Below are 72,089 nucleotides of genomic sequence, written 5' to 3'. Positions count from 1 at the left end.
ACGTAAATGTTAAATTCAATGCCCATCTTGGATATGCTATACCTTTATCAACTGAAAATCTTGGAAGATCTACAAGTTTGGCTTATAAATTTCACAAAAAGAATCTAATGGAACAAGACGATGAACCATTTTTAATTACATATGCAATAAATTATGCTTTAACAAATAGCCATCATAGTATAATATTTAAAAACAGAGAAAGAATTTATGTCGATGAATTATTTCAGAAAATTATAAAAATAGAAATACCAAAATATAAAGCTATTGAAAACCCAGTTCTTTTACTAAAAGAACCACAGGAAAATTAGTTTCATCAAATTTTCAAATAAGAGAATCCAAAATTAATAGCCCTTTAAGTTTATCCAAGTTAAAGATTAAAGAAGAAAATTCTGAAATAAAAGAATTAACAAAAAAGTCAAAAAATTAAATGAAACCCTAAACACTAAATTATGACAATAAATAAAGAGAAAATATATGTAACCTATCAAGACAAGAAACAAGAGCTCTTTGAAAGAGAAAATCGGTTGAATTATTTACAGTTTTCTGAAATAAATCAAAGAGCATTTGAAACTCTAAAAATAATCTATGACAAATTGAAAGGAGAAGTTAAAGAGTTAGAAAAATTAATAGAATCTCTAGAAAATAGTGATGAATCGATGATAGAATTTGCAGAAATTTTAAGATAAATAATGAAGTATACAAAGATTGAAAGACCAGAAAACAAAATAAAAAGAAAAAGGGCGAAAAAAATTCTTATAATTCTTATAATACTAGAATATTACAAATTCTTATAATACTCATAACATTTTTTATGCCATTTTTTAAAATTGTTTTGTATGGAATAAAATATATTTTTTAATTATTTTGTATGGAATAAAATATTTTCCTTAATTTCTAAATTATTATTGACTATGTAGAGTATTTTATTTAAAATTTGAGTACATGCATGTATTTACTTAAGCCATTAGAACGTTACAAATTTTTATAGTATTCCTAACATTTTGTAAGCCATTTTTTTAAATTATTTTGCATAGAATAAAGGGCATTTTAAGCCATTTTTTATGCAAAACAATTTTAAAAAGATCGCTTAAAAGATGTTATGAGTACTATAAAAGTTTGTAATATTCTAGTAATTTAGGTAAATACATAATAAAAATATATTTTCTTTAATTTCTAAGTTATTATTGACTATGTAGAGTATTTTTTTAATGTCCTAAGTTATTAGAAGATTACAAATTTTTATAGTACTCCTAATATATTTTAAGCCATTTTTTAAATTATTTTGTAAAGAATAAAATATTTTTTTGTGGTATAATTTAAATAAATTTATTAAAAAATATTCATGAGCTAGTAAAAATAGGCAAAAGAGTATTGTATGAAATTCGAATTGATAGCTCATTAATATTTTAAAGAAGTCTCGTAATTAAATATTTTATTAGTTTTTTTTAATGTATAAAAAATATTTTTTAATTTTTTATTTTTTAATAAATTATTAATTTTTTAATAAAAGAATGGGTTGAATTAAATCCCGAGTAATTCGAATTACTATGTGAAGCGTGTGTGTAATTCGAATTACCCTGATTTAAATTAGTGTGTAATTGAAATCAGGTTGATTCAAATTAGTGGGTGTGTGCGTGTGTATAATTCAAATCAGTGTGATTTGAATTACATGGAAGGTATAATTTGAATTACATAAAAAACGTCCTTCTGGTTGATTCATGAACCATTTTTTTGGCTGATTGGTAAAATTTTGATCAAACATTGACTTAATTGAGTGATTTACCCTATTTTATATATTAAATTCATCGTTTATCCATATTAAGAGCAAAAACATTATGCAATAGATGGTATGTTATAAAGATTAGTTGATTTATATATAAATTATCTTTAGAAATTAAAAATATAGAAATAATTTATCACATATAATAATCCTTGATATATGTAGTGTCATGTATATATTAGGATGATTTATTTTAATTATGTGAGTAATTATTATTATTCAATTTTTTATTAAGATAGTAAATAATATTTAAAATTACAAAAAAAAGATAATTAGAATTTTTTTTAGTTTGATTATAAAATCTATTGTAAGTATACCTAAGTTTTAATATACTAAATATAATCATATTTAATAATATAGTATTATTACAGTAATGATCTAAAATATTAACTCAAGTGAGTAAGATCAAGTTAGGTCTATTGTTAGGATCTTAAATCCGAATTAGGTTCGTTGTCTTAAAACCCAATGCAGATAAAGTTTACGTGTCCTATTTCAAATCATCTCAAATCGGCTCAAATTAAATTTTCATTGTTAGTTAGATATAGTAATAGATACTCCTCTGGGCACAACGAATCCTTTTTCTGTCCTTCACTCCTGTTTAAAAAATATATATCCCCTATCATTTATCCATCATCGTCACAAGTCTCCCTATTTAATTATCCCTTCAGCAAATATAATACCCATGATTATCTATGGATATCCTTTGAAAATTTTTGAAAAAAAAACAAAAAAATATAATATAATAATCATAAAATAATTAATTTAATATAATTCAACACAACTCATAATATATTCATTATAAAAAATAATATTTCAAAAAAATATAAAAATATTTTTTAACATAAAATAATATTTTAGGCGAGACTGAGCGATAGAATGACAAACTTAAGAGGTAGAGAAAGAGTAGATAGAAAATCAAGGCTAAGGATGAGTCTAATAAAAAAAAGAGTTTAAATTAGAGACAGAAATTAAAATTACTAAATTTAAGAAATATATATATATATATATATATATATATATATATATATATATATATAACGGGTCCCTTGAAGAGGGTATCTATATTCCCATCTCAGTCTATTTCACGTGGACAGGTCTCCACCCGTAAAAATTTTACAGATCCCCATTTAGTCCCAAATTACAAGTAATCCAGCGAATATCCATTTAGCTAGTCTTTTTTTATCATTCCAATTGCTAGCATTTATTGGTTCGTGACGTGAAAATACTCTAGCCACTTAGTAAATTCCTAGATAACCATATCATTCTCATAAAATTATATGTATCCTTGTTATAACAATATTAATCGAAAATAAGTGGTTAAACACTAAATGAGTTACACTTTTCATATATAAAATAATGGCTAATATCACATATTATAACTTGTGAAATTATAATAAAATATTGCTAAGTTTGAACAATTTTTAAAAAATAAAAAATATTAAAAAATTACTGGTTGATTCATAAGATTTTGTTTTTAGAAAATTGTCTATAGTCTATAATTAATAATGAAATTACATATATGCTATTTATCTTATATGTATTTTATTTTACTTGATAGAAACTTATACTTTTTTTTAATCGATCATGTTAGTGACTATAGAGAGATTTTTACCATTAAATAAAACTATAAAAAAATTAAAAACAAAATTTGTTTATATTTTTTATAATTCATTTAATTTTTAATTAAAATTAAAATTAAATTATATATTCAATTTATATTTGTTTGTTTATTATAATAATTGTTTGTAATAGATAATATATTGAAGTATTTTTGAAAGAAACAGTTTAATTTTACACAATTAAAAAATAACCATAAAATTGAATTTAAGACGAAGTGAAATATAATAAATATATTGAGAGTAAAAGTTAAATAAACAATTAAAAATAAGATAAAAAAAAACAACTAAAAGAAGTAGAAATGAGCAGAAAAGACTATACATGTAGTCGATAAAAAATACATTGCAAAAAAAATTTAGTATAAATCAATGAATATAAAATATGAAAGACAAAAATCAAGATATGTTCCTACTAAAAAAGTTCAAAAAAAATATTATGAAGAAGAACTTATTAATAAAATTTTAAAAAAATATTACAGAAAATTTGAAATATTAATAAACAAAATAATAACATTCTTAAAAGCTATTAATCAAAATACATAAAAAAATATATAAAACAAAATCATAGAAAATTTTGGAAAAATAAAGAAATTACAAAGATTATAATAGAAGTACAAAAAAAAAGTATAAAGTACAGTTTAATTATATGTATATATATATATGTTAAAATTTTAAATTAAATTCATTTATTTCATTTTTATTCATTATTTATTAAATAATTTAATATTTATTTTGGTCTAATCAAATAATTAGTATAATTAATTATTTATACTTAATGTTATTTATCTAGTAGTATAACTGAAACATATTGAAATATCAAGAATAAAACTAAAATTAAATATAAAGGATAAAATTAAAAAATTTATATTTATTATCTTATAATTTTTTTAGATAAAAATAAGAAATAATATATTTATAAATAAAAAATTATTATTGAAAATTGAATATCCAAATAAAACAAAAATAACCTATAACTTGTAAAAGCAATTTATAAGATTTGTTACACAAATATTAAAATGTATAAACCGTGATGTCGCTAAGGTAGCGTTTGGAAGAGAGATAGAGACTGAAATACTGAGACCGAGAGACTGAGATTGAAATAAGTCTCAATATTGTGTTTGGTGTAAAGTGAATGACAGAGACTGAAATAATTAATTGAAATAAAGATATTTTAGATATAAAATATTATTAAAGTTCAATTTTCATTCTAAAAAATTTTAGTCCTCTGTCCCCACTTTTTGAAAGTACTGAAATACCGAAATTTTAAGAACATAGACTGAAATTTTAATACCAGTCTTTGGACCAATAAACATGATATTGAGTTTTAATCTATCATTCTCTGTTTTAGTACAACACAAATACAAATTATACAATATAAACAAATGTATAAAAATAGAAATAAAATCTTCAAACTCAATTAATATAATAGTAAATGAAAATTTTGTTATTTATCTACTAAACACAATAGTAAATATTGGACAAAATGAAATCATATTTTTATAAATATATTTATAGATAACTAAAAAATTAAAAATAAACCAGTAAACAACATATAGCATCAATGGTAAAATATAACCTAAAAAAATACTTAAATAAAAAAAATGTGCATGTGATGAATTATAATAAATTTATATATGAGAAGTAAAAATAAAATAAAAAATTAAAAATAAAATAAAGAGAACAATTAAAAGAAGTAAAAAAGGTAAAACAAATAATGTGTGGAATAAATAAAAAATATATTATAATGGAAGATTAATATAATCAATGAATATAAAAGATAAAAGAGAAAAATTAAAATACGATCTTATTAAACAAATTTCAAGAAAAAAATTTTGAAGAAGAATCTATTAATCAATTTTTATAAAAAATTTAAAATTTCTTTAAATAAAATAATTCTATTAATCAAAATACATAAAAAAATAATTGATATAAAACAAAATTATAAATTTTTTTTTAACAAAATTAAGATAGAAAAAACAAAAATAAAAAAATTACAAACATTATACCCGAAGCACAAAATAGAGAGGAAAAAGAGATAGAAAGCACATTTTAATTATATATAATTAAAATATATTGAGTTATTAAATTCAAGAAATTGAATTGATGACTAAAAATATGGTTTAATTACTCTGCAGATCCCTATAGTTTCACCAAATTTTCAATTAGGTCCATATACTTTTTTTCTTTTCAATTAGGTCCATGTACTTTTTTTTTCAATTAAGTCCCTGTTAACGTTTGACGTTAAAAAAAATGTTAGTGAGCTGTGAAATGACTTATTTACCCATGTCTTCTCCCTATAAACACTCTCGTTGCAGTTTTGAGCTTTCTCTTCTTCTCCCTTTTCCATTTTCAGTTTTTATATTCTCCAAATTTATGGCTCATAGTCAAGAAACCTCATTCATTCTCTCTTCGGGAAGTTGTATTTATAGGAGCTCGTACTCGAAGGAAAGAAGACACCTGTGTTTCTGTGGAGAGGCAGTAACTATCCACCGTTCCTCAGCCGTTTCTGACCATGGTAGAAGGTATGTTACTTTTGGGAAGATACCAAAATTCAATTTTTTTGAGTGGATTGATGATTTTGATTGGATTGAGGTTGATGACGGTGCAAAGAATGGGTGGCCAAAGAAAAAGGAAAGGCGGGTTCACTGTTTTTGTGGTGACACTCTGAATCTTCAAATTTTAGGAACAACAAAGAATGCTAATAGAAAATTTATTTTTTGCCCTAACAGAAGACGCAAATTTTTTGAGTGGGTTGATGAAGTTGGTACAAGAAGCAACGTATCTGCTGCTGTTGCTATTGGAGTTGTTGGAACACAAAATTTTGCTAAGTTGAAAGTTGAAATGTTGAAATTGGATGCACAAGAAAGAAAGATAGAGAAGCTAAACGTGGAGATGGAGAGATTAATTGTTAAAACTAAAGAAATAGATGCTTGTGTGGACAGATTATGTAATGAGTTGAATATTCTCCAAGAACAAATTAGGAGGTTGGATGACAATATGAAAATTCAATGTAAAATGTAATATATACTATTTATGTTTTTGCTATTCAATGTAAATTCAATGTTTTTGCAATATATTTAGGTTGAATATATGCAGTTTTTAGCAGCTGCAACATATCATATATAATTCATACTTAAAACAGAACAACATATCTAACAAAGTTGTAAATTGAAGTTGAGTTATAGTTCGCTTCTGCAATTCATTTGTGGTTCAATATACTTCCTAGTTACAGAGGACAGAGGCAAGTGATTCAATTTTGTTAGTATTCATTCTATAACAAATAACGTGCACGGAAACACACACCTAATGCCTACAAGAATAAGACTAGTAATTACTTAAACTTGTGGAAAGTATATGTGGACAAAAGATCTTATATATCACGTAATTAAAAATAATAATATGAAAAGAAATCAATTCTCTAGCAATATACTATAGTATTATGCATAGTTTAGTCTTCATGACAGTAAATTATTTGATTCAATTAAAACACTAATTCTCATTTGATTGAACATAACAAATTGATGAGTTTGGAAAACTCTTGTTAAATTTTGATGATGAATAAACATTATTAAAATATTAAGATTACAAAATTATTAATTTGATCTTAACTCATATGTGCTTAATTAATAATTTTGTTGTGCAGATTTTGTTGGGCCGAAACAAAAGAAAATTAACAAAGCCCAACTGTTGCATTATTGGTTCAGCTGTGTGTTTATAATTGAAGCTAGTTATAATTGGGCCAGAATAAATATTAATGTTGCAAGCCCAATCAAATGCTTTCTTGTTTGCTTCCTATGCTTGATCCGCTACACAACTCATCAGGAAAGCAAATGTTAACCAATTGGGCCAGCTTTAATCTCAACACTACAAGCCCAAGTCTCACAAGTGATGAATGTTTCCAAACTTGGTCCGAAACCAAAGAGAAATGAAAGCCAAGTGCTTCCAACGGAACCAAGTATTAACCATGTGATGGATTTCAAAATCTATTACATTGTTAATTAATGCATGGGGAACATGAGAGAGAAAAATTCAGCTGAAGTAATTGATGGTTATTATGACTTACACGCCACTCTATGTTAGGGAAGTAAAAGCAAGCTATGCCTAATTAATTTGTTTAACCTCTTTGCATAGCTTTTCTTCAGATTCTTTTCATTCTCTCTCATCTCTTTCTTCTTCCTTGTTCGGTCCTTGTCCAGGAAACAATGGAAGAAATGTTCTTCAACACCGAAAGGAAGATGCTGCATGCGTCTAAGACCATCAAGCCAATGATGGCAAGAAAACACACCAAAATAAAAGTGAGCTGTGGCTAAGATACTCTCCAAATGTGGTTAGATTTGGTGAGGCTATCTTGAGCCTTTCAAGCTCAAAAATGGAAGAAGAAGATTCGGCCAGCTAGAGGAGATTCTTGAAGCATGGCTTGTCTTTGATTCTGCTCAACCACCACAGGGAGTAGCTAGAGTGGCGAAGTGATGGTTGAAGGCAGAGATTGAAGCAGATGAAGTCATCATCATCATGAGGCATCAAGGGCCAGAAATCCATCTTGGAGAGGAAGCCAAGGATGGAGAGCCCGGATTGATGAAGGGAGATGATCAAGAAAGGTCTAGAGGTAATTGCATGTTGGTTAATGCATGGTTATCTCTTCTCTCTCTGTGTGGCCGAACCGGTTCTGTGTTTGTTGAAGGAGGAAGAAGTTGGTTTGGTTTTGGCTTCAAGTGTGGAGGCTTTCCTCTTCTTTAAAAAGGGGGAACAACCACTGTTTGAAGCAAGGAGAAAGTTTGAGAGTGCTAGGCACAGAGTTCTCAGAGCTACCTGAGCTAACAGATTTCTCTTCTCCTTCAATGTATTCTGTTTTGTAGTTTTTCTGTTTAATTTTGTCATGTCTTGAGTCTCATGGAAAAAAGGCAAACAGTGAGGTTTGTAATGAAAAAGCCATAGAGCGGAAAAAGGCAAAGAGTGCAAAATTAAAAGAAAAGCCATAGATGTCTTAGAGTTCCTTTGTTCATCTATGTTGTGTATCATGATTCTGTGGGAATCCCCTTGTAAGTTGGGTTAGCACTTTACAAGTTGTAATCTGATTGATTATAGTGAAATTCCATCATGTTTGTGATGGAGACTGGATGTAGGCTGCACTGCACTTAGCAGCCGAACCAGGATATATCTGGGTGCAATCTTCTTCTCTTTCTACTCCATTTCTGTTTTCTACCACACAGGAGCAAAAGCCAGAATTATCTCGTGCCAAGTGACGAGACGAAACAAAAAGTCTCGTGGCAAGGGACGAGACAAAACAAAGTTGCTCGTGTCAAGTGACGAGCAAAAACAGAAAAGTCTTCTCTGAAGTTCAGCAAGTGTTAGCATTTAAAAAGGGGGCTAAGATTCAACCCCCCCTTCTCTTAGCCACTGTAACCATCAATTGGTATCAGAGCTTGGTCTCAAAGAGATCAAGCTTTGCAGCTTGGAGTAAAGATCCTCATGGCAGAAAATAGTGGCACAAATGTGTTATCATACAATCTAGCTGAAGGTCAATCAAGCAATAGACCTCCCCTCTTCAATGGGAAAAATTATACTATTTGGAAGGAGAGGATGAAGATATTTGTACAAGCCGTGGATTACAGACTTTGGAAGATCATCTTGGAGGGTCCTAAATTTCCAACTACCACAAATGCTCAAGGAGTAGTCTCTCTTAAACCAGAAGCAAGCTGGACCGAGGAAGATAGGAAGATGGTGGAGTTAAATGCCAAGGCAACCAATCTGCTCAACTGTGCTATCAGCTTTGAGGAATACCGACGAGTATCACGATGCACAACGGCAAAGGAAATCTGGGACAAGTTGCAAATCACTCATGAAGGAACAACCATTGTAAAGAAGACTCGAACAGATATGTTAAACAGGGAATATGAAATGTTTGCAATGAAGGAAGGAGAGTCCATTGATGAACTGTTTGAACGGTTCAATATCATCACTGTTGGCTTAGATGCTCTTGGAATCACACATTCAGAATCTGTGCTAGTGAGAAGAGTGTTGAGATGTCTCACAAAAGAGTGGGAAACAAAAGCTTTAATTATTTCTGAGAGTAGTAATTTAGATTCCATGACACTTGATGATTTGAGAGGAAATCTTCTTGCTTTTGAAAACTCCTATTTGAAAAAATATTCAAAAAAGAAAGGAATTGCCTTTTCCTCTGTGACTAACCCTCTGGATGATGAATCCAGTGATAACTCTTCTGAAAATGAGTTTGTGTTGTTTGCAAAAAAATTCAGGAAAATGGCAAAGCTCAAAGGCAAAGGTAGCAGCTCAAGAAAGATGAAGAAAGACCTTAGCAAAGTAACTTGTTACAATTGCAAGGAAATGGGTCATTTCAAATCTGATTGTCCCAAGTTGAAAAAGGAAGAGAAGCCAAAAAAGGTGAAGAAGAAGGGACTGATGGCCACATGGGAAGATTTGGAAAATGACTCAGATGATGATGATGAAGAGTCTGAGACCAAATCACAGCCCTGTCTCATGGCAAATGAGATAGATCAGGTCTGCCTAGCATCCAAGAAAAAGGAAAATATGTGGTACATGGATAGCGGATGTTCTAGGCATATGACCGGAAAGACAACCTTCTTCATAAAGCTTGATGAATATGATGGAGGACTCGTTACCTTTGGTGATGATGCAAAAGGAAAAATAGTGGCTGTTGGGAAAGTTGGTAAAAACTTTTCTTCTTGTATAAATGATGTGCTTCTTGTAAATGGTTTGAAACATAACTTACTTAGTGTTAGTCAATTGTGTGATTTAGGTTTTGATGTTATCTTTAAGAAGCTTGTTTGTTTGGTCGTTTGTGAGAAAACTGGGGATATTTTATTTGAAGCCAAGAGATGCAACAATGTGTATGGATTAACTCTTGAGGATTTAAAAGAACAAAATGTAACATGCTTTACATCTTTTGAAACTGAAAAATGGCTTTGGCATAGAAAGTTGGGACATGCTAGCATGTACCAAATTTCTAAGCTACTCAAAAGGAATTTGGTTAGAGGAATTCCAAACATCAAGTTTGATAAGGATCTTACTTGTGATGCTTGCCAATTAGGCAAACAAGTAAAATCTTCTTTTAAATTAAAAGATGGAATCTCAACCAAAACGCCATTGGAAATGTTACATATTGATCTTTTTAGTCCTACTAGAACTCAAAGTTTGGGAGGTAAACATTATGGTCTTGTTGTGGTTGATGATTACTCTAGATTTGGTTGGGTACTTTTCCTTGCTCACAAGAATGATGCGTTTTATGCTTTTTCCACCCTTGGTAAGAAAATTCAAAATGAAAAGGATTTGAAAATTGCCCATTTGAGAAGTGATCATGGAAGAGAATTTGAAAATCAAGATTTTGAAAAATTCTGTGATGACTTAGGGATTTCTCATAATTTCTCATGCCCTAGAACACCCCAACAAAATGGGGTGGTTGAAAGAAGGAATCGAAGCCTTCAAGAAATGACTAGGGCCATGCTATGTGAGAATGAAATTCCTAAATTTTTATGGGCTGAAGCTGTGAACACAGCATGTTATATTTTAAATAGAACAATCATTAGAAAAGGGTTAAAGAAAACTCCTTATGAGCTATGGAAAGGAACCCCTCCAAATCTTAAGTACTTCCATGTTTTTGGATGCAAATGCTTTGTACTTAACAATAAGGAAAACCTTGGAAAATTTGATCCAAAATCTTATGAAGGAATGTTTGTTGGATATTCCACCACAAGCAAGGCTTATAGAGTTTATCTCAAAGAGCATAGGACAATAGAGGAATCCATACATGTTACTTTTTGTGATTCTAACTTAATTCCCAGTACTGTGATAGATAATGATTTAGATGGAGAAGGAGCCGTAACAAGCAAGGAAAATCCCAAATCTGTCCAGAATGAAGAATCTGCCAGTCCAGTTTTGTCTCGTCAGATTGAAGGAGAAACTTCCGATTTGTCTCCTGAGCAGGGACGAGAAACTGAAACAGTGAGACCACCAGAAGTTCATCAAAGCTCAACACCTGTTCGAAAGCCTAGAGAATGGAAGTCTATGAAGGGTTATCCTCATGACTTCATCATTGGTGATCCCTCTCAAGGAGTAACAACAAGATCATCCACCAAAAGGCCAACCGAACCTAGCAATCTTGCCCTCTTGTCACAAATAGAGCCCAACAATGTCAAACAAGCTCTTGAGGATCCATCATGGGTCAAAGCAATGCAAGAGGAGCTTGCTCAATTTGACAAGAATAAGGTTTGGACACTAGTACCTCATCCGGATGGTAAGAAGGTAACGGGTATTAAGTGGGTTTTTAAGAATAAACTTGGTGAGGATGGACAAGTTATTCGTAACAAGGCTAGATTAGTGGCCCAAGGTTACGATCAAGAAGAAGGTATTGATTTTGATGAGTCTTTTGCTCCGGTAGCTAGAATGGAACAATTAGGTTGCTTCTTGCCTATGCTGCCCATAAGGGTTTCAAAATGTTTCAAATGGATGTTAAATGTGCCTTCCTTAATGGTTTTATTGATAGGGAAGTGTATGTGGCTCAACCCCCCGGTTTTGAACATAAAGAATTTCCAAACCATGTCTTTAAATTAACTAAGGCTCTTTATGGTCTTAGACAAGCTCCAAGAGCTTGGTATGAAAGGCTTAGTGCCTTCTTGTTGGAAAATCATTTTCAAAGGGGAACCACCGACACTACCTTATTCATTAAAGCATCTAATGATGATATTCTTCTTGTTCAAGTTTAGGTTGATGACATTGTATTTGGTTCGGCCAATGTTTCCTTGTGTGAAGAGTTTGGAAAACTCATGACTAGTGAGTTTGAGATGAGTTTAATGGGAGAGCTTACTTTCTTTCTTGGCCTCCAAATTAAGCAAACTCCTAGTGGTACTTTTATTCACCAAGGAAAGTATGCAAAAGAACTTATCAAAAAGTTTGGCCTAGAAAATTCCAAATCAATGGGCACTCCTATGCATCCCAATACTAAACTTGAAAAAGATGATGATGGCCAAGATGTGGACGAAACAAGGTATAGAGGAATGATAGGTTCACTCATGTACCTTACCTCCTCTAGACCGGATATAGTCCAAAGTGTGGGTGTATGTTCAAGGTTTCAATCTCATCCAAAAGAATCCCACCTCACGGCTGTTAAACGCATCATTAGATACATTAAGGGAACTTGTAATTATGGATTATGGTATCCTAAATCTGATGACTTTTGTGCAGTAGGTTTTTGTGATGCAGATTATGCGGGAGATCGAGTGGATAGGAGGAGCACCTCTGGCATGTGTTGCTTCCTTGGAAGCTCACTCAACATGTGGTCAAGCAAAAAACAAGCCACAGTGGCTCTATCCACTGCTGAAGCCGAATATGTTTCCGCATCTGCTTGTTGTTCACAATTAATTTGGTTAAAAACACAATTGGAAGATTACAAATTAAAAATCAATAGTATACCCTTATTTTGTGATAATATGAGTGCTATAAACATTTCAAAAAATCCTGTTCTGCACTCAAGAACTAAGCACATTGAGATAAAATATCATTTTATTAGGGAACATGTGCAAAAGGGTACTATTGATATTCAATTTGTAAAATCTGAAGACCAAATTGCTGATATTTTTACAAAACCTCTCTGTGAAGACAGATTCTGTACATTGAGAAAAAGTCTGGGAATGTTTGATTTAAATTTCATTGAAAATCTGTGAATTTGTGACTCTGTTCTGTTTTGCTCGTAGGTTTGGACGAGATGAAAATAAATGGCACAATGGAAGAGCTGTGGTCTAGGGGGAGGCAACGCAGAATTCAAATTTTATGGGCCCCACCAAATTTCCATAACCCCACCATAACAGTTTTGTTAGTTATCTCTCTATGTACTTAAGAATCTTCCTCCTTGTGTCATAATATCTTCTTGGAAGTGCTTATTGTCAAATCAAATCCTTCTCTCCATCTAATCCCTTGATTTAAGGTAACCACTTTTCAGTTTTTGATTTCAAAAGTTAAAAGGGAAATCATCTTTTTGGGCAATAACCGCCCATAATGGTCATTAACCGCCCACTAATGATCATTATTTCCATCACTCTCTCTCTCCAAGCCACATTTAATGCGTCACCCACCTTGCTTCTCTCCCACTCCACTCGGTTATCAACCACACCCTTTCATATTCTCATTCCTCCATTACTATGAAAAAGAAAACCGCGCCAAGAAAGAGTGAGAGAATTCTTCTTTCTCAGAAACCATCAACGCCTCAAACCCACACTCATATCCACATTCATTCAACCTCATCATCTTCTCCTTCACCACCATCCAAACAAACAACCACCATGAGAAAGAAGGTGATTGCTCACAAGAGCTCAGGCCGAGGAAAGAACAAAAAACCCGCAGTTGAAGAAGAAGAGCAAGAATCTCATACTTCTCCCACTCCTTCACCTCCTCCATCATCACCGAAGAAGACTACCCCCGGAAAAAGCTCAAAGAAGAATCAAGGGTTTGCACTAAATGACACAACTGAACCTCTGAACTTGGAATCCATGGAATTCCGAGACAAGTATGGCAAGTCTCACTCTCATTTTGATCCAAGCAGATTTAACTCATGCACCTCTTTTGAGTTTCACAAAGAGGTTGTGGAGAAACGTCATTTGTGCGCTACATATCTTGTTAGTCTCGAAAATCTCAAGAACACCAACATTCCCTCTCTGTTTGAACTTCTCAACTGGAAACCTCTGCTCCTTATCAAAAAGCCAGTGTACCCAGGTCTTGTTCGAGAATTTTATGCTAATATGCGACTCATTGATGGAACTCTTCATTCCTATGTCAAAAGGGTTCAAATAGCCCTTGATGCTGAGACAATTGGAGCGGTCCTGGGCTTCAAGGATGAAGGTCCGCGAGCATATATGGTGGAAAAATGGGACATACAAGTTGGCGTTTCACACAATACCGTTCTCCAACACATTTGCAAGAATCTCTCTGGATTGCATGGCACCATTCCAACCCACAAATCTCTTGGACCGGTCAACTCCCTGCTTCACAGAATCATCACTCATATTCTGACACCCCAAAGCGGCTCACACAACCGAGTAACATTTTCTGACTGTCTCATATTGTTTGCTTTGGTTACCTCTACTCCTATCTCTTTTGGTTATATTATGATTAGACACATGTGGGATTCTGTTAGAAGCACCAGAAAGGCTAACCTGCCTTATGGTATGTTTTTAACTGGAATATTTGAGTACTTTAAAGTTGATTTGTTGAATGAGAAGGTAGAAAACGATGTGTCTACAATCCGAGGTGGAGGAGTGACTAAAGAAACCAAAGGGAGAAAATCGGACAGTGAGCATGAAGGAAGGCCAGAATCTTCCAAAATAATCAGGTCCATTCAACAGATTTTGGGAGAATTCTCAAACATGGCTGACATGATGTTTCGATCTCATAAAGAAGCCCGGAAGCAAGCTTATGAGAATGAGAAAGCTTGGAAAAACTGCAAAGAAAGGGTCAACTTGATGCTGGAACACCTTAACAAGGATTTGGGAGATGATAGTGAAGGAGGCGCTGAGGAAGAGGATATTCAGTTCTCTGATGATTAGTGATTTTTACTCTGTTTGATATTGGCTATATTAGGCTCAATCTTTTTTGTATAAGCATGACTTGATACTCACTGCTTTAGGATAATCCCTAGGATGCTTTGATACATTTCTGCTATTTTATCTTGAATTTTTTGTTTATCATGGTTTGTGCAGGTGCCCCTTTGATGACAAAAGGGGGAGGAAATTTAGGTTCCAAAATTGAAATTGGAACGAAACAGGGGCTGGAAAAACAAGGGAATAGGGGATGAAATTTTCATTTGAAAATTCATGATCACCCTTGTTCAAAGAATGCATGTTGTTAATGCATCAGTTTCACTATGATCATTACTGTTTGAACCGCATGTTGTAGTTTATCATGATTAGTTTATTTGGCATTTGGTTTATAATGATTGATTTATCTTGATGCCTGGCTGATTGATAAACTTGTTGGTTTAAAAATTTATTTTTGGCAGTTCCTTTAAATTGTGTAAAATATCAAAACTGCCTTGTTTTGCTTCATCAAATATTTTTCATCATATTGTTATGCTCTGATATTGTAAACAGGAAAATATTTGGATAGCTTTATGTTGTATGAAATTGTTTGAGCAGTAAATCAGTTTATGATATCAAATGAGTTTTGATTATCAATTAAAACTGCTCATAAATCAAGCAATTTAGCATTATAAAATTTGCTAAATAACATTGTCACTTGAAGCTTGATTTAAATGTTACAGGTTTATGCTTCCCTTGGTAAAATAACATATATTAAGGGGGAGCCATGTGACATTTTGAAAGGGGGAGAAATTCAAAATCAAAGGGAGTATTCCTTACTCAATATTTAAATTTCCTTCCATTTCAATTTTAATAATGTTTGTCATCAAGGGGGAGATTGATGAGTTTGGAAAACTCTTGTTAAATTTTGATGATGAATAAACATTATTAAAATATTAAGATTACAAAATTATTAATTTGATCTTAACTCATATGTGCTTAATTAATAATTTTGTTGTGCAGATTTTGTTGGGCCGAAACAAAAGAAAATTAACAAAGCCCAACTGTTGCATTATTGGTTCAGCTGTGTGTTTATAATTGAAGCTAGTTATAATTGGGCCAGAATAAATATTAATGTTGCAAGCCCAATCAAATGCTTTCTTGTTTGCTTCCTATGCTTGATCCGCTACACAACTCATCAGGAAAGCAAATGTTAACCAATTGGGCCAGCTTTAATCTCAACACTACAAGCCCAAGTCTCACAAGTGATGAATGTTTCCAAGCTTGGTCCGAAACCAAAGAGAAATGAAAGCCAAGTGCTTCCAACGGAACCAAGTATTAACCATGTGATGGATTTCAAAATCTATTACATTGTTAATTAATGCATGGGGAACATGAGAGAGAAAAATTCAGCTGAAGTGATTGATGGTTATTATGACTTACACGCCACTCTATGTTAGGGAAGTAAAAGCAAGCTATGCCTAATTAATTTGTTTAACCTCTTTGCATAGCTTTTCTTCAGATTCTTTTCATTCTCTCTCATCTCTTTCTTCTTCCTTGTTCGGTCCTTGTCCAGGTGGTGCACGAATTTGTGATTCGCACAACTAACCAGCAAGTGCACTGGGTCGTCCAAGTAATACCTTACGTGAGTAAGGGTCGATCCCACGGAGATTATTGGTTTGGAGCAATCAATGTTTATTTTATTAATCTTAGTCAGGAGGCTAATAAAGTTATTTGGATTTATTTATAAGAAGCCAAAATATTTAAAATTGTAAGTTGAAATAATAGAGACTACTAGTGTTACTTGTTGTGCAGTAATGGAGAATATGTTGGAGTTTTGGAGATGCTTTGTCCTTTGAATCTCAACTCTTCCTTGAAATCCTTCAACACACGCAAGGCTCATTCCATGGCAAGCTCTATGTAGGGTGTCACCATTGTCAGTGGCTACTTCCCATCCTCTCAGTGAAAACGTTCCTATGCTCTGTCACAGCACGGCTAATCATCTGTCGGTTCTCAATCAGGTTGGAGTAGAATCCATTGATTCTTTTGCGTCTGTCACTAACGCCCAGCCCTCAGGAGTTTGAAGCACGTCACAGTCATTCAATCCCAGAATCCTACTCAGAATACCACAGACAAGGTTTAGACTTTCCGGATTCTCATGAATGCCGCCATCAATCCGGCTTATACCACGAAGATTCTTATTAGGGAATCTAAGAGATATTCATTCAGTCTGATGTAGAACGGAGGTGGTTGTCAGGCACACATTCATGGATTGAGGAAGGTGATGAGTGTCACGGATCATCACCTTCTTCACAATTAAGCGCGAATAAACATCTTAGATAAGAACAAGCGTGTTTGAATGGAAAACAAAGGAATTGTATTAAATCATCGAGACGCTGCAGAGCTCCTCACCCCCAACAATGGAGTTTAGAGACTCATGCCGTCAAAAAGTATGTAATTCAGATCTGGAAATGTCATGAGGTACAAGATATGTCTCTAAAAGTTGTTTAAATAGTAAACTAGTAACCTAGGTTTACAGAAAATGAGTAAACTAAGATAATTGGTGCAGAAATCCACTTCTGGGCCCACTTGGTGTGTGCTGGGGCTGAGATTAAAGCTATCCACGAGTAGAGGCCTTTCTTGGCGTTAAACTCCAGGTTATGACGTGTTTTGGGCGTTCAACTCCGGATCATGACGTTTTTCTGGCGTTTAACTCCAGACAGCAGCATGAACTTGGCGTTCAATGCCAAGTTACGTCATCTATCCTTGCGCAAAGTATGGACAATTATATATTGCTGGAAAGCCCTGGATGTCTACTTTCCAACGCCGTTGAGAGCGCGCCAATTGAACTCCTGTAGCTCCAAAAAATCCATTCCGAGTGCAGGGAGGTCAGGATCCAACAGCATCAGCAGTCCTTTTTCAGCCTAAGTCAGATTTTTGCTCAGCTCCCTCAATTTCAGCCAGAAAATACCTGAAATCATAGAAAAACACACAAGCTCATAGTAAAGTCCAGAAATATGATTTTTGCCTAAAAACTAATAATATTTTCCTAAAAACTAACTAAAACATGCTAAAATCTACATGAAATTACCCCCAAAAAGCGTATAAAATATCCGCTCATCACAACACCAAACTTAAACTGTTGCTTGTCCTCAAGCAACTAGATGAATAAAATAGGTTCTAACAGAAATTAAGAAGTAATAATATTTTAGAGTTTTAAATGAAGCTCAGATTCTTATTAGATGAGCGGGGCTTGTAGCTTTTTGTTTCTGAACAGTTTTGGCATCTCCCTGTATCTTTTGAATTTCAGAATGATTGGCATCCTTAGGAACTCAGAATTCAGATAGTATTATTGACTCTCCTAGTGTAGTATGTTGATTCTTGAACACAGTTATTTTATGAGTCTTGGCTGTGGCCCTAAGCACTTTGTTTTCCAGTATTACCACCAGATACATAAATGCCACAGACACATGACTAGGTGAACCTTTTCAGATTGTGACTTAGCTTTGCTAAAGTCCCCAGTCAGAGGTATCCAGAGCTCTTAAGCACACTCTGTTTGCCTTGGATCACGACTTTAACCACTCAGTCTCAAGTTTGTAACTTGAACCTGCATGCCACAAGCACATGGTTAGGGACAGCTTGGTTTAGCCGCTTAGGCCTGGATTTTATTTCCTTTGGCCCTCCTATCCATTGATGCTCAAAGCCTTGGATCCTTTTTACTCTTACTTAGTGCTCATGGCTTTTTTTTTTTACTGCTTTTTCTTGCTTCAAGAATCAATTTCATGATTTTTCAGATCATCAATAATATTTTTCGTGTTCCTCATCCTTTCAGGAGCCAATATTCATCAAATTCAAAGTACATATTATGCACTGTTCAAGCATTCCTTCAGAGAACAAAAAGTATTGCCACCACATATAATTAATTATAATTTTTATTATTAAGAACTCAAAAATATAGATTACTTCTTTATTCTAAAAAAATCTACTACTTTATTCATGCCTGATGATGATGAGAAAAATAAATTATAGCTTAATTGGAAATAAAATCAAAATAGACATACTAATTATTACTAAATATCTCCTAAGGTGAATTTCTATAATAATACTATCACTAAGCTAAAGCAGAAAAATTGGAACTCAGCAACCTGTTGTTTTGAGGAGTAGATGTTCCTCTAATCTGTGGGGTGTTGTTCAAGGATTAATTTTTGGCGCTTCAGCTCCCTTAGATCACGCCCTTGCTCCTCCTGTTCCTTGAGCAGTTTGCAAATCATGCTACTTTGATTATTCTGTTCTTCCTTTATTTGATCCATAGCTTCTTGCAATCTGGAAATAGAAGCCTCAAGATGTTCCCAATATTCGAATTGGGGCAGTTCTGGGAGGGCTTCTTGTGCTCTCCTCTTGGTTAAATCATCTTGTTGCTGTTGTCTGACCATTGATATTCCAGTAATGGGCTTTTCAATTAGGATATATTCAGTTATTCCCATCTTCACTCCAGCATCTTTGCAAAGCATAGAAATTAGGCTTGGATAAGCCAATCTGGCGTCCTTAGAATTCCTGTTTGCTATTTTATATAGCTCACAGGAGATCAGCTGATGGACTTCCACTTCTTTTCCCAACATGATGCAGTGAATCATTACTGCCCTTTTAATAGTGACTTCAGAACGGTTGCTGGTGGGCAATATGGAACGCCCTACGAAATCCAGCCAACCTCTGGCTACTGGTTTCAGATCTTCCCTTTTGAGTTGAACTGGGATGCCAGTCGTGCTGGTGGTCCACTTGGCTCCAGGGATGCATATGTCCTCCAGAACCTTGTCCAGCCCTTTATTGACCCTCATCATTCTCCTATTAAAGGAGTCTGGGTCATCTTTCAGTTGGGGAAGCTTAAATATCTCCCTGATCTTGTCAGAATTGGTATGAATGATCTTTCCTCTGACTACAGTCCGATGGTCAAAGAGAGCAGCTCCAATGATTCTTTGCCTTTCTGTCTGCCATAGATTAGCATAAAATTCCTGAACCATGTTCTTTCCCACTTTCGTTTCAGGATTGGCCAGAATTTCCCAATTCCTGTTTCGAATTTGCTCTTGGATCTCCAGATATTCATCTTCTTTCAGATCAAATCTGACTTCCGGGATCACTGATCTGTGACTCATTATCTTGTAGTAATGGTCTGAATGTTCTTTAGTCAAGAACTTCCCTTGATTCCAAAGTGGCTTTGGAGTGCTTTCTTTCTTGCCTCTTGGGTTGGGTTGTTTCCCTTTAGGAGCCATGATCTTAAGTGGGTATGTTTTTGTGATCACGGATAAAACACACCAAACTTAGAGCTTTGCTTGTCCTCAAGCAAAAGAGAAGAAAGAAGAGGGATAGAAGGAGAGCAATTGTGGAATGGTGATGATGAGGAGGGCGACGAATACAAGATATAGGGAGGGGGTGGGATATTTTCGAAAAAAAAAAGAAAGAGATACGATAGAAGATATGATTTTAAAAGATATGATCAGAAAAAGATATAATTTTAAAAAAAGAAAAAGATATGAATCATAATTTAAAAGATAAATTTGAAATTTAATTTTGAAAAAGATTTTAAAAAATAATTGAGTTTTGAAAACAATTTTGAAAAGATGATGGATTGGATTGGAAAGCCATTTGTTCTTTTGGGTTAAGATATATCTAAAACATATATAGGATAAACTATTGGTTGAAATATGTTTATGCAAGAAATCATGATTTGAAACATAAAAATTTTGAAGAATTATAAAGAAAAACGAATTTGTACCTCCTCCCACCATCCTGGCGTTAAACGCCCACATGGTGCATGTTTTGGGCGTTTAACGCCCACATGTTGCTTCTCCTGGGCGTTCAACGCCCATCTGGTGCTTCTTTCTGGCGTTGAACGCCAGGAAGTCCTTCGTCACTAGGCGTTTTTCTGAACGCCCAGGATGCTAGCAGACTGGCGTTAAATGCCCAGAAGGTGCATCTTTCTGGCGTTTAACGCCCAGAAGATGCTCCTTTCTGGCGTTTAACGCCCAGATGGCTACCCTTACTGGCGTTAGACGCCCAGTTGGTGCTTCTTTTGGGCGTTCAACGCCTAAAGCATTTCTTACTGGCTTTTTTACGCCAATGAGCTTCCAAATTTCCCTGTAACTCTGTGACTTCAATCAATTGCTATTTCACCTTTGAAGATACTTGGACTCAAACCTGTAAAGAAAAGAAAATTTATTTAATTAGTAAATAAACTTTGTAAATGGCTGGGTTGCCTCCCAGCAAGCGCTTCTTTAATGTCATTAGCTGGACTATCACTGATCTTCAATTAAGTCTCAGTTTGAGCATTCTTGCTCGAAATTACCTCAAGATAGTGTTTAACTCTTTGTCCATTAACAATGAACTTTTTGTTAGAGTCACTATCCTGAAGTTCTATGTATCCATATGGTGATACGCTTGTGATTACATATGGACCTCTCCACCGGGATTTTAATTTCCCAGGGAATAATTTGAGCCTTGAATTAAATAGCAGAACTTTCTATCCTGGCTCAAAGACTCTGGATGACAATTTCTTATCATGCCATCTTTTTGCTTTCTCTTTGTAAATTTTTGCATTTTCGAAAGCATTGAGTCTAAATTCCTCTAGCTCATTTAACTGGAGCAATCGTCTTTCTCCAGCTAATTTGGCATCAAGGTTCAGGAATCTGGTTACCCAGTAGGCCTTGTGTTCCAGTTCCACTGGCAAGTGACACGCCTTTCCATACACAAGCTGGTATGGAGAGGTTCCTATGGGGGTTTTGAATGCTGTTCTGTATGCCCACAGAGCATCATCCAAGCTTCTTGCCCAATCCTTTCTACAGTTAATTACAGTCCGTTCCAGGATTCTTTTGAGTTCTCTATTTGAAACTTCAGCTTGCCCATTAGTTTGTGGGTGATATGGAGTAGCTACCCTGTGGTTAACTCCATAACGTACCAGAGCAGAGTAAAGCTGTTTATTGCAGAAATGAGTGCCCCCATCACTGATTAACACTCTAGGGATACCAAATCTGCTGAAAATATGTTTCTGGAGGAATTTTAACACTGTTTTAGTGTCATTAGTGGGTGTTGCAATAGCCTCCACCCATTTGGATACATAATCCACTGCCACCAGAATATAATTGTTTGAGTATGATGGTGGGAAGGGTCCCATGAAGTCAATGCCCCATACATCAAACAACTCAATCTCCAAGATTCCTTGTTGAGGCATGGCATAACTGTGAGGTAGGTTGCCTGATCTTTGGCAGCTGTCACAATTAAGCACAAACGCTCGGGAATCTTTATAGAGAGTAGGCCAGTAGAAGCCACTTTGGAGGACTCTTGTGGCTGTTCGCTCACTTCCAAAATGTCCTCCATACTGTGATCCATGGCAATGCCAAAGGATCTTCTGTGCTTCCTCTTTAGGCACACATCTACGGATTACTCCGTCTACACATCTCTTGAAGAGATATGGTTCATCCCAAAGATAGTACTTTGCATCTGTGATTAATTTCTTTGATTGCACCCTACTGTACTCTTTGGGTATGAATCTCACTGCCTTGTAGTTTGCAATGTCTGCAAACCATGGCACTTCCTGGATGGCAAACATTTGCTCATCCGGAAAGGTTTCAGAGATCTCAGTGAGAGGGAGGGACGCCCCTTCCACTGGTTCTATTCGGGACAGGTGATCTGCCACTTGATTCTCTGTCCTTTTTCTGTCTCTTATTTCTATATCAAACTCTTGCAGAAGCAACACCCACCTGATGAGTCTGGGTTTTGAATCCTGTTTTGTGAGCAGATATTTAAGAGCAGCATGATCAGTGTACACAATCACTTTTGATCCTACTAAATAGGATCTGAATTTGTCAATGGCGTAAACCACTGCTAGTAGCTCTTTTTCTGTGGTTGTGTAATTCTTCTGTGCATCATTTAGAACACGGCTGGCATAGTAAATGACGTGCAGAAGCTTGTCATGCCTTTGTCCCAACACTGCACCAATGGCATGGTCACTGGCATCACACATCAATTCAAATGGTAATGTCCAGTCTGGTGCAGAGATGATTGGTGCAGTAACCAATTTAGCTTTCAGAGTCTCAAATGCCTGCAGACACTCTTTATCAAAGATAAATGGCGTGTCAGCAGCTAGCAGGTTGCTCAGAGGTTTGGCGATTTTTGAAAAATCCTTTATAAACCTCCTATAGAATCCTGCATGTCCCAGAAAGCTTCTGATTGCCTTAACATTAGCAGGTGGTGGTAATTTTTCAATTACTTCTACTTTAGCTTGATCCACTTCTATTCCCTTGTTCGAAATTTTGTGCCCAAGGACAATTCCTTCAGTCACCATAAAGTGACATTTTTCCCAGTTTAAAACCAGGTTAGTCTCTTGGCATCTTTTCAGAACAAGTGCTAAGTGGTTAAGGCAGGAGCTGAATGAGTCTCCAAATACTGAAAAGTCATCCATGAAGACTTCCAGAAATTTTTCCACCATATCAGAGAAAATTGAGAGCATGCACCTCTGAAAGGTTACAGGTGCATTGCACAGGCCAAATGGCATCCTTCTGTATGCAAATACTCCAGATGGACATGTGAATGCCGTTTTCTCTTGATCCTGGGGATCTACTGCAATTTGATTATAACCTGAATATCCATCCAGGAAGCAGTAGTATTCATGACCTGCTAGTCTTTCTAGCATCTGGTCTATGAATGGTAAAGGAAAATGATCCTTTCTGGTGGCTGTATTGAGCCTTCTATAATCAATGCACATACGCCACCCTGTAACTGTCCTTGTAGGAACCAGTTCATTTTTTTCATTATGAACCACTGTCATGCCTCCTTTCTTAGGGACAACTTGGACAGGGCTCACCCAGGGGCTGTCAGAAATAGGATAAATAATCCCAGCCTCTAGTAATTTAGTGACCTCTTTCTGCACCACTTCTTTCATAGCTGGATTCAGCCGCCTTTGTGGTTGAACCACTGGCTTGGCGTTATCCTCCAGCAAGATTTTGTGCATGCATCTGGCTGGGCTAATGCCCTTAAGATCACTAATGGACCACCCAAGAGCTGTCTTGTGCGTCCTTAGCACTTGAATTAGTGCTTCCTCTTCCTGTGGCTCTAAGGTAGAGCTTATAATTACAGGAAAGGTATCACCTTCTCCCAGAAATGCATATTTCAGGGATGGTGGTAATGGTTTGAGTTCGGGTTTTGGAGGTTTCTCCTCTTCTTGAGGGATTTTCAGAGGTTCTATTATCTTCTGTGATTCCTCCAAATCAGGCTGAACATCTCTAAAGATGTCCTCTAGCTCTGATTCGAGACTCTCAGCCATATTGACCTCTCTTACCAGAGAGTCAATAATATCAACACTCATGCAGTCATTTGGGGTGTCTGGATGTTGCATGGCTTTGACAACATTCAACTTAAACTCCTCCTCATTGACTCTCAAGGTTACTTCCCCTTTTTGGACATCAATGAGGGTTCGGCCAGTGGCTAGGAAAGGTCTTCCTAGAATGAGAGTTGCACTCTTGTGCTCCTCCATTTCCAGCACCACAAAGTCATTAGGAAAGGCGAATGGCCCGACCTTGACAATCATGTCTTCAATCACTCCTGATGGGTATTTAATGGAGCCATCAGCAAGTTGAAGACATATCCTGGTTGGTTTGATTTCATCAGTTAAACCAAGCTTTCTGATAGTAGATGCAGGTATTAGGTTGATACTTGCCCCAAGATCACATAAAGCTTGCTTGGCACAAGTACCCTCTAATGTGCATGGTATCATAAAGCTCCCAGGATCTTTAAGCTTCTCAGGTAAGCTTTTCAGAATGACTGCACTGCATTCTTCAGTGAGGTAAACTTTTTCAGTCTCCCTCCAATCCTTCTTATGACTTAAGATCTCTTTCATGAACTTAGCATAAGAGGGTATTTGCTCAAGTGCTTCTGCAAACGGAATCTTTATTTCAAGAGTCCTGAGATAGTCTGCAAAGCGGGCAAATTGCTTATCCTGTTCCGCTTGGCGGAGTTTTTGAGGATAAGGCATTTTGGCTTTGTATTCCTCAACCTTAGTTGCTGCAGGTTTATTACCTTCAGAAGTGGGTTGGGAAGCCTTTTTAGAAGGGTTGTTATCAGCACTTGTATGTGACTGATCACCCACTGGCATTTGAATGCCAGGGGTAGAAGCTGGAGCGGCGTTAAACGCCATCTCCCCATTTGTTACTGGCGTTTGAACGCCAGAACCATGTTCCCTTTGGGCGTTCAACGCCGGATTCATGCTTGTTTCTGGCGTTGAACGCCAGAAATGAGCATGGTCTGGGCGTTCAACGCCAGCTTTATTCCTCTCTGGGCTCTGACTGTCCTCATAGGGATTTTGAGTAACCAATTGTTCATTTCTTGGTTTTCTGCTGCTTTGAAGTGAGGTATTTAATGTTTTCCCACTTCTTAATTGAACTGCTTGGCATTCTTCTGCTATTTGTTTTGACAGTTGCTTTTCTGTCTGCTTTAATTGCACTTCCATATTCCTGTTTGCCATTCTTGTTTCCTGTAATATTTCCTTGAATTCGGCTAGCTGCTGAGTTAGAAAGTCTAATTGCTGATTAATTTCATTAGCCTGATCCACCGGACTGAGTTCAGCAGTTACTGTTTTAGCTTCTTCTTTCATGGAAGATTCACTGCTTAGATACAGATGCTGATTTCTAGCAACTGTATCGATAAGCTCTTGAGCTTCTTCAATTGTTTTTCTCATATGTATAGATCCACCAGCTGAGTGGTCTAGAGAGATCTGAGCTTTTTCTGTAAGCCCATAGTAGAAGATGTCTAATTGCACCCATTCTGAAAACATTTCAGAGGGGCATTTTCTTAGCATCTCTCTGTATCTCTCCCAGGCATCATAAAGGGATTCATTATCTCCTTGTTTGAAGCCTTGGATGCTTAGCCTTAGCTGTGTCATCCGTTTTGGAGGGAAATAGTGATTCAGGAATTTTTCTGACAGCTGTTTCCATGTTTTTATGCTATTCTTAGGCTGGTTATTTAACCACCTCTTAGCTTGATCTTTTACAGCAAATGGGAACAGTAATAATCTGTAGACATCCTGATCTACTTCCTTATCATGTACTGTATCAGCAATTTGCAGAAATTGTGCCAGAAACTCTGTAGGTTCTTCATGTGGAAGACCAGAATACTGGCAGTTTTGCTGCACCATGATAATGAGCTGAGGATTCAGCTCAAAGCTACCAACTCCAATGGAGGGTATACAGATACTACTCCCATATGAAGCAGTAGTGGGGTTAGCATATGATCCCAGAGTCCTCTTGGACTGTTCATTCCTGCTTGCTTCCATATTGGATTACAAGAGATAATTTATATGTTGATTTTATTTATTTTATAAAAGTGGAATAAATAAAAACAAAATATATAAAAAGAAGTTAAAAATATTATTTTTTTTTTGAAAATTTTTCGAAAAAAAATTGAAATTAAAATCTGAAATTTGTATAAAAAATTTCGAAAAAGTGGTTCAAAATTAGTTAGAAAATAAAAAATTTTTTTGAATTTTGAATTTTATGATGAAAGAGAAAAACACACAAAAGACACAAGACTTAAAATTTTTAGATCTAGTGCTCCTTATTTTTCGAAAATTTTTGGAGGGAAAACACCAAGGAACACCAAACTTAAAAATTTTAAGATCAAGATACAAGAAAAACTCAAGAACACCTTGAAGATTCACAAGAACACCAAGAACAAAAGGAAGAACACCAAACTTAAAATTTTTAGAAAACTTTAATAAAATTTTTGAAAATTATAAAAAGATTAACAAGAAAACACCAAACTTAAAGTTTGGCACAAGATTCAATCCAAGAAAAATTATTTTTGAAAAAGGTTCCAAAGGGTATAACCAATTATCAAGAACAACTTGAAGATCAAGGAGGAACCAAGAACACTAATACGAAAATTTTAAGGAAAATATAAAATATGTAGTTAACACCAAACTTAGAATAAGACACTAAATTCACGAAAAATCAACAATTAATTAAGAAAAATAATATTTTTGAAAAGAAATTTTTGAAAAGGAACTATCCTATCAAAATTTAATGACTCTGTAACAACAAAAATAAATTATTCCTGATCTAAGAAATAAAATATGCCTTTAATTGTTCAAACTCAATAATCCCCGGCAACGGCGCCAAAAACTTGGTGCACGAATTTGTGATTCGCACAACTAACCAGCAAGTGCACTGGGTCGTCCAAGTAATACCTTACGTGAGTAAGGGTCGATCCCACGGAGATTATTGGTTTGGAGCAATCAATGTTTATTTTATTAATCTTAGTCAGGAGGCTAATAAAGTTATTTGGATTTATTTATAAGAAGCCAAAATATTTAAAATTGTAAGTTGAAATAATAGAGACTACTAGTGTTACTTGTTGTGCAGTAATGGAGAATATGTTGGAGTTTTGGAGATGCTTTGTCCTTTGAATCTCAACTCTTCCTTGAAATCCTTCAACACACGCAAGGCTCCTTCCATGGCAAGCTCTATGTAGGGTGTCACCATTGTCAGTGGCTACTTCCCATCCTCTCAGTGAAAACGTTCCTATGCTCTGTCACAGCACGGCTAATCATCTGTCGGTTCTCAATCAGGTTGGAGTAGAATCCATTGATTCTTTTGCGTCTGTCACTAACGCCCAGCCCTCAGGAGTTTGAAGCACGTCACAGTCATTCAATCCCAGAATCCTACTCAGAATACCACAGACAAGGTTTAGACTTTCCGGATTCTCATGAATGCCGCCATCAATCCGGCTTATACCACGAAGATTCTTATTAGGGAATCTAAGAGATATTCATTCAGTCTGATGTAGAACGGAGGTGGTTGTCAGGCACACATTCATGGATTGAAGAAGGTGATGAGTGTCACGGATCATCACCTTCTTCACAATTAAGCGCGAATAAACATTTTAGATAAGAACAAGCGTGTTTGAATGGAAAACAAAGGAATTGTATTAAATCATCGAGACGCTGCAGAGCTCCTCACCCCCAACAATGGAGTTTAGAGACTCATGGCGTCAAAAAGTATGTAATTCAGATCTGGAAATGTCATGAGGTACAAGATATGTCTCTAAAAGTTGTTTAAATAGTAAACTAGTAACCTAGGTTTACAGAAAATGAGTAAACTAAGATAATTGGTGCAGAAATCCACTTCTGGGGCCCACTTGGTGTGTGCTGGGGCTGAGATTAAAGCTATCCACGAGTAGAGGCCTTTCTTGGCGTTAAACTCCAGGTTATGACGTGTTTTGGGCGTTCAACTCCGGATCATGACGTTTTTCTGGCGTTTAACTCCAGACAGTAGCATGAACTTGGCGTTCAACGCCAAGTTACGTCGTCTATCCTTGCGCAAAGTATGGACTATTATATATTGCTGGAAAGCCCTGGATGTCTACTTTCCAACGCCGTTGAGAGCGCGCCAATTGAACTCCTGTAGCTCCAAAAAATCCATTCCGAGTGCAGGGAGGTCAGGATCCAACAGCATCAGCAGTCCTTTTTCAGCCTAAGTCAGATTTTTGCTCAGCTCCCTCAATTTCAGCCAGAAAATACCTGAAATCACAGAAAAACACACAAGCTCATAGTAAAGTCCAGAAATATGATTTTTGCCTAAAAACTAATAATATTTTCCTAAAAACTAACTAAAACATGCTAAAATCTACATGAAATTACCCCCAAAAAGCGTATAAAATATCCGCTCATCACCAGGAAACAATGGAAGAAATGTTCTTCAACACCGAAAGGAAGATGCTGCATGCGTCTAAGACCATCAAGCCAATGATGGCAAGAAAACACACCAAAATAAAAGTGAGCTGTGGCTAAGATACTCTCCAAATGTGGTTAGATTTGGTGAGGCTATCTTGAGCCTTTCAAGCTCAAAAATGGAAGAAGAAGATTCGGCCAGCTAGAGGAGATTCTTGAAGCATGGCTTGTCTTTGATTCTGCTCAACCACCACAGGGAGTAGCTAGAGTGGCGAAGTGATGGTTGAAGGCAGAGATTGAAGCAGATGAAGTCATCATCATCATGAGGCATCAAGGGCCAGAAATCCATCTTGGAGAGGAAGCCAAGGATGGAGAGCCCGGATTGATGAAGGGAGATGATCAAGAAAGGTCTAGAGGTAATTGCATGTTGGTTAATGCATGGTTATCTCTTCTCTCTCTGTGTGGCCGAACCGGTTCTGTGTTTGTTGAAGGAGGAAGAAGTTGGTTCGGTTTTGGCTTCAAGTGTGGAGGCTTTCCTCTTCTTTAAAAAGGGGGAACAACCACTGTTTGAAGCAAGGAGAAAGTTTGAGAGTGCTAGGCACAGAGTTCTCAGAGCTACCTGAGCTAACAGATTTCTCTTCTCCTTCAATGTATTCTGTTTTGTAGTTTTTCTGTTTAATTTTGTCATGTCTTGAGTCTCATGGAAAAAAGGCAAACAGTGAGGTTTGTAATGAAAAAGCCATAGAGCGGAAAAAGGCAGAGAGTGCAAAATTAAAAGAAAAGCCATAGATGTCTTAGAGTTCCTTTGTTCATCTATGTTGTGTATCATGATTCTGTGGGAATCCCCTTGTAAGTTGGGTTAGCACTTTACAAGTTGTAATCTGATTGATTATAGTGAAATTCCATCATGTTTGTGATGGAGACTGGATGTAGGCTGCACTGCACTTAGCAGCCGAACCAGGATATATCTGGGTGCAATCTTCTTCTCTTTCTACTCCATTTCTGTTTTCTACCACACAGGAGCAAAAGCCAGAATTATCTCGTGCCAAGTGACGAGACAAAACAAAAAGTCTCGTGGTAAGGGACGAGACAAAACAAAGTTGCTCGTGTCAAGTGACGAGCAAAAACAGAAAAGTCTTCTCTGAAGTTCAGCAAGTGTTAGCATTTAAAAAGGGGGCTAAGATTCAACCCCCCCTTCTCTTAGCCACTGTAACCATCACAAATAAGTCTTTGTGACTGAAATATTAGCTATGTATTTATCCTGAATGGTCTGAATTACTGTTGCAATCTTCATTTCTTCTCCCCTACTAATATTGGTAACAATCTTCTGAGACATCCAACTACTTGATGCAACCCTACCGTTGTAATCTCATCCACAAGTGTGCTTTCCGTTAAGGGTCTTCAGCCGAAAGCAATCGGAACCACCAACTTTGGATGCAAACGCCATCCACCTACACTTCTCTTTCTTTTCTCTACATCCCACTCTACATCTAACCTTATTATTCCTGATATACCTAATATCCCTTCCATTCAACAGAGCATGCTCCCTAATAGCATCCTTAAACTGACCAAGTGACTTGAACTCCAATCCCACCTTAAACACATATTCCCTACTCATCTCAGCCTCATTGTATTTAGGATATCTTCTCTTCTTAATCATATCATCCGAATCTCCCTCATAGCTATCAATATCTTCAGTTTCATAACCCTCAGAAATCTCTCAAACCTCAACATCATCCCTAACAGCGGCGTCATTCACAGCAGCATCAACACCACCAGTTTGAGCATTGTCATGTTCATTTAAAGGGCCATCAAATCCTCCAAAAACATTTCCAACTCCACCATCGTTTCCATTTTCAACGTCAAACCCAAAATGATCTTTGTGGTCTCCATCGTCTGCACTGTCATCAAATCTATCGTCCTCACTAGACGCTTCTGATTCACATTCAACCTCTACTTCTATGAAACCACTCTCATTGTACTCAGCTTCAGTTGGCACATAATCCTTATCATTCGAACATATCTCAACACCGTTACCTTCCCTACAACCATCAAACAACATACACCGAGCAATGCTTAACAGTTTGCGATACTAATAACCTACCCATTCTCATGGCATCTCCATCACTCATCAACTATCTGAGACCCAAGCTCAATTGACAGCCTGGTTCACAGTACCAAATTCTGGCATTTCCTTTATACCCTAACTTTTGCAACTCACTAACTATTTCTTGCAAACTCCATTCATCAAGTTCATAATGCATATCTTCCAACACCTTTCTCCCTAAATATTCTAGCCCGTTCCCTAAATCTTGAAACCTACCACCATGGTGTATGTCTATGGTAAAATTCGAGTCCCCCATCCCTACAAGTATCAAAAACAGAAACATAATCCATTTAAAGCAACATCAGCACAGCCACAACAATCAACATTTAAGAATAAACAAAATTTATCATCCAATGCCATAGTATCTCCATTCAATCACATAATTTGAAAAAAAGGTTCAGACTTTCATAAGTTGAAACCATCATCATACATTACACTTTCACAAATCTCCCATTGAAAGCAAAATCCATTTAATAAAAATAGAAGTAGAATCCATTTAAAGCACCACCATCACAGCAACAACAGTCAAACAATGCCATATTTTTTTTTGAAAAAAATAACATAAATATCAACTTTTAATACTGAAAAAATTAGGGTTTTTTCTTTGTCACTTACTTGCAGAAACTTTGACTGCAGGGAGATGGAGCAGAGGCATAGTCGGAGGCTCGACAACGTGCGGCACAGTGACTCCAGGAAAGGGCCTTCACCGCGACGGAACGAAGACGCCTTGGCCGGACAAACCGTGGAGAAGACCTCTGACAACAACAACGCACAAGGGCCCAGCGCAGAGAGAAGGCGACGAAGGGGACACTGGCAACCGTCTGTTGCAGTCGATGGCAGACACACACGCCGTCGACGGAGGCAGAAGATGGAGAAAACAAGAGAAACTTAGGGTTTCTTTTTTTCTTAGGAATGAAATGCGAGGGGTTATTTGGGTATTCGAGAAAAATTCATATTACTTCACCAAGCCTCTACAGCTAATTGCCAAGAATATTTCTTTTTTATGAAGAATATTCTGTTATATCAAACGGTACACTAACGACAGGGACTTAATTGAAAAAAAATAAGGTATAGGGACTCAATTGAAAAGAAAAAAGTATAGGGACCTAATTGAAAATTCGGTGAAACAATAGGGACCTGCAGAGTAATTAAACCTAAAAATAATGACTAAATACAATAAATTCTGATGACTAAAAATAATAAATTAAACTAAAGAAAATTTGAAAATATTATCTTAGAATATAGAAATCATAGAATATATAATATAAAAGTATATATATATTACTAACAAAATAAAATCGTAGCATATAGAATTGGAATCTTTCAATATTTTTAAATGAATTCATTTAAAAATAATAAATATCTATTCACTACAATGATTAATACCCGTTTTATTTATTGGACCGTACTAATAAGAGAGCGATTGAAAAATATATGTAACCAATTTAAATAATTTATTTAAGTATCAATTAATTAATACTCATTTTATTATATATATATATATATATATATATATATATATATGTAAAATAATAAGATAATAAATTAAATTAAATGAATTCATTATGGCCTTATAATTATTTATTAAATCATTTAATATTAATGTAATTTAATGAATCAAACAAAATTTTAAATAATTTATTATCTATTCTAATTAAATCAAATATTTGATTAGTTATGATTGATGTAATTTAATGAATCAAATAAAATATTAAATGATAAAATATTATTTATTCTAATAAAATCAAATCAAATATAATTATTTAGTTATAATTAATATTTATGGACACATTTTAAAAATATGTATTTTTAAATAATTTTTATAAAATGTATTTTTTATAATGTTTCTAGTCTATGTTTTAAGCAAAATCCATTAAAAAAATACTTAATTAGTTAATACAATTAAAATAGGGGTGGCAATGGGGCAGGTAGTAGGGGCAGATTTTTACTCTACCCGACCCTGCCCCGTCTTACAATAATCCGTATAAAACCCGCTCTGCTCCTATCCGCGGATAGTAAATGGTTGAATCTTAACCCGCCCCGCCCCTAAAATTATTAAAATCTAATAAATAAAATAAAATTTCAAAATTTATATAACTATCATCACATACATAACATAAATTAAAATAAATTTTTAAATATGATACAATATTATCAATCATTTTACTAATTATTTTACATATATTACACATATTATATATTAAAATTATATATTATATATATACTGGAGTGGGTAGTACCTAAACTCGGCCCCACCCAGTCCCGTCCAAGAACCCGTCCTGCTAAAAACCTGTCCGGAGCGGGTAGGGGAGGAGTGAATACCTGCGAATTCGAGTGGTGTTGTCATCACTAGATAAAAAAAAAAAAGTGAACGAATAAAAATATATAACTATTAAAAGATAATAAAAAATTTTTTAGTTTTTTTATTTATTAATTATTAATTTATTATAATTAATTTCACACCATTTATTATGTGTCATTCATCTTATAAATTAACACAATCAATTATTTTAATTATAGATAATTAATTATAATTGATATAACTCATTTTACTATACTTTCTAAAAAAATAATTAAAAAGACACATTTTAATTTTCTGTTAAAGTAAAATAAAATAAAATACATAAATTAAATAGATATAAATCTAAAAATTATAAAATTTTATTAACAATTCAAATAAATTAGTACTATAAAAGTAAATTTAATGTCTATTTAAAATAATTACTAACTTTCTATTCTTCTAATTATTAATAATTTAAATAGAATAATACCCTATAACTTATTTTTTATTTATTTTAAGTAATTACTAATATTTTTTTAATTATTTTCTTGTCTTATTTATCATTCATGCTTCCGATCAAATACATTAATAAACAAGTAAACTAAATTAACTACCTCAATTATACTTGGACTATTCAACAATTTAACATAATATTTTTAATTTGGGATTAAGTACTAACCATAGAAAATAGAAAGTTTAGAGTAATTTAGTATTATGAACATTAATTATGTGTTGTGAAATAACCTAAAATCATAATGTAATTTATTTTTAAAGAAATAATCAAGCATTATTGTTAATTATGAAATAAAAAACTTTTCATTGGATTGCCATGTGAATAAACTATTTATGCTAACGAGGGTCCTGATATTTCATGAATCTTTCATCCATAGACACCAAATTTTACCGAAAAAACTTCCGCCTCAATAATGCTCCAAGAGTCAATGCCTAATTTCTTAATAATATTCTCCTCTTTAATCCCTGAAATGTGAGTTTCAAGTAAGATATAAAATTTAAAGTTATATTTAACTCTGAGATCTTTAATAATGATGTGGAAGACTTTTGACAAGGTTCCTCTACCATTCAAAATAAAAATATTCATAATAACAAAGACAAAATAAAGAGAATCTTGAGAATAAAAATTCTCTATCCATAATTGAAGTAGTCAAATTTTTATAGTATTGGTAGACAAATTTATCTGCATCTCTTCCTTACTTAGAGAGTTTTTTTTATGGGTAGAGTAGCTCTTGTCCTTTGTGCACTTGTCTTGGTTGTTTTTCTCTAGTTCTAGAAGTTTGTCTTTTAAAGATCTCATATTATGAGCTATAGAACTCCTCCCATCATTTTAGCAATGATGAGTTTAGTTTAGTTGTCTAAACTACCATCCATTGAAATGTACATTCCATCACGCTGGTTATTTTTGTATATTTTATAGTTTAATCTGCTAAACTAACTCCAATATTCTTTGTATTCTTTACATTCTTTTCCCAAATTCTCCTTGGTTCTTTGATTAGCAGCTAGCACGACATTTTTTTTCTTAAAATTTTGACTTAGAACTTCCTTTTTTATCTGAAATGGTGACTCTATTTTGGTAGTATCTACCTTTGTTTCTTTGAAAATTTTAGTGCTAACAAAATTTTTCTGTTTCACTATTTGATTGTTATTTGCATTACTATGTTTAATTTGTTAGAATCTCTCCTTAGATTTTCTCTTTTTTTTTTGTTCTTGAAGTCTTGGCCTGTTAAATATTAATTTTGGATTGCGATTATTCTTTAGGCTGATACTATTTTTTTATCATTTATGACATTTAAGACCTCAAATATGATGGACTAATTTTTTTTCCGTCTGTTTTATCTTCCCTGATTTTGCTTATTTTTTCATTGTTGCCTCTTAATAACTATCCATGGTCCATACAGATTTTCTTCATTTGATTCATGGGATATTATTCTGATTTTGCGTGATGTACATATTCTATGGAATAGAATTATCATTAGTAGAATTAACGACACCATGTGTGAATGCTGATCCAAATTCTTCGCCTTCTATTGATCCAGATTTTTCGCCTTCTATTTTTTCTTTTTCTTTTGTCCTTTATTTACTTTAGCTGTTGCTGGCTCCAATAATCAGAATGAGTTTTGTTCATAAAATTTTTATTACCAACACCTATAATCGTACTTTTTTTAGATAAATTTTTATTTTTTTTTTTTGGACAAACATTCACCTTATTTTGACTATATTTTTAGTAATTGAAATAAATTAGATGTAGTCTCTTGTATACTAACATGGATTCTTTTTTCGAGACTGAAAAGGTTGGAACCAATTGGTTTAAAAAACATAAAGAGAATTGAAGACAGAAAATTAGAGAAGATGAATATGATAGTAATTATATACTCAAATCTCTGGTAAAAATTTTGTATTCTACAAAAGATTATTGAATAAATCTCTCATAAATTAAACTAACATCTACTTGACGTGTAAAGTGATATATTAGCTTCAGATGAGTTTAAATTGAAAAATTATAAAAATGAGAAACTAGTATTCAATCGTTTATTATTATTATTGTTATTATTATTATACTCTCATATGCAACTTTTATATACAACTTTTCATAGTAAAATTATTCTTATATTAAATTATCTAAATTAAGAGAAGAAAATTGCATATTGAATTGAAAACAATTTCTCTAGTTACCATAGTTCATCATCAGATATGATTCTAATTAAATTTTTGGCATTTTGTATTAAAGAGAAGGAAGACAAAAAAAATTGAGTCACTTTCAATAAACTTTGTCATATGTTTTTTTTAGGTCAATTTTGATAGTCATAAAATATTTTTTAACCTTCTTATTCCTCACAGAGTTAATAACTTTTTGTGCTACAAAAATGTTATTTGCACTTATCCTATTAGTCACAAAATTAGATTGAGTGTTGAATATGTACTAGACATAAAATATTTTAAATGACCAACAATAATCTTAGTAATGATTTTGTAACAAATATTACAAAGACTAATAAACCTAAAATGACTAAAATTTTTAGGAGAGTCTATTTTCAGAGTTATAGAAATAAGAGTTTGGTTAACTGTATCAACGTTATTCGGGTCCTGAAACACCAAGATTGTTGGTAAAATTTAGCCGACAACCTATCATTCGTAGGAGCTTTCTAACTTCCCATATTAAAGACTCTTGTTTTCAATTTAGTCATAAACACGCACTTTTTTGCCAATTTTAATATAGTCATTCTCCTTTAATCTAGAAAATATTTCTTAAACAAAAAATAGATATAATAACGTCATTAGTATAGAGATTTTTAAAGAAACAGACTCTCCAATCTTTAAGCATATCTATATCATTCAACCAAACCCCATTTTCAGACTTGATTTTCATGACTCTGTTTCTTTTGTGTTTTTTTATTGATTTTTTTATGAAAATATTTCGTATTCTTATTCGCGAAGTTGATGATATTGCATTGGGACATCTGCTGCCAATGCATTTTTGGATAGCAATAAACTCATGTTCTTTCCAAAGCTCTTTTTGGAGGTCTTCAAGAAAAAAATTTTGGCTTAAAGATACCTCTGTATTGATCCCTTCTAATCTTTTTAGGATCTGCTTCTTTTTTTTAAAGATATTCCTGATGACCTCTTTATTTCACATGTTAATATTATTAATAAAGTTGATAATGTTCTATAAGAAATTATTGTTTTTATCCCAATTATTTTTCATCAGGTTGTTAAATTTTTTGTGAAGGAACCAAGGGGCTAAAAAACTAAAAGGTCTCCACTTAGTTGCTAATAGTAGCTCTAAAATCTAGCAAAATAAGATGATCAAATTTTAATTTAGGAAGATGTCTAATTCCAATATCTAAGAATCTATTTGTAAACTCAAAATTACTTAAAAAATAATCAAGTCTCTTTTCACTATTTTTTCATAGCATTGTTAGGTAAAAGGAGGACTTGAAAATTTTAAATCTTTTAATTCATAGCAATTTAAATAATTAACAAACTTATGAGTATCTTGAGAGAGATTATGAGAATTTTTCGAATTATTAAGAGAAAGGATAGAGTTAAAATCTCCTCTCAAGCACCAAGAACAATTGATGTTGAGATAAATCTCTTCAATGTTGTTCCATAATAAATTTTTATTTTCCACTTGGGGAATGCCATAAATCGCTTTAAAATTTTAAGGAATTTGACTTTTTCACTGTATTGCCATATGAATAAACTATTTATACATAATAAGGATTCTGATATTCCATGAATCTTTTATCCATAGACATCAAATTCCTCCGAAAAAATCTTTCGCCTCACTAATACTTCAAGAGTCAAAGCCTAATTTTCTAATAATATTCTCCACTTTAATCCCTAAAATGTGAGTTTTAAATAAGATACAAAACTTAAAGTTATATTTAACTCTGAGATCTTTAATAATAGTGTGAAAGACTTTTGACGAGGCCCTTTACAATTTCAAATGAAAATATTCATAACAGAAAAGATAAAATAAAGAGAATCCTAAGACTAAAAATTCTCTATCTATAATCGAAGTAGTCAAGCTTCCATAATATTGGTAAACAAATCTATTTGCATCTCTTTTCTACTTGAGGGTTCTTCTTTATGGGTAGAGCTGTTCTCGTCTTTCGTGCACTCGTCTTAGTTGTTTTTCTCTGATTCTGGAAGTTTGTCTTTTAGAGACCTCATATAATGAGTTATAGGACCCCTTCTCATCGTTTTAGCAATGATGAGTTTAGTTTGGTTATCTAAACTGCCATCCGTTAGAATGTACATTCTATTATGCTAATTATTTTTGTATATTTCTTAGTTTAATCTGCTAAATTAACTCAAATATTCTTTGTATTCTTCACATTTTTTTTCTGATACTCATTGATTTTTTTATTAGCAGTTAACATGACATTTTCTTCTTAAAATTTTGACTTAAAACTTCCTTCTTTGATCTGAAATGGTAATTATGCTTTGGTAATGTCAACTTCTTTTTCTTTAAAAATTTTAATGTTAGTAAAATTTTTCTCTTTCACTTTTTAATTGTTATTTGTATTATTATTTTTAATTTGTTAGAATATTTTTTTAGATTTTCTTTTTTTTTCTCTTGAAGTCTTGACCTGTTGAATATTAACTTTAGACTGCGATTCCTCTTTAGGCTGAGACTATTTTTCTTCCTCATCATTTATGACATTTAAAACTTTAAATATGATGGAATAATTTTTTTTTCGATCTGTTTTACCTCCCTTGATTTTCTTCCTTTGATTTAGGAATATTATTCCGATTTTGCATCTTGTGAAAGCTGCTGGTCGCATTAAGTATATTCTATAGAATAGAATTATCATTAATAGAATTAATGGCACCATGTGTGAATGAGCTCCATTCATAGGATTCTAATTATCAACACCTATAATGGCATTCTCTTTAAATAAATTTTCATGATTTTTCTTTGGGCAGACATTCACTTTATTATAACTATATTTTCAGCAATTGAAACAAATTAGATATAACCCGTCATATACTAACATGAATTCTTTTTTCAAGACTAAGAAAGTTGGAACCAATTAATTTAAAAAGATAAAGATAATTGAAGACAGAAAAATAGAAAATATGAATGAGATAATAATTATATCCTTAAATCTCTAATAAGAATTTTATATTCTGCAAAAGATTATTGAATTAAATCTCTCATAAATTAAACTAACATTCGCTTGGCATGTAAAACGATATATTAGGTTCAGATTAGTTCAAATTGAAAAACTATAAAACTAAGAAACTATTACACCACTTATTATTATTATTATTATTATTATTATTATTATTATTATAGAATATACTATACATTTTTTCTCTGATACTCATTGATTCTTTGATTAGCAGCTAACACGACATTTTTTTTTTGAGATCTTGACTTAGAACTTTTTTTCTTGATCTAAAATGGTAGGTAGTGTTAACTTCTTTTTTTTTGAAAATTTTAATATTAGCAAAATTTTTCTGTTTCACTATTTGATTGTTATTTGCATTATTATTTTTAATTTATTAAAATCTTTTTTTAGATTTTTTTCTTTTTTTTCTCTTGAAGTCATGGCCAGTTGGCCTGCTGAATATTAATTTTGGACTGCGATTTCTTTTTAGATTGAGATTATTTTTCTTCTTTATCATTTATGACATTTAAAACCTCAAATATAGTGAAATAATTTCTTTCTTTTCGGTCTGTTTTACCTCCCCTAATTTTTTCTTATTTTTTTGTTGTTGCCTCTTAACAACCATCTATGATCCATACAAATTTTCTTCCTTTAATTCAGGGATAATATTATGATTTTGCGTCTTGTGAAAGCTGCTTGTCCCATTAAACATATTCTACAGAATAGAATTATCATTAACAGAATTAACGGCGCCATGTGTGAATGGTAATCTAGATTCTTCGCCTTTTATTGATCCAGATTCTTCACCTTCTAATTTTTCTTTTGCTTTTTGTCCTTCATTTACGTCAACTGTTGCTAGTTCCGATCATCAGAATGAGTTTCGTTCATATAATTTTTATTACTAATATCTATAATCGCATCCTCTTTAAACAAATTTTCATAATTTTTCTTTAGACAAATATTCATCTAATATTTTCAGCAATTGAAACAAATTAGATATCGTTCCTCGTATATTAATATGATTTTTTTTTAAAACTGAAAAGGTTGGAACCAATTAATTTAAAAAGATAAAAAGAATTAAAAGACAGAGAATTAGAAAAAATGAATAAGATAGTAATTATATACTCAAATCTCTCGTAAAAATTTTGTATTTTACAAAAAATTATCAAATTAAATCTCTCATAAATTAAACTAACATCCGCTTAACATATAATATAAAATAATATATTAATTTCAGATTAGTTTAAATTAAAAACCTATAAGAATGAAAAACTATTATTCAACCAATAATAATAATAATAATAATTTATTATTATTATTATTATTATTATTATTATTATTATTATTATTATTATTATTATTATTATTATTATTATTAAAATAAACTAAGAGAAGCATTATTGTTATTAGCAGATCTCCCACCAAAACTTTTTATAATGCTTATTTTAAAATAAAAAGACTTTTAGAATGTTACTTTACATTAAAAAAAAAGTTTATTGATAGCTAGATACAAGCTTACATTTAAATAAACAAAACAACACGACTGAATTTGTATTCTTTCTCTCTAATGACAAACAACACCACTGAATTTTTTATTTAATTTAATGCACTATCACAGGTCACTACCATGCATTATTGTTTGTCTCCATCAAATCTTCTCTGAGGCTTTTCACTAGTTCATTCATTGTCATGCTGAATTTGCCACCATTATCCATCTGCATCATACCTAATACTTTTAGAATTTGGAATTTATGTATTAATTAATTTTGCATTTAAGCTTTTGATGAGAAAAACACCATTTGTAGTAATGAAAGAGAATCCTGAAAAAGGGTACAAATTTAAATATAAAATTCTCTGAATAAACCAATCATCGTAATATAACAGGGACAAAAGAAAATTAAATTAAAATAATGAAAGAGAGAGAAAAAAGTGGAATTGGGGGGCAATAATTATGCTAGTTATAGACAATAAATAGTGTTGGTATTGTAAATATATATACACGCATATTTCTATATATATTTTTATGTTTAGATAAATTTTGAAAATAGTCAAATATTTTAAAAATAAAAATCTATTTTCAACCTTTTTATTCTACAACATAAAAAAAATCAAAATGTAAACAATTTATTTAAAAAAAAAAACATATGATACCTCTAATCACTTCTCCAAAATAAAATATAGATAATATTATAAAAAATATTTTAGGTATTCTAATAATAGCAGTATTCTACTTATTTTAGTATTTAATTCCAATTATATAAATATATATAAATTTTACGATTGAAACCAACGATTAAAATTATTAGAATATCGGTATTTTTGGAATGTTTAAATTTTTTTCAATATTATGTAACATAAATAAGATAGAAAATTGTGCTATTTAATTTCATACCTCAGCAACAATGGTAATTATTACGAGAGTAGAAGTCCCAAATGGTATCACACTGTTACTTGCTATAGAGAGATGAAGCTTGTCAAGAAAGGCATGTATTTTGAGCATTATTATGTTGTTTTTTTGCTTCTCACATTGGATTCTAATGAGAACTTCTTTTTCCATGACTTTTGCTTCAATCTCAAGTGATGATTCATTGAAACCACCACCACCATTGTTGTTATCTGATGTTATTTCACAGCTGATTGTGCTTTTATCTGTTGATAATGAGTCTTGTGATCTTCCTATGAATATTGCTGAATCTACTCTTCTATCTTTGATTTGGTTCTCCAACTCTTTCACTCGATCTTGAAGAATTTTTATGTAACTTAGAGATTCACGAATTACGTGAGCCTTGTCCATCTAATCATAATCAAACTTTATTAATTATCAACATTTTGTATTAAGGTTTATGTATCTTGTATCTTAAAAATAAACATTAAATTCTTAAATTAAATTTTTTTTTATTAAAAATATAAAAAATTTAAATTTTTAATATATTTATTTTATATTCATTAAATAAAAATATTTAAAAATTTTTATTAATAATAAACATATCATGTACTTTAAAGACTAGGGTCACATAATAACTAAACGCTTTTTATTATTATCGATCATAGTGTGTGATGGGAGAAGATATTCTAAATAAGAATATCATCAAACTTTTGTTTCGTATTTATATTTGGTCTCTGAGTTTTATAATCCTCAACCACATTAGTCCTATTATCAAATATCAAATTAAATTTTATCTCATAATTAGGTACTCGCCATTACAAAAAGAATTTAATAACAATATGACTACAGATAAAAACACATTATCACTGTTATCATTATTATAAAAATATATATATATTTTGTAATTTTTAAGATGATCGAACACTTTAAATAACAAATTTAAAATGTATAACAAGAAAAATGCTATATAATACTCCGAGTTAGAGAAAGAATGAGTATAATTATATATTATATATTATATATTATATATTATTGTCCTATATAATTATACTCCATGTATATCAAAATTAGCTGTTAATTATCAAGTATTAGCTATTTTGACATCTCATAAAATTCTTTTATTATATTATTATAAATAAAATTTGATTATTAGTCTATTGTAGATTTCAATATTCTACAACATTAAATTTGATTATTCTAGTAATAATTATTTAACTAAAAAAATATGTAAATTAATATATAAAAATATACATAAATATATTATTGTAACTGATTTTTTGTGCGTAACTTTCTGATTGCCCTAACAAAAATATAATATACGGTAAATAATAATCTTAATAGTTGACATACATGTCTTGAGAATAATAAATTAGTAATAAACTAATTAAGAGAAAAAAAAAAGTGAAATAATAATGAAGAACACTAACCTTCTTCAAGCCAGGTATAGTGGCTGAAAGTTGGATGATGCTTCTTGTTAGGTCTTGCCTCCTTTTCCTCTCAGCTATTATGTGATCTACTGTCTTTCCTTTGCGCTTTTTTGTTGTTCCACCTTCATCATTTTTATTCATACTTGCTTCAAATAATTCAAACCCATCATCACCTCTACTTCTTCCTTTAAATGAATTAGGCTCAAATGATAATAGATAGGTAGAAGAACTAGAATTGGAGCTTTTACTTTTTTGCACTCTTGTGTCTTCAAATGATACACTACTGTTATTGTTATTGGGGCTTGTGTCACAATTATTAGGATCATTATTATTATAACTATTATTGTTATTATTATTGGGGGAAGAATAATAATAATGTTCGCTACTTTCTGGTGATGAGAAATCTGGTCGGCCATTAAAGATTTTCATTAGGAACTCTTGCTCTTCATTCATTGAGTAGTTGTTCATGATGATCGTATCATCATTTTCTTCTTCTTCTTCTTCCATTCCCTGGATAAAAAAATATATATACAAATTAAAGGACATACAATAATTTGTTCATTAAGATAACTGATGATATATGCTAGCTAATGATGATAATTAAAGGTATATGATGATATAAGATATGATCATATGAGAGTGATAAAATACCAGATGTCGAGAAATCCAACTCTTGAATAAATTCTCCATTCTGCAGTTGTTGATGAAATTAATGTGCCCAATGAAACTTATATAGAGAAATCTAATTTCCATTGGAGGTTTGAGAAATAATAAAAATATTTAGTTAACTTGTATCGCATATTTCAAGAGTATAATAATAGAATTTTTTATTTTTTTTGTTGTATTTAATTAGAAATAATATAAAAAAAAGGGAAGAAACTACCAAAATCATGCTAATAATAAATAAGCTCTTGAAAAATTAAAAAATACGATAAAAAGAATTAGATATTAAATATATATTTTAAATAATGACGGTAGAGATCAAATTTTGATACAAATTTTTGTAATTATTGTTAGAAAAATAAAAAAATTATTTTTAAAATTTGATATTTTTTGTCAAATGAATTTTTAAAAAATTTTTTTACTGTAAATAATCACATTATTTTAAAAAATAAAATAAAATTTAAAGATCAAATTTTGTTCTATTTTTTTTGCATATTTTAAATATTTATTTAAATATTACCATAAAAATTTAATTTAATTAGATAAGCTGTGGTTACAAAAAATATGATATTTGTTGATTTTTTTATCGTATTTTCAAATCATTTAAGGGTGGTATTAATAACATCTTTTAAAAAAAATTTTGTCAGCGACTAAATTTTTTGGATACCCAATTAGTAGTTAAAATATTTTTTAAATGTTTTTAATAACATATTTATTTAGTGTTCTTAATTAAAATGTGCATTTAAGACCCGTGTTAGTAAGATCCATAATAAAAAATCATCCAATAATTAATTATTAAAAAAATTTTGTATACGTAGAAGTTAATTATTAGCTGATTTTTATTAACTTCCCATATTTATCCTTTTTGGCTAATACTAATTAAAAGCGAATAAAATTAAAATCATTCGTGACAATAATGAAAATTTTAATTTGAATAAAAAGCAAGAAAATTGAGATGTTTAAATAACATACCTTAAGAATAATAGACAAGATATACCTCCTTTTGTTTTTATATTAAAACTCTAAAAGCAAATACGAACTGATTTCCAGAAAGTATTCTAGTAGTGAAAAGCAGAAGAAACATTGAGATGTTTAAATAACGTGTTTTAGAAATAATAAAATAAGATAAGATATGGTCAATGCCCAGTGATAAGATTTTTCCAGGTGAATAAGATTGTTGGCTGAAGCACTATTCTACTTTCAACAAAATAATCACTAAAATTTGTTTAGCATTTGTTTTGAGGTTCGGAAACGAAATTGAGATACTAATAAAATTTAATATTATATTTATTAGTTTAGAGATTGATATTAAAATTTTAATTTTTATTTTAAATTTAATTTTTAGTATTTTAATATCTCTAAAAAATAAAAATATAGAGGACTAAAATTTTTAGAGATAGAGACTGAAATTTTAATAATATTTTATATTTAAAATATTTTTATTTTAATTAATTAATTCCAACTTTAATACAAATTAAATTAAAATTTTATTCTTATTTTTATCTCTATCTTCCACTTTACACCAAACATAATCTTAAAACTTATTTCAATATCTGTCTCTCTCGTCTGAGTCTCTCGTTCAAATGCTACCTAAATGAAATATAAGCATTTATGACTTTCTAAAGATAATAATTTATTAATTTTGAAGTTTTATCTTGAAATACCTTTTATGAAATTTTGAAAATCATAAGTGTCTTTTTCTTCATAAAAAAAATGTTTACACAAAAAATTAACTATAATATATTTATATATAAATAAATATCTTGTTTAATTTATTTTTAATATATATTTTATATTATTTAACATATCTACAAATGATAATTTAATAGTTGATTTTTAGTATATTCATACAATAATTTTTTTTTCATTCAAAAATTATTTTCTTGATTTTTCAATGCTTATATATTTAAAATTATGGATACAAGCTAATTAAGTGATCCAGGAAAAAAATTTATAGATTGCCTCAAGTAATATTTGGACCGTACAAATTAACCTCAATAATTTTAACCTAATATGTTGAGGCTGCTTTATGTCTAATCATAACTTTTCCGGACAAATCTCTACTGATTTTATTTGTGCTCTCATTATTGGAGCTGGTTAGGTAACTTAAAAAATAAAGAAATAATTTCACATGGTAATACGACAGAGCTTAATTTCTCCTGATTTAAACGTTTATGTTGATTATTGTAGCAGGAAAGAGAATGAATACTCTATAGGAAGCATTTCAAGTGCACCGGGAGTACCGGTGCACCAGTTGTTTTAACCGTTGATCTGGTGCACTGGTATTCCCCGGTGCACTTGAAATGTTTCCTACTCTATATATAGTGTCGTTAATAATGACTAATTTCACACTAAAAAAATTCTCTAAAATAATAAAAAGAAATAATATACATACATGATTCCCTCTTTAATTTTTTATACAATTATTCTATATGTACGTATAAAAACAATCACCAAATTAATTATTCGTATAAAATATATATTAAAAATAAATAATTAAAAATAAATAAAATAATATATATTTATAAATAAATATGTAATAATTAATTTAATAACTAATTTTTTATCCGCACATAATAATTTTGTTTTTCTTAAGTAATAATAGTTGTCCAACTTAATTGTTAGTACAATGTATTTATACACCACTATGATGAAGACATGGAAAATAAAAATACAAGAAATAAACAAATATTACAAGTTGAAGCTCTGGGCATATATAAACAACAATGATGTACAAACACATGAAAATAGGCTTAGAAATAGATATCATATATTTCATTATTAATTTTAGATTATGAGATAAGAAATATTTTAATACTTCTTAATTAAAAGTAGAAACAAAGAATATTCGTCTGTATTTTATGTCTCTGTCTGTCTTGGAAATATTATCTAAACACATTCTTAATGTGATGTGATACCAGATGTGTGAGAATATTTGAGGTAAGAATAAAACAAAACAAGATAATTAAATTATTCAATGGACATAATGCAGTTTAGAGATAAAGAATGGGGAGAAATTTTTCTAAAATTTAGTTGGATAAAAATAGAAATTGACAATAGTTATTTCGAATTTTACATGAGTTCTATAAACAAAAGGAAAGGAGGTTCTTGCATTCGCAATAATTAGCATAAAAGGTACTTCTATTTTGATTCATAATGAATCAAATAAACAAATTTTATAGGGTTTTAGATTATCAAACTTTCTTACTTAATAAAGTAGTTTTTAGGTATAGTTTTATTATGATTTTTTTTCATACAAATTTTTATAAATTTAAGTCCCAATAACTTAACTTAGATTAAATCATAATAGTACTGAATTAGTATTGCACTAGTTACTTACGGAATAATAGCTATCATCAACATGGTGTTAGCTCAATTATGAGGATGAGCTTATGCTATTTGGTGTGTTTGGACTTTGGATTGGCCACCCAAACCTCCATTTTTTTTTACAGAATCCATTTGCATTATGAAAAATAGGGAAAAAATATAAATGGTACAAAGGATTTGGTGACAAACATTAATATGAAATATTTTTAGCATTTAATGTAAAATTTAACCACATTTTCTAAAAATCCGCTCTTATGTCAACTTATCAATATCACATACCCGTGCACGCGCATACATATATATCGAAAATTTTTAGTAATAAAAAAAAGATAAAATATTGCTTTTGTTTTTGATGTTTGTAAAAAATATCAAAGTACCTCCAAATTTTAATTTGTATCAATTTTATTCCTCAAATTTTCGAATAGTAACAATTTTATTCCGGACTCCTATGAACGTTAAAATTGAAAACAAACGTTAGTTGCCTAGCAGTCTAACTTTTATGACGTGGCCTGTAATGGCTGATTAGGATAATAGAAATTATTTTTATTTTATATTTTTTTTTAAATAAAGCATATAAAAAACCAAAATATAAAAGTCCGAATATGAACCCTAATAAGTAATAACCCCATTTGCATCTTTCTTCTTCTCCTAAAACAAGAAACCGAATCCCAAACTATAGCTTGTAAGAGTTCAACATTATCACAAAAAAGTAGGCGACGACAAACACTTACGTGGAATTGTGGGGAATTTCTTGTCCTAAGATAGTCGAAGACAGTAGAAAATCCAGGATGCAGATTTTAGGGTTATATATACTATTATGTAAATGTTCAATTTATATTTTGATATAGGCTTATGGAACTCTTCAAGTTCTTGGCGTTTATGTTGCAGATTGGGAAAAGATGCACTTTCTTTGTTTGGCAAATGGTGAAATAGCAATCCAAGATGCTGAGTTGCTAGACTGAAAATAAAGATTTCTAATTTGAAGGCCAAATTGTTTTATGTAAAATGCAAAGGGTAATGCTAGGGAGCCAATGACTTAAGCGTACAATGTATATAATGGGCTAAATCTTTGGTCTATGAATAAAATGAACATCACACATACTATCCAGAATAACTATCTGGATACCAGGGATAATAATCACTCATCCTAAAAACTTAAGTTTATTTTGGACCACCCGAACCCGCGGGTATCCACCCCACTCCTACCTGTTCGGGGCGGGTGCGGGGCGGGTTCTTGGGAGGGGTGGGGCGGGGTCGGGTTTAGGTAATACCCGCCCTTACTCGCCCCGCTATATATATAATATATATTATTTTAATATATAATATGTATAATATATGTAAAATAATTAGTAAATGATTAATAATATTGTATCATATTTAAATTTTTACTTTAATTTATGTTATGTATATGATGATAGTTATATAAATTTGAAATTTAATTTTATTTATTAGATTTTAATAATTATAGGGGCGGGGCGGGTTAGGGTTCAGCGTTTTACTACCCGCGGGTAGAAGCGGGGCGGGTTCTATGCGGGTTGGTGTACGGCGGGGCGGGGTCAGGTAGAGCAAAAACCCGCCCCTATCCGCCCCGTTGCCACCCCTACATGTCATGAACCCACTCATGCCAAAAACATAACCTGACAGGACAATGTAACACTAATGGTCATATCTCTAATACTTTCTAAATCTGTATTGTACACATTGTACGTTTAGGCCATTGGCTCCCTATACTTTCTCAAATGGAAATTATCGATTGCTACAACTCTTGCTATATTAGGATGGAGCATGGTCTTTTTTGTGTGTTATTCATGGGGTAAGGTTGGAACTAATAAAACTGAGATATTAACATTGAGAAAGATGGCAGGCGTAGTTTAGCAGAGAAATGTAAGTAATTGTGACTAAAATCTCAAAGTGGTCCTTAAGATTGGGTGAGTTACCCATAATTGTCCTTAACTTTTAAAATTCCCTAATGGTATCCCTCACATTCAGCTCCGGGACCCATAGTCATCCTGCGACTCTTTCCGGCGCACAGTCAGCAAACGGAGTAATGATCTGGCACCTCTCATGCCATGCTGGAGCCAGCAACGGCTAGTTGACGTGGCAAATCTTAATTTTTTATCCAATGTAGTCCTGGTCCCATTAAAATCCTAGAAGGTAAGAATGATTATTATATGCAGTATCTCTTCTTTCCTTTTCCTTCGTCCCATAATTGTGGTCCACCATAATTGTTGTTCCGGTGGCCTAGGGCCTCTCGAAGTGGAGACGCTGTTCTGGAAGGCGAACGTTGACAAGCCGTTCTCAATGGAGTATGCGAACAACATGTCGGGCTCGGCGTTCAGCTGGAAATGCAGGGAGGAGTGTGCGGCGGCGCTAGCGGAGTCGGCATGGAATATGAGGGAGATTTTAAGGGCAAATGGTTCGTTGTTGAGGTTCATGAAGGAGGAGATACATGGTGTTACTTCTCCTATGGTGTATTAGACTATGTTGTTCAGCTGGTTCACTTGGCATGTTGAGGACCATGACATCCATAGCTTGAATTACCTTCACATGGGTTCTGGGAAGACCTGGTATGGCGTGCCGAGAGATGCAACCGTGGCATTCGAAGATGTTGTTAGGGTTCATGGATATGACTCTGAGATTAATTCTCTTGGTGAGTTTTCTTCACTTTTTACAAGGGATAACAGAGTGTTTTTGTTTTTGGACTTTAGATTTCAATTTGCATTGTTAATATCCCCAACTCCCAAATTTTAGCTCCAAGTATGCAATTTGAGCTTCGAGCTTCCAATTTAGGTCAACATGTTCAGCAAAATCAAGTTGAATTGTTATAGTTTTGGCCAGAAGTGAAGTTAGGGTTTAGTTAGCTTTCTGATGGACCAAAGCATAGTTTGTTAATTGAAGCAAGCAAAATTCTATGCAAGCAAAATTATATGGGACGAATGAGAAGGGAAGAAGAGATATTGCATATAATAATCATTCTTACCTTTTAGGGTTTTAATGGGATCAGGACCACGTTGGGTAAAAAATTAAGATTTGTCACGTCAACCAGCTGTTACTGGCTCCAGCATAGCATGGGAGGTGACAGATCATTATTCCGTTTGCTGACTGTACGCCGGAAAGGGTCGTAGGATAACTATGGGTCCCGAAGCTGAATGTGAGGGATACCATTAGAAAATTTTAAAAGTCAAGGACAATTATGGGTAACTCGCCCAATCTCAAGGGCCACTTTGGGATTTTAGTCAAGTAATTGTAGTGAAAATAGTAAACTGAATTATGTTTCATCTATGTACTCAAGTCAAAGACTTTGCAATGTTTCAAAGTTTTATTAATGTTTAAAAGTACCCTTGATTGCCTCTTTAAAAATTAGGCTCGAACATGTCATTTTATTCCTGTGTTATGTGTTTTGTACTACATAATACATAAACATTTAGGACCCGTTTGAAAACTTTAGAAATATTTTTTTTAACTTTTGACTTATGAAAAGTAGTAGATTTAATGTCGGATACAATTTTTAAAACCAAATTGCAACTTTCTAAGAAACTATTTAGGAGTTTATAGAGAAGTTAAAAAAATGACTTCTCTCATAATACTTTTACTTTTTATCACATTTCTATAAAATAAGCACTTTTAGAGTTAAAAATCCAAACACAAAATAACTTATTTATAAGTTACTTTTAACAGAGTCATTTATTATTTAAATTATTTTATCAAAAAGAGCTTAATTAAGTTGGTTACTCAAATTGGATCTTAATGCAAAAAATTCAAACTCAATATAAGGGAAACATTTTCGCTTCAAATCTTTTTCAAAGGTGGCATAATATAGTCCTGCCTAGTTAGCATATTTCCAATAACAAATTAAGAGGGATAAACCCAATTCAAAATACAAAAACATAACAAAACGCTGGTCTTAAAAGCACAAGACGTCGGTCAGCCATTACGAACGTCAGAGAAGTCAGACTGCTAGGTCACTAAGGTAGCATTTGTTTTCAGAGACAGAACACAAAGATATGGACAGTATATATTTAAAATGTATTTAAAAAGAGAGACATGGACACGGAACATATTGTCTCCGAGACAGTTTTTTAGATTTTTGTATTCACTCTTTTACTAAGGACAATGATGAACACGGGATTTAGAAGAGTGGACACGGATTTTTTTATAAATTTTGTTTTCCTTTTTATCCATAGATATTTTTATTATTCCACTATTATCCCTTCTTATTTTTTCTATAATTAGTCTTGAAACTTTTGAAAAATAAATATTATTAAAAGTAAAATTGATCTTTTAAAATGCTAAAAAATACTTTATAAATTATAATTGATTTTATATAATTTAAAGAAAAATCAGTCTTTAGATTAAAAAAATTGGTTTTCTAAATAAAAATAAATTTTTATGTGAAAAACTAATTTTTTTCATGTAAAAACCAATTCTTTTTTAAAATTGGTTTTTTATTTAAAATTAATTTGGTATATTAAACTAAACAAAATTTTTTATTAATCAAACTCCGATCTATTTTTTTATTAATCTTAACCATATGTATTCCTATATATTAATAATAAATTTAAAAATAAAATAAATATATTTATAATTTTTATTTTAATATAAATACTATTATATATTTTTTATTAAAATTTTTTGTCTCTTCAAACGTTTTTTTAAGTTTCGTCTGTACTCCTACGTACTCTCATTTTTTATTAAATTAGTTTGTACTTGATGTAGAAAATTTGGAATCATATGGTTATTATAGTCATTTCATATAATATTTTAGTCTTGTCCATGTGTATCCAAACATAATACTGAACATTACATTAGTGTCTGTCTCTGTCAACAAAAGCAGCATAGCAGCCTAACATCTGTTTCAATTTTATCGCTGATATAAACCAGAGGAGTACAATTGTTACTGTTCAAAAACTTAAGGGATAAAATTGATACAAATTCAAAACTTGGGGGTACTTTTGATACTTTTTAAAATTGATACAAATTCAAAACTTGGGGGTACTTTTAATACTTTTTACAAACATTAAGGACAAAAACAATATTTTACCAAAAAAAAAAACCAAAATTTATTTTATTTAGCATTTATTAATTCTAGCAACAATTATTGAATGCTAAATAAAACAAATTCTGATTTATTTATTTTTCTTTTGGCCTCCTAGCATTACCTATGGATGAATTTTTTATATCATTTTCAATGGGTTTTGAAATCAAAATCTATGCTTGCCAAAGTAACTCTGGATTACTTTCATTGGTATTTTTACATTAAGACTTAGATAATTTTGTACTACTTATTTTCACATTATTTCATTGGTGTTTTCATCTATTATTAATTTTAACCCATAAACACAGCCTTAAAAGGTTAAAATCTAAAGGAAGCTATCTGCTTTACAAGTCTACAATGTTAGTTCAGGAAGAAAGGAACTCCATTCAAGAAAGTTTCCACAGTAACTTGTTCCAAACTTTCTACTAGAGTAAATTACACCAACCTTTCTTGAAATTAGGTGATATCACACATGATAGCACTCAACTTGTAGAAGTATACACTAATTTGCCTGGGATTTAAGTTATATGATACTCAGCACCCTTGCATTTATAGCATAAGACAATAACCTCTCTAGGGGTTAGTGTAAGCATTAGAAATCAAACGGTCCTGTGTGTAATATCACCTAACTTAGAGCATTTAAAATCTAGCACCTAGCAGATCCTAGATCTTGCAAAAGTAGAAATCAGAACTTCAAAGTCCAAATCATGGTCGTTCAAAAACTCGGTAGGATTTCCTCATTGACAAATTCCTTTCCAAATTCCAAACAATTCACATTATTTTCAACAACCAGCCCCTTCACTCCAATTTAAATGCAAAGTGGAGATTACAAAAAGCGACCGGATTCCGGAAACACCAAGTGAAAGTAGAGGGGGAAGTGTTGCATTGATGCTTACAGTTCAACATGAAACCAAAAAATAGGAAAGGACACACTAATTAACTAGCCATGGGGTGGTTAGAAATGTACTCAATAGCAAGATTGCAGGAGTCAATCTTATCGGCTTCCTTGTCTGGGATCTCGAGCTTGAACTCCTCTTCCAGCGCCATCACAATTTCCACAGTGTCCAAGCTATCTAAACCCAAATCCTTCTCGAAATGTACATTTGGAGTCACCTGAGACACAGGAGGAAGCAGTAAACGCAAATTGTTATTGACAATACAACGCTTCCTACTCACAAGAGAGCAGCATGACCAACTATGTAAGAACAGAAGGAGATGCATCAAAATCAAGATAAGGAGGACATTAGCAGTATTTTATATAGGAATGAATAATAAAGCACAATTGTTGGAAATCTCCCAAATGAAAATTAGTATAGTAAATATCCAAATTGGTTTCAAGGAATTCCAAATCGGACACTTTGCTCCCCAACAAATTTTTGTTCTCTAAAAATCTTCGAGAATTAACCTCATAAGATAGATTGATCCCTCCGTTATTTTAAAAAAGAACTAATTTGTGTTGTAATGATACTTTATAGAAACCTAATTGTCTTATAAAAAAATTTGTTAAGGTCTTATTTGTTCAACACGCATATTAAAAATTTAATTGAAAACGACGGAAGAACCAATCTACCTAACATAAGTATTTCTTGAGGACTTCTACAGTAATAAAAATTTGTTAAGAACCAGAATGTACAATAAAAAATCCTTTGGAGACTAACTTAGGTGTTAACTCAAAATGAGTATCTTTGAGAGGAACAAAAACCCAGTTCACACTTTTTTTTTTAAATGTTGCAGGGTATGAGTACAAATATCCAGTAAGGCGGTAACATACACACCCAGCCCCATTTAGGAAATCAAATATCTATGCTTTCATAATTTTAATACAATCTAGAAGAATACAGCTAATTTATTTTCCAATCTTAATTCGAAAGGTTTTTACTGACTTTAAGGTGTAATTGGAAGGTGGGTAGAAGGGGGGAGGGGGGAGTCCAATCAGGAGGATATAAAAATAGCCACAATAAAAGAATAGAAAGAAAATGCATTGAAGCAAGGAGACTGTATTCCACTCCTATACCTACAGAAACCATAATAATTTCACAAAATTGAGAACCTTTCAAACGAATGTGATATTTTCCACACATTGAATCAATGATCATTTGCTATCGCCTATTGCAACTCAAGCAATCAAATGAAGGGAATTCAAAATATCTAACTGAAAACATAATAAACTAGGCATCATCCAATGTTTGGCATTTACAAATTATAATGACTCAAGACAGTATTTTGAAATAAAGATCACATTGATGTAAACTTCAAGTGTATAAGTAATTAAGTATGCACCAAAAGGAGTGATACAAATCATTCCTTCAATAAGCAGCAACAGTTGCTCATGATTTAGCATGTAGATGAAGCATACTTATCAAACAAACTGCTTATTGAAATATAATTTCATGTCATGAGAAAATCAAGGGACAAAAGTGCACAATAAAGTATCCACATACATATATGTATCATGGAAAAAAAGGGAAACAAGTATCTATGCACAGATGATTTTATCCAGAAAATAACAAACAAACTGGTCACCCGTTTAGGAAGACATTGATGAAAATCATAATCAAAAGACAAGAAGAAAGATAGTGTGCGCTGCATTGTGCCGAAGTTAGGAATCTAGTTTTTCCTATAACAGGACGTCTGTCTCAACTGAATAATATCTCAGATGAAAACTGCATCAAAACATTCTCTTTCACATAAGATTTCTCATAATTTCTTCAAACAGATACTACAAGATAGTTTTTGAACTAAAATTTCTGACGTAGGGATAAATCAACATATAGAGTTTTAGTATACCTATTTCTCATTTCTCACTGTAATTATGACCATAAATATCATCCAGATAATTACTGAGGTAACTTTCAAATTTTGGGGGGATCCCCTAGGATAAATCAAGAGACACACAATTTGGAATATGCACAATAAGATTAGTAGATTACACACACCAACCCGGTAGTTTATAGAACTGAGTTTCCAAACTTTCAGAGAATCCTTTCAGCCAAATTCAACAGAAAACAATTTGCAGTACCATCAATGAGTTTTCACACCAATACTCCAAACAACAATTGTCCAATGTCCAGAAACATTTCAAATTTTGGGAAGACCCTTTTAGCTAAATCGACAGAATAACCATTTGGGATAACAAATTAAGGCTACAAAAACCACCCAGATGACTATCGAGCTAAATTTCCAAACTTTGGAAACACCCATTTAGCAAAATAATCAAAATAACGAAAAGCAATATTCCCAATTCACATATCCTACTAATCAAGATCACAAAACACCACCCCCATGGCAATTGAGCTAAATTTCCAAATTTTGGGAGAAAAACCCTTTTAATTAAACCAAAAGGATTACGCTATGGAATACCCATTACCCAATTTCCACACTAATGAACACTAACCATATATTTATCAAGGTAAAAATCCTTCTTTTTTTTTTTTTGTGCGGGGGAAACCCATTTGGAAAAATCGACAGTACAAAGATTTGCAATAACGAAGGGCCACGAATCATGGAACAATAAATGAAGTTATAGAGATGACAAAAAAAAATAAAGAAAAATAGAAGTGAAAGGACCTTGGAAGGATCGACTTTGGGGTAATCTCTGAGGACAGCGAGGACTCTTTCGGTGACCTCTTCTTTGGTGATGTGATCGTCGTGCGAAGACATGAAGCGGAAGGAAGCAAGCCATGGCTGTGGTTGCTTGTGATGCAGTTTTGGTGCAGTTTGGAGTGGGACGCGAACGTGGCGGAGGATGGCTGCTCTGAGTGCCATTTCTTCTTCTTTGAAGAATGAATGAGTGAGTGTCAGTGTGTTGCTCTCAGGAATTTGGGCAAAATAATAGGGCACACACCCAAGCCTGTGACTATGAGGGAAGCAGAAAGCTCAACCAGATTTGCTTTTTCTTTTTTTTTTTTTAATTTCAAAACAAAAATGTACATTTTTCTCAACTGTGATCCTAAATAAAATAACGAACAAAAAAAATTAATAGATATTAGACAAAATAACTATCATATAATTTCGAATAATTATCTAAATTAATCCTTTAAATTTTTAATTTCAAGATACTTTAGTCTCATAAATTTTAAAATACATAAAAAATTCTTTAAAATTTAGCTACAACAAATAAATTAGCATTCAATCATATTTTTCTGTCAACCACCAATAAAAAATATTAACATAAAAAAGTTGATTAATACACATGATCATCAAGTGTCTACGATATAATAAGAACAAATTAGTTCATGTGCTCTTAGACAATAAGGTAGCATTTGTTTGTGAAACAGCAATCAAGAGACAAAGACAGAAAAATAGAGACTAAGAAACAGAGACAAAAATAAGTATCAGTATTGTGTTTAGTGTAAAAGTGTACAAGACTAATTTATATCTCAATATCCCGTTTGATTTAAAATAAAAATAAAGACTAAAATTTTAAAATTACAAAAATACCCTTAATTTTAATTAACAACCATAAACTCCAAATCCAATTTCATTTTTCTCAGCAAACAACAACCAACTTTATCCTCTCCTCTACCCTTTCTCCACTTTTTTCCTGTAAAGGAATCGTCTAGTCTTACCCACCGCCGATAGCACCTCCAAGGATACGAACGACGACGACGCGTTTCCTATTCTCCATCGTTTCACTTCGTGGCGCCCAGTTGCTCCCCAAGGTTTGTGACTTTGCGGCTATTTGTGCGCCCATGGTTTGCGTCGCCACCGTCTCGGAGCTGTGTCTCTGGTCTCTGTTCTTTCTCTCTCAACAAACCTGGTATCTTTTGTCAATTAATCTTATTTGATTGTTAATTTTGTGAAGAAAGATTGTAACTTGGTTGATTCTAGTGGTGGAAAGTGTGGTTTGAAAAATGGTGTTTGTGATGTTGATGATGATTGTGCAATGGTGAATGGTGAAGTTGAAAAAATTTTGGTTCATTTGGATTCTGATCCAAATTGTGGTGTTTATGGAGAAACCCAGAAGTTGTTTAGTAAGAAAGATGTTAACGTTGATAGTGCTAGAAAATTTGGGCCGCAAAGTGATGGTGCATTTGTGAATGGTGAAGTTGAGAAAAGTTCTAATATTCCAAGTTTTGATACTAATTATGTTGTTCTTTGATTTTCATGTGAAGGAGAAAAATAGGAGATGAGAAGATGAGGGTTATGAAGATGGACTTATAAGCGGCAAATCACTTATCTAGCGGTGACGAAGCCAGCGGCGACGCGGTAGCTGTTCTTGAAGAAGAATGCTTTAGCGGCTGCAGTGGCTGTTCTAAAGGAGAATGAGAAGATGGAATCACAATGGTAGATCAAGAAGCCCTGATTTACATTAAGGGTAATTTTGGAATTATAAAATTAAAATGGGATAATTTAGGTACAAATTATAATTAAAATTTCTGTCTCCATCTTTATATTTTTCTGTCTCTAGTGTCCCTACTTTTTGGAGGTACTAAAATACTGAAATTTTAAAAACAGAGACAAAAATTTAAGTACCAATCTCTAACTCAACAAACATAATACTGAGATTTTGTCTCTCAATCTAAATTCCAGTCTCTACAAACAAACGCTACCTAATAGTATTAGATTTTTACTGAAAAAAAATCTTTTATTTCTTTTATCTTTAGCAATAAAAAAAGAAAACAATCACTCACCAATACCAATAACAACACCTCTTTTGTATCAAAGAGCAAGTTTTTCCATGCTGAATCTGAATACAAATTCAGAATTAAAAAACATGGATATCATTTTTTGCTCCTCTATTTCTTTTTTTTTTTTTTTTTGGACGGGATTCGGGCCTAGAACCACCCGAACCAAAACCCAACCCGACACTAATACATCAATTCCTATTGCTACCCATTTTGACTACCCCAAATCGTGTTCCCTCCCCTGTAGCTGCCAATTTAAAATAAAACCTATTAACTCCATAGCACAAGGACAGGTGAAGAATTAATTGGAATATGAGTTGGGGAAAACTGTTGGAAGGAGTTTTTTACGGTAGCTAAAGTCGGAGTATGAAAGGAACTGCTGTTCTGCCGGACTGATGATGCTGCAAGTTGAAGCCAGATCCTTCCTTTCTTGGCGATGGCAGATATGACGAAGACGGATATGCCGCCGGTGAAGGATGCGATTTTGGCTGACAACAGAATTGCTGTATCTATTTGTGAAGATGGAGTGGTATGTCCAATTTTTCTTTTTTGATAATTTGTGCAATTTGGCTGGGTGGGCAAGTTGGCCAATTGCTGACTAGCTGGTTCTTTGACTTCAGGATGGCAAGATTGTGAGCTAGCTCATTCCCCTGTCTAGGAATCCAGGTAAAACCACAGTTCGGTAGCCTCTTTTGAATTGTTCTTATATCTTGAATAATTGGATCCACTTCCCATAACTTTTTTCCTGATTTGAGAACTTGAACTAATTGGCAGCAGTCTGATTCAATTATTGCATTTTCAATATTGAGATTTTCTGCTAAAATGATTGCTTCTCTAATTGCAATTGCTTCTGCAGTAAGACTAGAGTTTGCATGGATCTCAGCTGTAGTCCCTCCCCTGAGAGATCCATTACAGTCCCTGATGACCGTTGCTATAGCTCCAGTATTTGATTTGTTGAGGAAAGTTGCATCCGTGTTTAATTTGAGCCAGTTGGAAGGAGGTGCTCTCCATTTGACAGGTACTGATTTTTTGCTGATTTCTTTTTTGGGTTCATTGTTGCTCTCTTCTGCTGACTTGAGGTAGTCTAGCTCAAGAACTCTAGCATAGTTGATGGTTGACTCTGGATTTGGTTCTAAGTTTTGATAGACTTTCTCGTTCCTCGCTTTCCAAATAACCCACAATATGATGCCGATCTTGCTCCAATTGTGGATTGCTTCTGACTTGTTTCCTTGATTGCATTTTCTGAGCATCTCTTGTAACCATAATCCAATTGATTGGACGTTCTCTTTATTTGGTGTGCACTGTATTTGTGAGCCAAACCACACAGCTCTCGTCCAGTCGCATAATAATAATGCATGCTCAATTGTCTCTTCCTCCTGCAAACAAACAGGACATAGATTACAGTTAGTTATCTTCTTTTTTATTAAATTGGCTTTAACCGGCAAAATATTATGAGTAGCTCTCCATATAAACATCTTGATTTTTTGGGGAGTTTTCATGTTCCATATTCCTATCCAAATATCTTCTAATGAGGAGCTTGTTGATGGGTTGTCTGTTGTGCTTTTTCCTTCTTCTTCTTTCTTTGCAATGTGATACCCGGTCTTGACTGTGTAATTTCCATCCTGTCTATACGGCCAAATCAGTTTGTCCTGCTCCACTATTTTGCTGATTGGTGTTCGGATGATCTTTTCTGCTAAGACCGGAGGAAAAACTCTTTCTATCTTAGGTTTGTCCCACTCTCTTGATGGTAGGATTAACTCTTCCACTCTTTGGTCTTTATCACTATCCTTATTTAGTGGGTGGTTGATGTCATGTATCCAGTTGTCCTCCCATACTCTGACATTCCTTCCTTGACCTATGATCCATTTTGCTTTATTCTTCAAAAGCTCCCTCCCTTGTAATATACTACCCCAAATCCAAGATCCACCTCGAATTTTTTTTGCATCCCAAAAGTCGCAATCCGGAAAATATAGAGCTTTAAGTATCTGAACCCATATAGCATTAGGATGCTTAATGATCCTCCAGGCTTGCTTTGCTAGATGCGCAGTGTTTTGGTAGTGAAACTCCTTGAATCCTAATCCTCCTTCTTTTTTGCTTGTGCAAAGCTTTGTCCAGGCCTTCCAATGGATACCCCGTTCCTTTCCCTGTGCCTTCCACCAAAATTTGGCCACTTTTGCGCTTAACTTGTTGCAAAAGGATTTAGGAAATTTTAAGATACTCATGGCATAAGCTGGAATTGCTTGAATGACTGATTTGATGAGGACCTCTTTTCCTGCTTGATTTAACAGACTTTCCTTCCATCCTTCTATCTTGCCATCCACCTTTTCCATTATCCAGTCTAGTTATTTGCTCTTTGATCTACCCCATTGTGCTGGTAAGCCTAAGTATTTTCCCGGGTTGTCCCAAGCTGGAATGTTAAGGATTTCCTCTATGTTGACTCTAACTTGGATTGGAATGTGGTTACCATAAATTATCCCGGATTTCTCTAGATTGATAACTTGACCAGATGCTGAGGTGTATTGGTTTAGAATTTGAACAAGTTGGTATATTTCTTCTTCCTTTGCTCCTGAAAAAATAATACAATCGTCAGCATATAACAAGTGGGTAATCACTGGTGCTGAAGGAGCTAACTTAACTCCAGTAATAAGATTTTTATTTAGTGCCTTATTCATTAGAATAGAAAACACTTCCGATGCAATAATAAAAAGGTAAGGTGAAAGTGGATCTCCCTGTCTTAACCCTCTCTGAGGCCTTATCTCTTTGGTAAGAATTCCATTTATTTTGAACTTATATGTCACGCTCCTGATGCACTCCATAATAAGCTTTACCCACTTCTGATGGAATCCAAAAGCCTTGAGCACTTCTTCCATGAAATTCCATTCTATCCTGTCATAAGCTTTATTCATGTCCAACTTGATAGCTAGGTCTTGTGATGCATGATTCCCTTTGTTGGTAATCTTGTGGAAAGCCTCTTGAACAATGATAATATTATCTTGGATCATTCTTCCACTCACGAACGCACTCTGGATAGGGGATACAATCTTCTCCAAGATGTCTCGAAGCCTAGCCACCATCACCTTTGATATGATTTTATATACATAATTGCAACAGCTTATGGGCCTCAAGTGATTGAGGGTTTCTGCTTGCCTGATTTTTGGAATAAGAACCACTTGAGTCTCATTAATCTCTTTGGGAATGTGGCCTTCTTCAAAGAAACTGTTAACAACCGCACATATGTCTTCTTTAATGGTACTCCAATGCTTTTGATAAAATTGACCACTTAGGCCATCTGGCCCAGGAGCTCTAGTGCCATCCATGCTAAAGGCAGCCTGCTTAATTTCCTCTTCAGTGACTTCTTTTAAGAGATCATTATTCATTTCTGCGGTCACTTTACAGGGGATAGCTTTGATGCACTCATGTATGTTTGTGGTTCCCTTTGAAGTAAATAACCTCGAATAGTACTCTTCAATCAATTTCAAAATATCTTCCTGGTTCTGGATCCAATTGCCCTCGTTATCTTTCAATTTGTCTATGCGATTTCTATCCCTCCTCTGTATAGTTGATGCATGGAAAAAGCTCGTATTGCGATCTCCCCATTTAAGCCATTTGATTCTTGCCCTTTGCGCCCAATATTTTTCTTCTTGACTCCATAGCTCTTTGATTTTTTGCTTTGCCTCATTGATTTGGTTTTGTTGAGTAATAGTGTAGGGAGAGTTTTGGAGTTGCTGGATCTTGAGTTGCCATTTCGCTATCTCCTTGTCCGCTCTTCTGAAACTTGATCTGTTCCACTCTTTCAACTTCTTGATGCAATTCTTTGTTTTGTTTATCAATCTGTTCCAGCTGCCATCATTGCTGTCCTTCTCGGACCATCCTTCCTTGATCACTCGCTTGCATTCTTCTTTGTCATCCCAATAGGCTTCATATCTGAAAAGCCTTGGAACTTTTTCACTTGGTTTAAGATTAAGAAGAATGGGGCAGTGGTCTGATGAAATAGCTGGTAGGGCAGTGAGCGTGGCATGACTAAACATTTGCCTCCATTTCCAATTAACCATGGCTCTATCAATTCTTTCTCTGGTCACAAAGCCTTCTCTTGGATTACTGAACCATGTGAATTTACTTCCTTTCAACTCCATGTCCATTAGCTTCTTCTTGTTCACTAATTCTTTGAACACTTCTATTTGGATAGGTGGTTTTGGTTGTTTGCCAATCTTTTCATCTTGGTTGAGTATGTCGTTGAAGTCCCCAATGAAACAACTTGGCTCCTCTTCCAGGTCCTTTGACTCGGCTAACACTTGCCATGTTCTTCTTCTTTGCTTGAATATGGGGTTTCCATAAGTAAAGCAGCATTTCCACTCTGAGTTATTGTTACTCTTAATATCTGCAATGATAAAGTTTAGGCACCATGAATAAACTGAAACATTAACTTTTTCATTCCATAAAAGACATAGACCACCGGACAAGCCCCGAGGTTCTACAAATACAATAAAATCTTAATAAAAGTTTTCTTTAACATCAGCACCAACAACTTTCAAATCACTTTTTTACTTATGCATTCTTCCAAGTCTTATATTTCTAAATGTCATAAAACTCTTCTTCTTCTTTTTTTCAATATTTTCGTCTCAAAAGTTGTAACTCTTAAAAGATTTTATTACTACAATTACATAGTATTTCATCTGAGTATAGAAATTGATTTATCTTACTCATACACATGAATACTTAACTGTTATGTATATGAATTAATGTTTTTATATCAGAATTTTTTTTGGTCCTCAAAAAAATTTAAATCAGACACTTTAATTCCCAACTAAAATTAATTACTCGATTGGTTCCTAACAATTAATTTCGCCAGTCATTTAGGTCCTTCACTCCGTCAACTCTAACGAATGACAAAATAGTTCCTAATAACTCTAATAGGGGATAAAATAGTCTCTGATCTCCTCTGTTCGAAAACGATACTGTTCTCTTCCAATTTCTATCATATCTCGCATAATACTAACAGTCTAATACTGTAACTTCAAGCTACATAATGCACACTCTACAACTTCAATGTTCACAAGAAAAAATAATCCTCAACTTGTTCTCAACCAATTCATACTCAGGAAACTAATGACTATGTTTCTCAACTACTTGTCGTCTTCGATGGATCCCATGAATCTAGACAGCAAGTCTGATTTGTCAAGACCCGTCGTCGTCGTTGTCATCTCCTTCTACCTCTGTTCTATCATCTCTATGACCACATTGTCCACCACTCCGATCGCTTCCTTTAACTTCTTCTCCGAACCAATGTTCAGTAATCGCTTCAGGTTCCATATGAGCGGCAAAGGCGACATTACTCGTTGTACTGATAGCTTGGATGTGAGGTCGAAACTGTCTGCCAATTTGGACTCCGGAAAAGAAGGAATGAAGCACTCGGTGTCTATTTCAAATAAGAATTTGCATATGATATCAAAGGATAATCTTCTCATGATGTCCTAATGTCCAACAATCTATATTTCTTGCCAAAGAGTGGAGAAATGTGTGTCCTTGGGGTAGTTATGGAACTTGGTCTTGAAGATGTCGTGGACGTTGTCGGGGTTGGAGGTGATGTTATAGAGGACATGGAAGTGGATGTTTCTGGTGGGTGAAGTGCAAAGGAGGTGGATGTACCAGTAGAGCTGGCAATGGGTAGGATAGAGTAGGGTTTGAACCCTACCTGCAGGTTAAAAACTTTTTTAAAATTCTACCCTACCCTACCTGCGAGTTGAGAATTTCTCAACCCTAACTCTACCTGCACCCTAAAGTTCTAAACACTACCCTACCTGACCCTACCTACAGAAAAAAAATTAAGCTAATATAAAATTCAACCATTTCAAATTTCATATATATTAATAAAATAGAAAATAAAAAATTAAATTCAAATTAAAATTAAAAACAATAAAATCTTAAAGAAATCTAATATAAAATTACAAATAATATGATAATAAACTAACTTAGTGATTATTTCAATTTTTTATAAGAGAACGATTGTGGCTTTAACATTCACTTTCTTTACTACATACATACGCCCTTGTCAGTTTAGTCTTTCATACAAAAGATTGTTTGTCACTAGTACAAACCCCTAAAATTAATAACCGAAGTATTTAAACCTCGAGTCATTCTCCCTAGGAATCACAATAAAGTGTCTTGTTATTGGTTTGAGTTGTTTTGGGGTTTTGATAAGAGGCATGAAAGTAAATGGCAATGAAAATAAACTAACAACTATAAAAGGCTCTTGGCAAGGTATGAAAATTAGAAGTCCTATCCTAGTTATCCTTTTCAATTGTGATGAGAATTGTTCATTGCTACCACTTAGTTAACCCTTACTAAATAAAGGAAAGTCAAGTGGATGAATTGACTTGAGCCATAAGTCCTAGCCAACTCCCAAGGAAAAACTAGCTTTAGTGTACTCTAAACCAATTAGCAATCTCTCCAATTACTAATCAACAAAGGAATTAGATAACTCAAGTGTCACTAATTACTCTACCTAAGCCAAGAGGAACAAAATCTAACTAATAGCTATAAGAGGTATTTCAACAAACACATAAAAGGCAATAAAAGTAAACAACATAAATTGCAAGAATTAAAGAGAGATTTAACTACAAAGGCAAGAGATCAACAATGGAAAAGCAAAGAGGAACAATTATTATGAATTACCTCTTATTGAATTGAAAGAAAATGGAAGGAACAATAGTAGATCTACAACAAAACATAAGAACAACATAAAGGAAATTACAATAAAAGAATGGAAGAAGAATGAATGTAACAACAAGGAATTGAGATGTAGAAGTAGAAGAAAGCAAAGATTAAAACCTAGATCTAAGAACTAATCCTAATCCTAATCCTAATTCTAGAGAGAAGTGAGAGCTTCTCTCTCTAGAAACTAATTCTAACTACTAAACTAAACTAATGGTAACTAGATGTCTCATCCCTCTTCAATCCTTGACTTAAATAGCATCAGAAATGAGTTGGATTGGGCCCACAAGGCTCCTAAAACCGCTGGGGACGATTTCATTAAAGTGGGCCACGGACAGAATCGGCGCGCGCGCGCAAAGTGCGCGTGCGCGCCCCTGAACGCGAAGCAACATATGGAAAAATTTATATCATTTCGAAGCCCCGGATGTTAGCTTTCCAACCCAACTGGAACCACATCATTTGGACCTCTGTAGCTCAAGTTATGGTCGTTTAAGTGCAAAGAGGTCGGCTTGACAGCTTTCCGGTTCTTTCATTTCTTAATGAGTTCTCCAACTTTTCATGCTTCTTTCTTCATTCCCTTGATCTAATCTTTGCCTTCTAAATCTGAAATCACTTAGCAAACATATCAAGGCATCTAATGGAATCAAGGAGAATTAAATTTAGCTATTTTAAGACCTAAAAAAGCATGTTTTCACTCGTAAGCACAATTAAAGGAGAATATACAAAACCATGCTATTTCATTGAATAAATGTGGGTAAAAGGTTATAAAATCCCCTAAAATCAATACAAGATAAACCGTCAAATTGGGGTTTGTCAGTCCCACCAAAGAAGACCCACCTTCTTCGAAACTTTCTCATACAACTGTAGTGATGAGTTGTCAAGGACGCGTGTCCGGGTCGGTGGCTAAGCAGCTCGCACCTGACCGTTCGGGTCGGGTGGTCTATGTGTCGGGTTAGCCCGCAATGAGTTTGGGCCAGGCTGCAACAGTGCCCCCCACGCGCCAGCAATAGTCGTGAGGGTTGTTGGTGGCGTGTTGTCTCTTCTTTCGCGCGTTGTCGCGAGGTCGGCCGTCCGTGGGGGGAACGTGCCCCTTGCGCGCGTCCGTCTGTCGCTAGAGTAATCACTTGTCGCCTCGTTCCTTGCGTCGAGCATTAAGTGCTCATAATGGGTTGAGAAACCCCGTGCGCAAAGACCATTTTGCCACCAGTCTTTTCGCATCTTTTAAGTGGCAGTTTTTAAACCTTTTGTGTTTCTTCTTCCTTTCTCATTCTTGCTTCTCCTATCTTCACCTTCTTCTCTCCCAAGCATTCCAGAGTGTTATTTCTGCATTCCTGTATGTTTCCTTCTCTTTCAGGTTTTTGCAATTATTTCAAGTAAATGTCAATTCCTTCCCTTTCTGCTTCAAAGTCCTTTTTTCTTCATCATTGGTTCTTCTGTTTGCATGATGCTTGTCTGTTTTGTATGATAAGTGATCTTAGTGTTGAGTAGGTGCGTTAGGGGGTTACCATTCCAGGGTATTAGCTTTTAGGCTTTTGCTTGGGTTTTGCTTTAGCCCTGCTTAATTTTAGTTACTGAATAGGTTAAATGTAGTTTCTGGGTTTTTCCGAGCTCCCGACCTCATAGACTAATTGAGTGGTACCCCCATTGTAGGTATGCCTCGCGTCGTCTCCTGAGCTTCTACCTCCGTCGGGGGTTACGACCCATACGCTTGGGTGGCTTCCGACTTGAGGGACTCCACGAACCAGATGGATGAGGAGGAGATTACCGAGTTTCGTCAGGCCGAGTACCTGTGCGGGGGTACTGACAAGGAGGCCAACTACGACGTCTTTGTCCTTGCCCCTCACGAGCGGTTGTACGAGCTCAATTTCCACGTACAGGAAATTGAGCTCGTACACCCAAGTGGATCTGGTTTTACAAAGCCATGTACACCCAAGTGGGGGTCCGTATCCCCTTCTCCGCTTTTCAAATGGGGCTCCTTAGTCGGATCTCCATGGCGTCGTCACAGCTGCATCCAAACAGTTGGGCTTCGATCCGCTATTTTGAGATGGTGTGTGAATACCTGGAGCTTCTGGTGTCCGTCGACGTTTTCCTTTACTTTTTTAATCTCACGAATCCTTTCAAGGAGGGGAACGCGAGGAATGGGTTCATGTCCTTCCGATCTGCTCAAGGTAAGAGGATCTTTGGCTTGTTCGAGGACTCTTATCACGGTTTCAAAGATAAGTATTTTAAGGTGCGTCCAGTCAAAGGTCGCCATCCCTTCTGGTTGTCGTTTGAGGGAGAACGCCTCATCCCGACATATTGGAGTTTCGGGGCGGGATCTAACGCTTTTATTAAGGTGACCTACAAGGGGATGTCTGCCGTGGATAGAAAAATTGCCAACGTGCTGTGTGCCATTTTTTGGAGAAACCACGTGAACCCCCATCTTCTTATGGGTAACCGGGAGGTCGCCCGGAATTATATTTGTGAGTTGTTTTTGTCTTGTGTTTTTTGCATGGTTGCTGCTTTGGTTGGTTATGCCGATTGAACGACTAACTTGTTCATTTCTGTTGCAGTGGAAATGTCTGCCGAGGTGATAGGCCTTAAGAGCTTGTTCAAAACTTTTCTGGCGGAAAGTGATGGGGAGAAGGCCGACGAGCAGCCGGTAGACCCTCCCGGGGACAAGGAGGATCAGGCGGCGCCCTCACCCCATGACGTCGACATGTCGGATAAACCTTCTGACGCGGCGCACGTTTTTCCCATTCATGGGGAGGCGGCCGGTATCGGGCATTCGTCTTCTGCTTAACAAGTCGAGGAAGACGACTTGAGGGTCATTCCTACCCCCAAGAGGCAGAGATCACTCTCCAGTCCCAAAGGGGCCCTCACCGTGATGGAGAGGAACTTCGATGCTGGGGCGTTCATAGACTCCCATTTGCTTCCCGTCACGGAGGAACACTTTCATGGTACCGACCTTGCGGGGCAGGCGCGATGGATGTATCGTACCCTCCTTCGCGGTGCGGCCATAGCTCGAAAGGCGGAGTTTGAGTTGTCGGGTATGCAGTCGCTACGCCGGAAGTTCGAATCTGCCGTTACAGCCAACAACAAATTCAAAACTCAAGTTGAAATGCTCCAGGGGCAGCTGTCCGAGGCAAAGGAAAAGCTTAAGACTGCTGAGGAGAAGACTATGTCTATCCAAGAAAAATTGAAGACTGCTGATGCTATCGTATCCCGGCTGACCGAGCGGAAGATGACTTTGGAAAGCCAGCTCAACGCCGTGCAAGGTCGGGTGGTCGCTTTGGAGAAGGAGCGTGATGCGGCCATGTCGTCGGCTAAGGCCGCTCAAGCTGAGGCCGAGGGGCTGAAGAAGAAGCATAAGGAGGTCAGAGAGCAGGGAAAGAGCGTGATCTTCATGACCGAGGAGGCTCTCAAGGCTCAGGTGAAGATCGTGGCTCCCGATTTTGACACGTCGGCAATTGGGATTTTCAAAACGATGAAGGATGGCAAGATTGTCGACATGTGCAGAAAGTGAACTCTTGTATCTTATGCTTTCGTATGGATTTGTGGTTTTGTTGTAGAACTTGTGGAACAAATTATGTTATACTTTGTTAGCCGCTTGGTCAACTTGCGATTATCGTCTTTATCAGCTTATCTGGTTGCGCTTTCGTTTTGTTTTGTTACCGTTTTGTCGGTGTATGCTTGTTGCTTGTTTACCATTATGTTGGTATCTTTGGCGAAGCCATGTCGTGGCTTTACTATTATCGCGGCCGTTTGTTATGGCTTTAATCTGGTTGGCTCCCGGGGTGATCAGTCCCGGGGCGCTGTATTCGTTATGAGGAACATGTTGTCGTGGGACGCATAAAAGGAGAAATTTGTTAAGTAAACATTAATCGACAGTTAAACAGGTCTATAGCCATGGTAAGCGTTTAACAATAGTAAATCACTGAGCTCGTCAAACCGCCTAGCCGGCGTGTCTGAGCTAGGAATAAAATCTTCTCATGTTACCTGCATTCCATGTTCTCGCGATTTTCTTGCCGTCGAGCTTCTCCAATTTGTAGGCGCCTTTGCCGAGCACTTCTTTTACCCTGTAGGGACCTTCCCAGTTTGCCGCCAGTTTTTCTTCCCCTTGGGTCGGTAGCCCTATGTAATTGCGTCACAAAATAAGGTCATTTTTTCCAAACTCTCTCCTGAGCACTTTGGCGTTGTAGCACAGGGTCATTTTTGCTTCAGTGCTACTTCTGTCAAATGGGCCATCTCCCTGACCTCATCCACCAGGTCCTTCTCCACTGCTTCTTCTACTCCCTTCAGAAGTAACCGTAGGCTTGGCTCGCCGATTTCCATAGGTATCATCGCGTGCACCCTATACGTCAGGCGGAAGGGGGTTTCTCCCGTGGAGGACTTCTCGGTTGTACGGTAAGAGCAAAGGACCGAAGCGAGTTCGTCGGCCCATGCACCTTTTTTATTATCTAGCCGCTTCTTGAGGCCCAGCAAGATGACCTTATTTGCGGACTCGACTTGCCCATTTGTCTGGGGGTGCTCTACCGAAGAGAATTTCTATTTTATACCCAGGCCGGTGAGGAATTCTATGAATTTTTTGTCAGTAAATTGCATCCCGTTGTCTGAGATGACGACCTCCGGGATGCTGAATCTAGTTATCACCTGTCTCCACATGAATTTTCTACAATTGGATGAGGATATGCTGGCAAGTGGTTCAGCCTCTATCCATTTGGTGTAGTAGTCAATGGCAACTATGAGATATTTGACTTGTCCCGGGCCAACCGGGAAGGGTCCCAAAAGGTCGACTCCCCATTGTGAAAAAGGTCGGGAGGACGTCAGTAGACTTAATTTGGAAGCCGGTGCTTTGTGGAAGTTAACGTTCTCTTGACACCTGACGCATTTCCTTACGAATTCTTTGGAGTCTTCGATCATCGATGGCCAGTAGTATCTAGCTCGGATGAGCTTTCTCGCTAGGGCTTTGCCCCCAATATGGTGGCCGCAGCACCCCTCGTGGATTTTTCTCAGAACATAGTCCGTCTGGTCGGGATGCAAGCATTTCAATAGGGGTTGGCTGAGTCCATTTTTAAACAGTTGTCCCTGTATGGTCGCATATTTGGCTGCCTCCCTTCTCAACGCTTTGGTTGTCCTCTCATCATTGGGGAGTCTGCCATTTTCCAGGAAATCAATGATGGGGTCCAACCAAGAGGGGCCTAACTTTGTCACGTGGAGGGTAACCGCTGGTTCCTTTACCATGCCTTGGATGAGAGATCAGTTGCCGACTCCCGGTTTTGTGCTTGCTAGCTTAGACAGGAGGTATGCCCGTGTGTTCCTTTCCCTTGGGACATGTTGGATCGTGACCTCCTCGAACTGCTTGCTTAACTCTCTAACCTTCTCCAGGTACTTTTGCAATAGCGAGTCTCTGGCTTCTTGGTAGCTTCCATTTACTTGTGAGGTAACAACCTGTGAGTCACTACACACCTCTAGCCTCGTCGCCCCGACTTCCCGAGTAGGGTTAGGCCTCCCAAGAGGGCCTCGTACTCTGCTTGGTTGTTTGACACATGGAACTCGAACTTGGTTGATTGTTCGTATATGACCCCAATTGAGCTTTCTAAGATGATCCCGGCACCCCCGACGTTTGGTTGGAGGCCCCGTCTACATGGAGCCTCCACCGTTTCTTCGGTAGGGTCCCCTGTTACTTCCACCAGGAACTCTGCCATCACTTACGCCTTAATCGCATGTCGGGGCTCATATCGTAAGTCATATTGGGAGAGCTCAATGGCCTAAGTCATCATTCTTCCCGCTAAATCGGGTTTTTGGAGCACATGACGGATTCCCTGGTCCGTTCTTACGATGATCTGGTGGCCTTGGAAGTATTGTCTTAGTCTACGGGAAGAGGTCAGGAGTGCCAGTACCAGTTTCTCCAATTTGCTATACCTTGGTTCTGCTCCTTGTAGCGCTCTACTCACAAAGTAAATCGGCTACTGAGCCTTCCCTTCTTCTCGCACCAAAACCGCGGTAAGCGCTTCCTCCGTTATGTCCAGGTACATGTAGAGTGGTTCTCCCACCTTGGGCTTCTCGAGTATCGGGGGTGCTGCCAGGATCTCTTTGAAGTGTTTGAATGCTTCCTCGCATTCAGAAGTCCATTCAAACGCTATCCCTTTTCTCATTAGATTGAAGAAGGGCAGGGCCTTTGCTGCCGACACTCCGAGGAATCGGGACAGCCCGGACGTCTTTGACACAGCCCGGACTTTTCATTTGGAGTATCGCTTGGCATTTTTTAGGGTTCGCTTCCACCCCCTTTGGGTTATCATGAATCCTAGGAACTTTCTGGCCTCCATGGCAAAGGCGCACTTGAGCGGGTTGAGCCTTATGCCGTGTTGTCGGAGGGACACGAATACGTTCCCCATGTCGCTCAGGAGGTCCTCAGGCCAGGTGGTCTTTGCAAGGATATCATCTACATAGACATCCACCGTCTTGCCTATGAGGTCGCTGAATATCTTGTTCATCAGCCTCTGGTATATGGCCCCCGCATTTTTCAGGCCAAATGGCATCACCTTGTAGCAATAGATTCCTCCCGACATTATGGATGCTATTTTATCCTCGTCAGGCCGGTGCATCGGTATCTAATTGTAGTCGGAATAAGCATCCATGAAGCTCAGATATCGGTACCCCGCCGCCGCCTCGACAAGTGCATCAATGTTGGGAAGGGGGTAGCAGTCCTTGGGACATGCTTTGTTGAGATCTGAATAGTCGACACACATCCTCCATCTCCAATTGTGCTTTTTTACCAGGACTACATTTGACAGCCATGTCGAGTAGTCTAGTTCTCAGATAAAACCTGCTTCTAGGAGGCTGGCCGTTTGCCTGGCCACCTCCTCTACTCTTTCCTGTGACATCTTCCTTCTCCTTTGAGCTACTGGTCGGGCTTCTGGCTTGACGGCCAGGTGATGTGACATGAGCTGGGGGTCTATGCCTGACATATCGACTGATGTCCAGGCAAATAGATCGCCATTAGCCCTGATCATTTTTACCAAAGGCTCTTTCAATTGATGTGGGAGGTTTCTATTTACGAACGTGAACTTCTCCTCTGTGTCCCGAACCCTAAACTTCTCCAGGTCCCCCTCTGGTTCGGGTCTGGGCTTGTTGCCGACCCTGGCGTCTAGGTCGGCAAGGAACACCCTTGATGCTTCTTTAGATTTTTCCTTAATGAGAGGCTGGCGTTGTCGCAAGCGACTGCCGTTTCCAAATCTCCTTTTATGGATCCTACAGATCCGTCATCAGCGACAAACTTTATTACCAGCAGCTTTGTGTTGATCACTGCCCTAAGATCGTTAATGGTTTTCCTCCCTAGGATGATGTTGTAGGCTGTGGAGTCTCGTAAGTCTACGAACTCAGCCATTATCGATCTTCGCCCCTGTCCTTGTCCTATGGAGACCGGTAGGGAGATTATTCCGTCCGCCTTGATGAAGTGGTCCCCTATCCCTACGACACCGTGCTGGTGAGTTGTTAGGTCAGCATCCCGTAATCCCAAGGCATCAAACACGTTACGAAACATAATATTCGAGTCTGCCCCCGTATCCACAAGGATCCGGTTAACGAGGCCGGTTCCGACTCTGGCCATGATGACCATGGGGGGCTTTCCGGGACCTCGTCAAACCACTGGTCTTCCGGACCGAAAGAAATGGATGGAAGCCTTTTGGAGCTTCGCTTAGACGAGGAGGAGACCGCCAGGACTTTGGCGTCTTTCTTGTGCGCCGATTTCGACCTTGGAGCCGGGTTCCTTGCGGTTACTACATTCACCACGGTAAGGCCGTGGCCGTCTTCCTCCAGCTCCTATCGTCGCTTCACCGTCCGGGTCTTATCTTCCCCATCGCGGTCGCGATTTCGTCTCTTCGGCTCCCTGATGAGGTGGGAGAATTCGGCTAGTTTTCCGTCCCTGATCGGTTGTTCCAGTGCATCCTTCAGGTCGAAGCAGTCCTGTGTCTTGTGTCCGTAGCCCTTATGGTAATCACAGTATAGGCTCTTGTTCCTCCCGGTTCGGTCCTTTAGAGGTCGGTGCTTCGACAAGATTCCCTTCTCGGCTATCTGCTGGTAAACTTCTATGATCGGGAGGGTGAGGGGAGTGTAATTGGTGAATTTTCCGATGCGAGGAAGCGGTCTGGGTATCTTGCTCGGACCAACGTCTCTGGCGTGTTCCTTCTGCCTTTCTCTGTTACCGTACTACCGGGGTTGATTGTAAAAGGGCTGTCGCTTGTTAGCAGCCACAACTTGG

The 72,089-nt window shown here is 34.8% G+C and overlaps 3 protein-coding genes across 3 annotated transcripts in view; all 3 read right to left on the bottom strand.

The window, feature by feature from the left end:
* Nucleotides 1-40,071: 40,071 nt before the first annotated feature.
* LOC112797614 (uncharacterized) lies at nt 40,072-43,273 on the bottom strand. Its single transcript, XM_025840645.3, has 4 exons — nt 43,136-43,273; nt 42,485-42,994; nt 41,064-41,465; nt 40,072-40,386 (listed from the first exon to the last, which is right to left on the bottom strand). The coding sequence occupies exons 1-4, from the start codon at nt 43,235-43,237 to the stop codon at nt 40,294-40,296; spliced, it is 1,107 nt and encodes a 368-aa protein (XP_025696430.2). The 5' UTR covers nt 43,238-43,273; the 3' UTR covers nt 40,072-40,293.
* Nucleotides 43,274-52,217: 8,944 nt separating this feature from the next.
* LOC112797613 (acyl carrier protein 1, mitochondrial) lies at nt 52,218-55,453 on the bottom strand. The gene is made up of 2 exons (XM_025840643.3): nt 55,077-55,453; nt 52,218-52,622 (listed from the first exon to the last, which is right to left on the bottom strand). The coding sequence occupies exons 1-2, from the start codon at nt 55,272-55,274 to the stop codon at nt 52,446-52,448; spliced, it is 375 nt and encodes a 124-aa protein (XP_025696428.1). The 5' UTR covers nt 55,275-55,453; the 3' UTR covers nt 52,218-52,445.
* A 16,584-nt stretch (nt 55,454-72,037) lies between these two features.
* The window catches only part of LOC112795327 (uncharacterized), a 462-nt gene continuing 410 nt past the window's right edge, over nt 72,038-72,089 (bottom strand). Inside the window, exon 1 of the mRNA XM_025837263.2 lies at nt 72,038-72,089. This exon is cut by the window's right edge and continues 410 nt beyond it. Within this exon, the coding sequence (XP_025693048.2) occupies nt 72,038-72,089 (52 nt within the window).

Source organism: Arachis hypogaea, chromosome 4, assembly GCF_003086295.3.
Source record: "Arachis hypogaea cultivar Tifrunner chromosome 4, arahy.Tifrunner.gnm2.J5K5, whole genome shotgun sequence".
In the NCBI taxonomy this organism is placed as follows: domain Eukaryota; kingdom Viridiplantae; phylum Streptophyta; class Magnoliopsida; order Fabales; family Fabaceae; genus Arachis; species Arachis hypogaea.
This window is presented reverse-complemented; position numbering and strand designations above follow the sequence as displayed.

What these genes read in the sequence shown, in the direction of transcription:
- LOC112797614 (XM_025840645.3), bottom strand. Translation starts at nt 43,237, where the DNA reads ATGGAAATTAGATTTCTCTATATAAGTTTCATTGGGCACATTAATTTC. An exon ending in GTTGGATTTCTCGACATCTG is followed by an intron (nt 42,995 to 43,135) that starts GTATTTTATCAC and finishes TTTTTTATCCAG; the next exon opens with GGAATGGAAGAAGAAGAAGA. An exon ending in TAATTACCATTGTTGCTGAG is followed by an intron (nt 40,387 to 41,063) that starts GTATGAAATTAA and finishes GGTATGATGCAG; the next exon opens with ATGGATAATGGTGGCAAATT.
- LOC112797613 (XM_025840643.3), bottom strand. Translation starts at nt 55,274, where the DNA reads ATGGCACTCAGAGCAGCCATCCTCCGCCACGTTCGCGTCCCACTCCAA. An exon ending in CCAAAGTCGATCCTTCCAAG is followed by an intron (nt 52,623 to 55,076) that starts GTCCTTTCACTT and finishes CCTGTGTCTCAG; the next exon opens with GTGACTCCAAATGTACATTT.